Source organism: Glycine soja, chromosome 15, assembly GCF_004193775.1.
Source record: "Glycine soja cultivar W05 chromosome 15, ASM419377v2, whole genome shotgun sequence".
Lineage (NCBI taxonomy): Eukaryota > Viridiplantae > Streptophyta > Magnoliopsida > Fabales > Fabaceae > Glycine > Glycine soja.
In genome coordinates, this window is record NC_041016.1 from 40,145,751 (window position 1) to 40,217,839 (window position 72,089).

At 35.4% G+C, this 72,089-nt stretch overlaps 3 protein-coding genes, 1 non-coding gene and 1 pseudogene across 14 annotated transcripts; 3 read left to right on the forward strand and 2 right to left on the reverse strand.

Moving 5' to 3' along the window:
* Window positions 1–19,399: 19,399 nt before the first annotated feature.
* Window positions 19,400–19,506, forward strand: LOC114388832. Its single transcript, XR_003661622.1, has one exon. It is a non-coding gene; the product is annotated as a small nucleolar RNA R71 (small nucleolar RNA).
* A 6,473-nt stretch (window positions 19,507–25,979) lies between these two features.
* LOC114386137 lies at window positions 25,980–28,524 on the forward strand (annotated as a pseudogene).
* Window positions 28,525–29,205: 681 nt separating this feature from the next.
* Window positions 29,206–48,927, reverse strand: LOC114386634 (thiol protease aleurain-like). Of its 11 annotated transcripts, none has more exons than XR_003661130.1 (12): window positions 48,818–48,927; window positions 48,556–48,691; window positions 47,369–48,477; window positions 47,080–47,268; window positions 38,813–38,948; window positions 37,389–37,464; window positions 37,248–37,309; window positions 36,441–36,520; window positions 32,953–33,025; window positions 31,564–32,464; window positions 30,226–30,429; window positions 29,207–29,557 (listed from the first exon to the last, which is right to left on the reverse strand). XR_003661130.1 is itself a non-coding variant. In XM_028346663.1 (10 exons), the coding sequence occupies exons 6-10, from the start codon at window positions 36,920–36,922 to the stop codon at window positions 29,399–29,401; spliced, it is 687 nt and encodes a 228-aa protein (XP_028202464.1). In that variant the 5' UTR covers window positions 36,923–37,112; window positions 37,248–37,309; window positions 37,389–37,464; window positions 38,813–38,948; window positions 47,080–47,268; window positions 47,369–47,521; the 3' UTR covers window positions 29,319–29,398. The 11 variants fall into 11 exon arrangements, 5 of the variants coding, with proteins under 5 accessions (XP_028202464.1, XP_028202465.1, XP_028202466.1 ...); XR_003661129.1 differs by having other exon boundaries at window positions 47,369–48,480; XR_003661128.1 differs by having other exon boundaries at window positions 29,206–29,557; window positions 47,369–48,691.
* Window positions 48,928–48,993: 66 nt separating this feature from the next.
* Window positions 48,994–51,911, reverse strand: LOC114386630 (zinc finger MYM-type protein 1-like). The gene is made up of 2 exons (XM_028346660.1): window positions 50,635–51,911; window positions 48,994–50,550 (listed from the first exon to the last, which is right to left on the reverse strand). Exons 1-2 carry the CDS (start codon window positions 51,540–51,542, stop codon window positions 49,092–49,094), a joined length of 2,367 nt encoding a protein of 788 aa, XP_028202461.1. The 5' UTR covers window positions 51,543–51,911; the 3' UTR covers window positions 48,994–49,091.
* Window positions 51,912–54,347: 2,436 nt separating this feature from the next.
* LOC114386632 (soyasapogenol B glucuronide galactosyltransferase-like) lies at window positions 54,348–56,702 on the forward strand. The gene is made up of 2 exons (XM_028346662.1): window positions 54,348–55,001; window positions 55,426–56,702. The coding sequence occupies exons 1-2, from the start codon at window positions 54,489–54,491 to the stop codon at window positions 56,416–56,418; spliced, it is 1,506 nt and encodes a 501-aa protein (XP_028202463.1). The 5' UTR covers window positions 54,348–54,488; the 3' UTR covers window positions 56,419–56,702.
* Window positions 56,703–72,089: the final 15,387 nt, after the last annotated feature.

Here is a 72,089-nt window from a genome sequence, read left to right on the forward strand (position 1 = left end):
ATTTCCTGATCTTTCTGCAAAAATGGAAAAATAACACTTTACAAATAAACAACTTATATAAATGAAATCAATCAATGAACAAAATAATATTCTATCATTGAAATGGGATACCACAAATTAATGAGGTGTAGGAACAGGGATAGAAATTAATAATGCTTGAGAAGCTACAAAGCAGAAAGCTGGACTTCAAGGCCAGTGATACTAATTTCAAAAGTTGAAGCATCAATTTTCAAATAAAAATAGCATACTCTATATATATGAAGTAGGAAGACTTGGTTATTTTAGCATATTATTATCTAAGAGAATTTTTCTAATATTGAAACACTGCAACTACATAGAGGATGAGACAAGTATATTCTTTTTTCATATGTGAAGGAATTCAATGATTGTCTCAACTCTCAAGTATAATTTGAAAAGATTAACAGAACATCGGAAAGACAAAACAAAACGGTTAAGTATAAAATGTTTACTTACAAATACATATCTCGATCAATTTTCAGGAACAAGTTAATATAAAAGCGAAATCCATCAGGGTTGATATCTCTGCATAGTAAACCTGAGAAAGATTCCATGAAAATCAGAAGTTGGTTATGTAGCTAAAACCCAAAAGTATTGAAAAAAGTGATCCAGCAACATACCTTTGCTCTCAGCAGACAAGAGATGCTCCTTTGCCATTGCTGGGGCAACCCCTAGTGTCCTTGCAGCACCACTAGCACTTATCCCAGCTCGAAGGGCATCAGGTTAATTTCATAACAAGCATCTTGACTTTATTGAAAACCTACAGCAAACAACAATTAGTCACCTTTGTCTAATTTGACTGCCTTCCATATCAACATTAGTAGAAGTTGATGTCAAAATGACAACAAAAACTAAAATAAGGAAAAATTACCATCTTATCCAATATAAAAAACAGTGCTGAAGATTGAAATCATCTATCTAAAATATAATCTCATGTCCGCATAGCAACCTATTAAAGGTAAGTGATAAGCACATCACCCAAAGAAATTTATGTGGCAGATGGAAGAAATGATAGAAATCAATAAAGTTTTGCAGATGCTATGTTGTATAGTCCATTGCAGGTAAAAAATCAAAAGTAAGAATGGGAGATCAAAAGTTCAACTTTGGAAATAAAATAACATGAAATGTTTGGTAAAATAACTATAATTGAAATAGTTTATGCTTAAGCAATTGGAAAGAGATAAAGTGTTTTACTTGCTTTGCACAACCTAGACCATTGATCAACCTAGTCAAAGGGCCAGATCACAAGATTACTGGCTGAATTGCTGGTCCAGTGATCCAACCAGAAGAGATATAAACAGCAAACAACCAAGTTTATGCAAGAGGAACTAGTTATTTCATCCTCTCATGCTATTTATTTTCTTTTACTTTTGTAAAAAAGGTAACCATATTCAAAACATACAAGCAAAACAAAACCCTTGATTGCTCGTCCAGTGATCCAACCACAAGAGATACAAACAACAAACAACCAAGTTTATGCAAGAGGAACTAGTTATTTCATCCTCTAATGCTATTTATTTTCTTTTACTTTTGTAAAAAAGGTAACCATATTCAAAACATACAAGCAAAACAAAAAACCCTTGATTGCTCGTCCAATGATCCAACCAGAAGAGATACAGACAACAAACAACCAAGTTTATGCAAAAGGAACTAGTTATTTCATCCTCTAATGCTATTTATTTTCTTTTACTTTTGTAAAAAAGGTAACCATATTCAAAACATACAAGCAAAACAAAACCCTTGAGGCAACCAAAAATTAAAGACAATTCAAAGCATTTTGATAGAAATATGGTACCTTAAAATAAGGATAAACAGATAGTGAATATAAATAAGAAAAAATGTTAGTTGGTTAGTTAGGATGTTATTGTTTGTTAGGATTTTATAACTGTAAGTTGTTGGGTAGCTGCCTATAAATAAAGCATAGTTGTTGTACATTTTAGACAGACTAAAATGATAATCAAGAAGTGCAATGTGTTAGGAAGTCCCACATCGCCTGCCTCAGTTCTTGGGGTGCAGCTTATATATCTGTTGGACAACTTCATTTAGTGTTAATTGGTTTTAAGTTGAAATATAACATGGTATTAGAGCTTGGTTGAGGGAATAACAAAAATTGTCCCCCACCGGGAATCTACTGCATTTTCTGGTAGCTGTTGCTAGAGCTACGGTGCCTTTCCGGCTGGTGACCCAACCACCAGCATCGCTGTCCACTGATCTACACAATGGTGGTGGCGACGACCTCATCGGAGCTCAAACGCTCTCTCACGCACCCATCTATTGTGCGCCAGACACACGGTTTTCACTTAACTTCCCTATATTTTTCTTATTTTTATATGTATTGGCAGGCATCTATGGAAGAGGGGTGTTAGGAAGTCCCACATTGCCTGCCTCAGTTCTTGGGGTGCAGCTTATATATCTGTTAGGCAACTTTACTTAGTGTCAATTGATTTTAAGTTGAAATCTAACACAATGCACAATTTCTCTTATCTGTTTCTACTTTCTCTCTCTCCCTCTGTCCTCTCGGCTCTGTTATTCTTCTTTCTTCCCCTTTTTCTTTCTCTTTATCTTTCCCACCTAAATTCTATATCAGTGGTATCAAGAGCACAGAAACACACGACCTCAGGTGATGATGAGTGAAGTGGAAGAACGATATGCTCAAATTAGCAGAGGCTTTCAAAGGTTGATACAGTATGACACCCTCTACCCCTCACATATATACTAATAAAGGAATAAAAATTCAAATATTCATTAAAAGTATTTTTAAAACATTTTTAAATACAAGCCTTTCAAAGGGATAAAAGGCTCACATTCACTTTCTTCTACATCATATTCAAACTTGTCAAAATAAATAATAAAGTCATCTTAGCTCAAACAAGGTCGTCTAAGCTTCATACAATTAATATAGAACCTATATCCTAATGTCACATCCTATCAGAGCGTTGTGTTCCCGTGTCCTCTAGCATGAGGTTCTTCATAGTCATCCACCTATTCATCTGCTCCCCCAAACACAAAGTTCAAGATCATCACAGGATTCAAACACAAATAGCAAACCGGGAGTGAGTTATCACATTCCTAACTACTAGAGAGAGACAAGACAACATATAGTAGCCAAATACAATTTACTTAGCATATCTCACATTATTTCATCACTTTGTCATTCAAAATTCACTTTTCAATCATCAATCACAATACACAAGAATCACACACTGCGATCAAGACATAATAACACATCAATTTCATAATAAACAATTAGCAAGTGTATGCAACAATTATGCTAAGACTCAAGCCTATATGCAATGTGGTACCATGTCAGTAAAAAACCTTGTCGGGCGCCTAGGAGTACATGACAAGACAAACCACACACTAGCAAGTCAAGTCACTCTCACTAGGTAATATCATAGGGAGACCAATCAGGGTCACACTGTTTTGCGAGAATGCTCCAACCATATGGGATCAACATAGGCTTAAAGGAGCACTCAAACCGTGTGACCCCTAAGGCCTACACTCTGAAGAGTCCGTCAGAGCCTCTCCCTCCTGATTCAGGTCCAACCCAGAAAAAATTTTAGCACACAGACTCTATCTATGAACTGTACAAAACACACGACTCCTCAATTGTTCTCAAAATAGTTTTAACTCGTCGCCCTAAAAGGGACTTAACATTAACTCGTCACCCTTAAAGGGACTTAACATTAACTCGTCGCCCAAAAAAGGACTTAACATTAACTCGTCGCCCTTAAAGAGACTTATAGTCGTGTGATTGTACAATTCATAGTTAATACTCAATGCACACAACATCTCAATCACATATATACACAATTTATCACATACACTCGATCTTAATCACAATGGTATAATCTCAAAATAGCATGTTATCACATTTCATGAATCATATTCACTTTACCTATGAACTATGCAATATACACAACTACTCAATTGTTTTCAAAATCATTTTAATTCGTCGGGTTCCCACAATGGATCCCATCACAATACTTGTCGCCCTTAAAGGGTCTTAGAATTGTGATTGCATAGTTCATAGTTCACAACTCAATACACACATCTCATCTCAATACACATCTATTTCATCATCCGTCACATGTTGAATTTATCACATAATCACAGTTTGAATCATCATTTCATAACCTCAACATAACAATTTATACAAAAGATTTTATCACAACATGGGGTGTAAAATCCTTGAAATAGTTTCTCACAATTATATCAAAATCAATTAATCAAATTCATTGGTTAAACACAAAGACATCAAGGGCACTCAAGTTTATCAATCAATTATCATCAGAACATCAATTGGTACATAGAACACAATAATATTGTATTTATAATCATAAAGAGAAAATTATAATTCAATAAACATCCCAAAATAAACCTAAATTTAGTTCTCTAAGGATCCCTACACATGTTCATTCTAACCCCAATTGTGATAAACTCATCCCTTACCTCTAAGCGGACTCACGTGTCTTCTGAAAGCAATAGCGGCATCTCTAGCGGTTCCCTAAGATTCCTCCAGTTATTCCTCCGATTGCTCCGATAGAATTCCCAAACATCAGAGAGATGGAGAAGAGATTGAAGCCTCCACTTGTACTATCTTCATGTGATTCCTTTTTCTCCCTCCACAAATATTATCTCGCAAATCCCAACGGTGAAAGTGTGCGCAATTGAATTTCGAACAACATATCCAAATTTCCTGAAAACCAACGGTTAACGAAACCGGGATCGTAGTTTTACTGAGACCATTTTGGGTTTCTGCGGGAAAAGAGAAAGCTACGGTGCGAAGGGTATTTCTCTTAGCTCTGATTTATTTTGCAATTCCCAACGGCGAGAATGCTCGAAATTGGGTTGCGAACTTGGTTCTCAAATTTCACGATGATCCAACGGTGAATGAGTTCGAGATCATCGTTTTTCTGAGACAGGTTTTGTGGGCTACGGGAAAAAGAAAGGGTTTTGGAGAGGAGAAGAGGGAAAACGAAAATGAGGGAAAGAAGAGGCATCGTCAGTCTAAAACTGACCTAACATCGCTATTTATACCTAGGGTACACACAACTTATTATTACTCTATTTATTTATTTTTAATATTTTATAAAAAGAAACTCTATTTTATTCCCTATCAAATGAATAAATCAAATATCTTTTTTTTTTCTTCAAACCATTATTTCTCATTATTTATTTCTTTATAAAAACATGATCATTTTTTAAAAAAACTCTATTTATTTATAAATAACAATTCTTTTTAAATTAGTTATGAAAAATGGGATGTTACATACACTATCATACATGGAGGAGGGCATTCCTAATCAGCTTCAGCGACTAATGTGCGAATTGGACAACACCCCCAACAATCTTGGATGTGGTCGCAAAGAAGTGCACCACACACGCATCATCGGGATCACCTTCGAGATTTGATGCGTCTGTGACAGCATGGCAGCTTGGCTGATTTTCAACCCTAATATGGTATCTAGATCCTGATTTTCAATCCTACTATAGCCTCACCTATAAATCCCTTTCAAACTTTCAGTCTCAGGGGATCCTCATGTTTACTCTTCCTCTGCTCATGCTCCAATTCTAGCAACTATGCCTTCGACATTTTCACACTCTCAATATATGCCCCTAGAATAGAACATTTTCGTCATGTAAAAGCAGCAAGTAAAGAGTAACAGAAGGTCATTGAATACACAGATTTATTGTAAACATTGACATTCCAAATCAATTTCTCATAGTAGATGGTGGAGTGGCAAAGTAACCAGTGTAGCTCCATGTAGAGTTGGTAGGCCTTGGATCTTCTTTATCAATAGATTCATTTGCTTCTTGAAGATCAATGGCAGTGGAACGGAGAAGGAGAAAAATTGATTGGAGACGCCACTTCAAGGAGAAGATGAGTCAAAAACCACTCACCACCATAGGAAGCCATGGATAAGAGCTTGAAAGTAGGAGAAGACGCGTGGAGGGAGAGAGGGGGGAATGAAATTTATGCCTCAAATGAGGTCTGCACTTTGAAGTCTAATTTCTCAAATGATCAAAGTTACAAAATGCACACACAAAGTCTCTATTTATAACCTAAGTGTCACACAACATTGGAGGAAATTTTGAATTTGAATTTGTGGAGCCAAATTTCTCTAATTATGAGTAGTGAATTTCAGCCCACTAATCCAAGATCAAATCCAAGATTCTCCACTAAGTGTGTTTAGGTGTAATGAGGCATGTAAAGCATGAAGGGCATGCACAAAGTGTGACTACATGATGTGGCAATGGGGTGTAACAAGTAAATGTTCACCTCCCCCTTAGGCTGGTTGAAATTTAATTGGATTGGACTTCTCCCAATTCAATTAAATTTCTATCCCAACACACACATCAAAGAATGCACTTAATGCATGTGAAATTACAAAACTACCCCTAACAAAAACTAGTCTAGGTGCCCTAAAATACAAGGGCTGAAAAATACTATATTACTAGAGTACTCTAAACTTCTGGGGTACCCTCCCCTACACTATGAAGCCTTAAACACAAGGCCCAAAAAAATGAAACCATAATCTAATATGTACAAAGATAAGTGGACTCATACTTAGCCCATAGGTCCAAAATCTACCCTAAGACTCATGAGAACCCTAGGACTTCTCCTGCATCACTGGCCCAATCTTCTTGGAGTCTTCTATCTAGTGACCACCAAGATTGGAGGCAACTAGATCAGCTCCTCTTTCTACATGTCTGTCATCTCTTCAAAATCTCTGTTCAATTTGGCACTGTAGACTAGGCTGCCAATTAGAAACAGACCGGGATTAACTCAACCCCAAAAGCTAACTTGAAAGGAGAGGATTGCCCAAGACTTATAAGTAGCAATTTAGCCATATTCTTAGTCAATGTGCCCTCACTACCAGCATTGGACCTCTAGAGGATGAAGCTTGCAGCATTGGACATTAACCCAACTTTAAGACCATATACGCTTTAATACCACATTAGAAATATACCAAACTTAATTCAACCTCAAAGCTAACTCAAGGAGAGAGGATTACCCCATCCTTAAAAGTTAAAAGGAAAATTTTGTCCCTCATTCCTATAGTTGATTCAAATGTTGTTAAAATGGTACCGACACTTGTAATATTTCATTCATAAAAAATTAGTCATTGAAATCCACTCAGCATGCAGTTTGGGGAAGGCTCATCAGTTGCCTTCCATATCATGATTGTCATCTACTTCTGTTTACCATTTTTTAACTTATATTTACTGATCTTGGGGACTAGTCCTATGTTATCATCTAGTGGAATCTCAGACAATGTAACTTACGTTGATGCCTGCACACACTAAATTTGGATTTATTTACTCCATTCTAAATCTGACGGCATTTATCTTTCATTAGTTTAAATCTATTGTAGAGTTGCTACTAAGCACCAAAAGCAAATCTATCCAGTCTAATGATGAATGGGTGTTTCACCCTCTAGACTAGGCTGTCTGATTATAAATTCCTTAGGTCACTATAACATGTGTTCTGCCCAAAAAGGATACAAACGATTTATCTCAAGATGGTAGGCTTTATATCCCTAAGGATATCCTCTTCTATGTTTCATTTAAGTCTGACAACTCTCCATTCTTTGCCCTGCCCCTCTCTCCCCATTTCAGCATATCCACCTCTTCTTTCATTTCATATTACTCCCACTTCATCTTTTTCTGATTTCACTGTCTACCACTTCTTCCATCTCTTCAATCTCTATCCCCAAGCAACATTTTGTTTCATCAGCAGGATGTGAATAACACCATTTTTAATAAGGAACTTGATTACTTGATGAAGTTTATTTGCAATAACCTAGTTTTGAATCTGCTGATAAATCTTCAGTTTTTAAGGCAGGCTACTATGGTTCATAAAACTATGCTCTTTACTTCAGTCCTAGATGGCCCAGGAGAAAAAGGCCCAACCTCATCTGTGGGACCCACCCTGGGCTATAACACCATTTGGGAATAGGGAAGAATCTAAGTAAAAGCTATACTCAGGATTTATTAGCCAAACATAGGTAGTATAAATACAAGCTATTCTACAACAATCGACAAATCTGATCCCACAATTTCCCCAGTTAAATAAAAATAACAAAAACCAAAAATAAAAATAAAAAATTGAATAACATAATCAATGCATGGAAAGACAACAAACCAAAAAGGGGATTGCATTAAAGTATTAAGCAGAGTAGAATCCTAACAAGGTAGTTAAAATAGAGATTTTACCTCACATCATGAAGGAGGTTACAAATTGTAAAATCATAAATCAAATCGTAAGATTTTACAAACTTCATATACATATGCTAATATGCATATAAATTCATATACATGAGTATTAGTACATATGGCCCATATCATAATCCAAATTCCATAAATGAAATGCATAATATTTGTAAGTCATAACCCTTAATCCATCTCCACTTTAGGTCAGAACTGTAACCAAAGTAACATAATAAAAGGTGGATGTGGGTTCTAACAAGAACGTAAGAAGAGAGAATAAAACAATGCCAAACTGATAGCAATACAGAGAGGGTTGATACCAGACCAAGCAGGAACATCAAGAGGCCCAATTATCTTTGTGATTACGTATGATAGCAATACAGAGAGGGTTGATACCAGACCAAGCAGGAACATCAAGAGGCCCAATTATCAAGAGGGTTGATACCTTTTGTAAGAATGTCAACAACTTGTTGTGAAGAAGGAACAAAAGGCATGCAAATTAGGCCGGCGTCCACCTTTTCCTTTATGAAATGTCTATCAATTTCAACATGCTTGTTTTGGTCATGTTGAACAAGGTTTTGGGAGATACTGATTGTAGTTTGTTATCACAATACAATTTCATTGGAAGAGTCATAGGAAGCTGCAATTCTTCTAGAATCCTTTTAAGCCATAAAATCTCACAAACACCTTGGTCCATTGCCCTATAGTCAGCCTCGGCACTGCTCCTAGCCACAACATCTTATTTTTTGCTCCTCCAAGTAACCAAGTTTCCCCAAACAAATGTGCAGTAATCAGATGTTAATTTTTGATCAGTAATAGATCCTGCCCAATCTGCATCTGTGAATGCTTCAATAGCTTCCTGTCCAATTTTTTTGAAAAATAATCCTCTGCCTGGAGTACTTTTAAGGTACCTTAAAATTCGATGGACAACCTCCAAATGTTCTTCGTGTGGTGATTGCATGAATTGGCTCACTAAACTGACTATAAAGGCTATATCTGGACGGGTATGGGATAGATAATTTAACCTCCCCACTAATCTTTGATATGGGATTGTGTCTATTGGGCCTCCTTTGCCTTCACTCTGAAGTTTTTGGTTGGGGTCTATTGGAGTATTTGCTTGCCTACAACTCATCATCCCAGTTTCTTTGAGTAGGTCCAGAATATACTTCTGTTGAGACACACAATCTCCTTTTTTGATCTTGCAACCTCCATTCCCAAAAAATATTTTAGGGATCCGAGGTCTTTAATCTAAATTCACCCACAAGAGATGCCTTCAAATTATTTATTTCTCTATAATCATCCCCGGCAATTACAATATCATCCACATAGTCAATCAATACAGCCATCTTTCCTTTAGAAGAGTGTTTCACAAACATGGTGTGATCACTCTGACACCGAGAGTATCCCAGCTTCTTAATAAACTGGGCAAATCTCTCAAACCATGCTCTAGGTGACTGTTTCAAGTCATACAAAGACTTTTGAAGCTTGCAAATCTTTTGACAAACTGAGATTCAAAACCAGGAGGTGAGTCCATGTAGACTTCCTCCTCTAAGTCCCCATTTAAAAAGACATTCTTTACGTCAAGTTGATGTAATGGATAACCTAAATTTACAGCCAATGATAAGAAGACTCTAATGGTGTTAAGTTTTGAAACATGAGCAAAAGTTTCTGAGTAATCAATATCATAGGTTTGTGTGAAGCCTTTGGCAACTAGCCTGGCCTTGTACCTCTCAACAAACCCATCTACGTTATATTTGATAGTAAACACCCATTTGCATCCCACAGTTGTTTTTCCTCTTGTTAGGTCCACCACTTTCCAAGTTTAATTTTTTTTCTAGAGCTCTCATCTCCTCCAAGACAGCTTCCTTCCACTTAGGAACCCTTAGAGCTTCCTGTATATCTCTTGGCATTTCTATTTTTGTCAGTTCACAAGTAAAAACTCTAAAGGTAGGAGACAATTTTTCATAAGATATAAAATTAGAAATAGGATATTTTGTACAGGACCTTACAGCTTTACTAACAGCAATAGGAAGGTCAGAATTGTCAAAAAAAGGTTCAACAAGCTCAGGAACAGTAAGAACAGATTCAAATTCCATAGTATTTTGAATGGGCTGAACAAAACTAGAAGGATTCTTACCTGATGGATCCTCGGATGACTGGTAGTTTCGAGAATCATTTGGATCTATTCTTTGAGGTCTTTTTTTCCTTAAGTAAACACGGTCAAAGGGCTGAATACCCTTATTACCAACTCTAATTGTCTCATTTTTAACTTCTGGTTTTGACAATACAGTTTCTGAAATATCAATTGGTTTTGAACAAAACTAGAAGGATTCTTACCTGATGAATCCTTGAATGACTAGCAGTTTCAAGAATCATTTGGTTATATTCTTTGAGGTCTTTTTTTCCTTAAGTAAACACGGTCAAAGGGTTGAATACCCTTGTTACCAACTCTAATTGTCTCATTTTCAACTTCTGGTTTTGACAATACAGTTTTTGAAATATCATTTTCATGGCTGTCTTGACTTAACTGGTTTGATTCACCCAAATTTTTGCTTTTCCAATGTCTGCCTCTTCTAAATTTTCCAAAAAATCCAAACTTTTTGAGAAATCTAAATTTTGTGTTTGAAAATATTGAACATCTTCCTCTTGTCTCCCCCTTGAGGACGATCACTAAAAAAAAGGAGTTTTTTCAAAAATGATAACATCCATAGTAACAAAGGTTTTCTTGAAAGTGGGATCAAAACATTTGTATCCCTTTTGGTTGGGAGCATAGTCAACAAAAACACATTTTTATGCTCTAGGCTCAAGTTTCCCTTGGTTTGGTTCATGAATATGTACAAAAACAGTGCACCCAAATATTTTCAGAGGTAGAGTACACGAGAGACTGTTATTTGGAAAAACACTTGTGAAAAAATCTAATGGAGTTCTGAAATTCAAGATTTTGCTAGGCATTCTATTTATCAAATATGTTCTAGTAAGAATTGCTTCACCCCAAAGATATTTTGGTTCCTTATTTTGAAACAATAATGCCCTAGCTACTTCAAGAAGGTGTCTATTTTTCCGTTCAGCCACTCCATTTTGTTGTGGAGTGTCAACACAAGAGCTTTGATGAATTATGCCATTTTCAAGAAAGAACTTTCTTAAGTGCTTGTTAAAATATTCCATTCCATTGTCACTACGAAAAATTTTAATTTTCACTTGAAATTGTGTTTGCATCATTTGAAAAAAAGTTTTGAATATGCTTTCAACTTCAGATTTTGTTTTCATCAAGTAAACCCATGTTATCCGAGTATGATCATCTATGAAGGTTATAAACCATCTTTTTCCATTTGGTGTAGTGATGTAGCTCCATTGGAGCTTGTAGGCCTTGGATCTTCTTCATCAATGGAGTCATTTGCTTCTTGAGGTATGATTGTAGCGGAATGGAGAAGGAGAAAGATGATTGGAGATGCCACTTCAAGAAAAAGATGAGTCTAGAAGAAGCTCCCCACCATAGGAAGTCATGGATAAGAGCTTGAAGGTAGAAGAAGATGAACGGAGGGAGCGGAAGAGAAGGAGCACGAAATTTAGTGTCTCAAAAGAGGTCTGAACTTTGAAGTTTAATTCTCAAATGATCAAAGTTGGAAAAATGCACAAACATAGCCCTTTATTTATAGCCTAAGTGTCACACAAAATTGGAGAGAAATTTGAATTTCTATTCAAATTTCACTTGAATTTGAAATTGAATTTGTGGAGCCAAATTTTGGAGGCAAAATTTCACTAATTATGATTAGTGAATTTCAGGTACGGTTCAGCCCACTAATCCAAGATCAAGTCCAAGATTCTCCACTAAGTGTGCTTAGGTGTCATGGAGCATCTAAAGCATGAAGGACATGCACAAAGCGTGACTATATGATGTGGCAATGAGGTGTAGCAAGCAAATGCTCACCTCCCCTCTAAAATTTAATTGGATTAGGCTTCTCTCAATTCAATTAAATTTATTTTCCAACACACACATCAAATATTCACTTAATGCATGTGAAATTATAAAACTACCCCTAATATAAAAACTAGTCTAGGTGCCCTAAAATACAAGGGCTGAAAAAATCCTATATTTCTAGGGTACCATACCTACATTATGGAGCCCTAAATACAAGGACAAAAAATAATGAAATCTTAATCTAATATGTACAAAGATAAGTGGGCCCATACTTAGCCCATGGGCCCGAAATCTACCATAAGGCTCATGAGAACACTAAGGCCTTCTCTTGCATCTCTAGCCCAATCTACTTGGAGTCTTCTATCTAATGCCCTTACAGGGTAGGATTGCATCATTCCCTCCCCTTGAAATGGATTTGACCTCAAATCCCGAGGTTCTTGAAACTCTAGGCTTTTTACCTCAACACCTGTAACAAGAACAAAAACATATATATTAGTCGTGTTTGGTATGTTGAAGTAAGGTAAGGTTTGAAAACCCATTTCCTGAGCATCTTCCAATGAAGGAACATGGTTCCTTACCAACTCAATGAGTGGTGCTACAAGTATAGAAAAATATGAGACAAACCTTTTGTAAAAGTTTGTTAAGTCATGGAAGTCCCAAATTTTTCTTATACTTGGTGGAGTGGGTCACTCAGGAATGACTTTTATTCTCTTTAGGTTCATGGGAACCCCTTGATAACTATTTAAAAAATTAAGAAAAGTAATGCAATAAAACATATCTTTTTCTGTATTTTCATGTTGATTATTCCTACCAAAAAGTATGACAAACCTAAGGTGTCCCATATGAGTACCTAAGTTTGTATTAAAAATAAAAATAAACCTACCTAATGAGTCCCTACGTACACAAATCATGAAGATGTTGGGTGCACGAGTGATTTTATAAAAGAGGGTTGCACCACTCAAAACATTCATCATACCACCTATTTTAGGAATTTGGTGCCTAATAATACCTATTTTGGACACCATCAAAGCACAAGGATTTAAGCTCTTATGAACCAAATCATCATCCAACAACTCCTTTACTTGAGGAATAAACTCAAGCCCAAGAGGTGTGGCAATGCTACCAAGTGTCTTTTTACGAAGGAGAAAATGTGGAGGTTGTCTAAGAGGGGAAGTTTCTTTAGTGTTTGTCTTTATTGTAAAATGACTTTCCTTCTTAGCTAACCTCTTGGAAGAGACACTTACCTCCTTACACTCCTCCTTAACAATTAATGGTTGTCCTTCTTCTTGGGGGTAGATTTCTTCACTAGATTCTTCCCCTTTTGCTTCTTCACGTTCACTAGAGAAAGGTGAAGTAGTAGCTTCATCTTGGCTACTATAAATGTCTTCGCCCCTCATAATCATGGTTTTCTTGGTGGGGCATTGAGAAGTAATATGTCCTCTTCCAAGACATTTAAAGCACTTTATAGAGCTAGTCTTATCTTGCATATTAACCTTAGGGGGTTGCTTTTCTATGGTCCTACTGATCGAGGTCGTACCCGAATCAAATAAACATGAAAATGCAGTAACTAGGAAGTGATCCTAGGTCGTTTCCCAACGAGCAGTGACAAACCAAATGTTCATAATATACTTGCCGTAACAGTAACGATTGGGGGGGGGGGGTTTGTTTGTTTTGTGATTAAAGAGCAGAACAAGTAAACTGGAATACGAAACTACTAATATTAAAAACGGGTTGTTTCCTCTGATTCAGAAGCTATTCTCTTATCCTGGGTTATGGAGAATTTGTCCCTAACAGTCAACCACTTAATCCAACCCTATTTCAATTAACTAAGTGAAAATCAACTTAGGGTTTTCAATACGTGATTAGGCACCACATACACCAGTTAGCCCTTCGTCCATTAAGCATGAACGCAAGTTAGGCTCAGAGGCAATTAATCGAACACGAAGCGTGCACTGATTAATATTCACGAATTTGGGATAACTGGTGAAGGGAAAACTGCCAGGAAACCATATTACAAGCGAAACCTCAAAGAGAGTTGGGCTTCGTCCTCAAAAGGAAACAACACCAGAAAATCTAGCCTTCCATGGATTCAAACAGAAAACGCAAATGAAACATGAAGCAGAAACGTAAATGAACAGAAACGTAAATGAGCAAAAACGTAAATGAACAGAAATGTAGATGAAACAGAAACGTAAATGAGAGTAGAAGAAGAAGCAAGAACGAAATTGTAATTAGAAACAGGAAACGTAAAATTGCATTATGTGAACAGTAGCATTAAAGCAGAAAAACGAAAACCCTAAAACAAAAGCTCTGAATAATGAATAGCATAACAGAATGCCTTGCACGAATCCCAAGGATGCTATTTAAAAAGAGTCACTCAAAGTCACTGGGCCCTATTACAATACTCTGGCCCAAAATGAAATAAACACTGAACAACATAAAATAAAATTGCGAAATTTCCTAATTAACTAAGGTAAGCGCTGCTTAATTTGCCCTCTTCAAGTCCATAACCAAAATCCGGATTAAGCCCAATGTTTCATTAATTCCTGAAATTAGATTAAAAACATCAAATTAGCTAAATGACCCCAAATAATAAAACTGTCTGATTAATTGACAATTAAGACCAATCAGTAATTAAAATGGTGCAAAAAGGGTTTTGAAAATAGAAGAAAATGATGGCACATCAAAACCCCCCATACTTAGCCTTTTGCACTCCTGGGCAAAATGAAACAAAGAACAAAATCCAAGGGTATCAAAGAGAGACAAACGAAAACATTCACATATTTCTCAATGAACATCAAGGAATGAAAGTAATGGGTAACATCTAACATAAGGAGATCTGAAAAGTCAAGACATTCATGAAAATCATCCAAGCAACCCAATCATGGCAAAATAGTTAATCAGCTCAAGAATGAAAAGTGATAAAGCCTCACAAGATATACACTCTATCTCTCAAGTGTCTAGGCTACTATTTACCCTCAAAGCACCCATGAAAACAAACACCACATAAACTTGGCAAGATTCTAAAATTGACAATCAACCCATAAACACAAGCACATGAGGATCAAAAGGTCTTTTAAGGTTGTAATGGGGCCAAGGACAAGGTATGGAAAAATATGGAATAAGTGGCTAAATCCCAAAAGAATAGAGGAGCAATGGGGAATAAGTGCATAATAAGAAAAAATAAGAAAATAAAAAGAAGTAAAGATAAAATTTAAACATAAAGAGTAGAACCAAGAGTCTCATCATTCTTTTGCCATTTAAGATCTTATTCACTCAACTTTATTGCTTTTCTTTTTCATTTTCGATTTTTTTTTTGAAACATATCCTTTGAGAAACAGCATTTCATTCAGCTTGTCCAACATTTAACCAATATACAATGTACATCAAGTATGGCCCAAAATACATCATGAAGTATAACCAACAAAACAAGTTATCCAATGAAACAAAAACCCCCCCACACTTATTCACAAAACAATTCCAAAGTTCCAAAATTCCTTAAGGCTTGTAGTGAGCTTCAAAACAAGGAAAGGGAAACAAGGCTCAAAAGGGCTATCAAAGGAATTAATTCAAGGTAAGTCCATTTGGCTAGAAGCTTATAAGAACAAAATTGCCTCAATCATTTCCAAATATGCATGTGAATTAGGACGCATCAACAAGAATCAAGCCAAGGCTATTGTGCAAGCAATCAATGGGGCAAAACACACCAAATGATTATGATGATGGATGGCTCAAATTCTCACAAAGGTAAACTCTTGGAGCCAGAGCATCCATCGAATCAACCTAGGCTTAGAATCAGCCTTCTTCAACAAGTACTTTAGAGCTGCATGGTCAGTATAAACAATAATGCGGGTACCAAGCAAATAAGATCGAAATTTTTCAAGAGCAAAAACTATGGCTAGAAGCTCTTTCTCAGTAGTAGTATAATTCGCTTGGGCAGCATCTAAAGTCCTAGAAGCATAATATATCACCCTGGGCAATTTATCAATTTTCTGAGCAAGGACAGCCCCCAATGCATAATTTGATGCATCACACATAAGCTCAAAAGGGGATGTCCAATCGGGTGCCTGGATGATGGGGGTGGTAGTCAGTGCTCTTTTGAGGCAATCAAAAGCCTCTTTGCATCTGTCATTAAAGTCAAACTCCACCTCCTTTCGCAACAAGTTGGACAATGGAAGGGCTACTTTGCTAAAATCCCTTATAAAGCGCCTGTAGAATCCTGCATGACCAAGAAAAGATCGCACCTCTCGCACACAAGAGGGGTAAGGCAATTGTGAAATATCAGAAATTTTTGCAGGATCTACTTCAATACCCTTATTGGAAATAATGTGGCCTAAAACTATACCTTGCTCAACCATAAAATGACATTTTTCAAAATTTAGAACAAGGTTAGTTTCAATGCATCTATTCAAAACTTTTTCCAAACTATTCAAACAACCATCAAAAGAGGATCCAAATACAGTGAAATCATCCATAAACACCTCTATGCAATTTTCTAAAAAATCACTGAAAATACTAATCATGCACCGCTGGAAGGTACCAGGGGCATTGCACAGGCCGAAAGGCATCCTCCTATAGGCAAAAGTGCCGAAGGGGCAGGTGAATGTGGTCTTTTCCTGATCCTCAGAAGCAATAGTAATTTGCATATAACCAAAAAAATCATCAAGGAAACAGTAGTGGGATTTACCTGCCAGGCGTTCAAGCATCTGGTCAATGAATGGCAGGGGAAAATGGTCCTTTTTGGTAACCTGGTTCAGCCTCCTATAGTCAATGCAGACTCTCCAACTGTTCTGCACCCGAGTAGGAATTAGCTCCTCCTTCTCATTTTTTATCACTGTGAGGCCGGTCTTCTTCGGGACTACCTGGACGGGACTCACCCATTGGTTGTCGGAGATAGGATAAATGATTCCAGCTTGCAAAAGTTTGGTTATCTTCTTCTTCACTACATCAAGAATCACCGGGTTGAGTCTTCTCTGTGGCTGTCTTACTGGTTTAGCTCCATCCTCTAAATTTATTCGATGCATACATGTGGATGGGCTAATACCAGGAATGTCCGCCAAGGTCCAGCCTATAGCCTTCTTATGCTTCTTGAGAACTGACAACAACTTCTCCTCTAGCTCATCAGCAAGGGAGGCAGATATAATCACTGGAAAACTCTTGCTATCATCCAAGTAAGCGTATTTTAAATTTGATGGCAGAGGCTTCAATTCTGGTGTGGTCGGCTGGACAGTGGTAGAAGGAGATGGTTTCTCAGCCTTTACCTCATAAAGAAAGTCAGAGGTATGTGTACTTTCTGAAACATGGTTAGTCCTATCTGACTCTATAAAATCAATCTCAAGAGGTAAAACACCACCACCAGACATGCAATCAATATCACTCTCAGATTCACTCTCAGCATCAAATTCAGACATATGATCAAGTACAATTTCAGACTCAATGCATGAAGAGTGAGAGGCATGCAGATTAGAATAAAGATCAGTCATGTATTCATCAACAACATGGTCAATTATTTCAGCACGAAATACAGAAAGATCTTCAGATGGGTATTTCATAACATCCAGAATATTAAAATGAACAGTTATATCACCAAACTCCATGGATAGTGTGCCTGCATAAACATCTATCTTAGTTCTAGCAGTTTTCATAAAGGGTCTGCCTAGAATGATGGGAACTGATCCTTGAGAAAATCCATCTTCCATATTCAAAATATAAAAATCAACAAGGAAAATCAGTTCACCAACTCTAACTAAGACATCTTCTATGAAACCAACAGGGTAGGCAACACTTCTATTAGCTAAATGAATTACCACATCAGTTGACTGTAAGGGACCTAGAGATAGAGAATTAAAAATAGACAGAGGCATAACACTAACAGAAGCTCCTAAGTCTAGCATGGCATTGTCAAACTTACTATTCCCTATAATACAAGGTATGCTGAATGTACCTGGATCTTTGCATTTTTCAAGAATTTGAGGAACAGATTTACCAATCAATGCGGAGACATTTCTGCCCATGCTAATCCGTTCACTTCCTTTAAGCTTCCGCTTATTAGTGCACAACTCCTTCAAGAATTTGGCATATCTTGGAATTTGCTTTATTGCATCCAACAGAGGTATGTTTACCTCTACTTTTCTAAACGTTTCCAAGATCTCTTTCTCTGCCTCTTCCATTTTTTTGTTGGAAACTGCTCTTGGAGGGAATGGAAGAGGGGGAATGAGCTGCTTCTGCAAATCAGAATTACCTGTGGAAGAAGATTCACCTGCACAGAAATTGTTAGGTAAATTTTTGTCGTCACCTTTTTCTGGAGTAGAGTGAAGTTTGGCAGGTTCATTTGCAGATGAGGAAGGTGCTACGGGTTGAGGTCCTTGACACTGCTTTCCCGACCTCAATGAAATGGCACTGACAATTTTGGGATTTTGGACAGCTTGAAAAGGCAGCTTGTCAGAATTCTGGGACTGTTGTTGATTCAATTGGGTAGCCAATTGTCCCATCTGATTGGTTAAGCTCTGAATGGAGGCTATGGTCTCTTGCTGAAACTGCATGTTCTGCATAGTCATTTGCCTCACAAGTTCTTCGAGGGAAGGTTGTGGAGGGGCCTCAACTGTTGGTTGTTTCTGGGGTTGTTGTTGTTGTTGGATTGGTGGAGGAATGTATGGTCTGCTTGGGCCAGCAGCATTTTGGAAGGAAGGAGCAGGCTGCTGTTGTTGTTGCTGAGGGCTGGACCATCTGAGGTTAGGGTGATTCCTCCATCCAGGGTTGTATCTATTGCTGGAGAGGTCATAATTGTTCTGTTGTGGTTGATTTTGCTGCTGAGGTTGAGGAGGTCTATTGTAAATATTTGCAGCATAAGCTTCAGGCTGCTCAATCGCTCCAGGTTGCTGCATGGAAGGGCAAAGGTCTGTATGGTGGTCAGCAGAGGAGCACAAACCACAAACCCTTGCAACAGGTACAGATTTCTGATTCAAGGCCAGCTGGGTTACCAAGTTAACCAATGCATCCAATTTTCCTTCAAGCTTCTTAGTCTCAGATGATGCAGCTGAGTTTGTAGCTACCTCATGCACTCCTCTAATGACTATGGCATCATTTCTGGCGCTAAACTGCTGAGAGTTGGAAGCCATCTTCTCAATTAAATTTCTAGCTTCAACAGGAGTCATGTCTCCAAGGGCTCCACCACTGGCAGCATCTATCATACTTCTCTCCATATTACTGAGTCCTTCATAAAAATATTGGAAAAGAAGCTGCTCTGAAATCTGATGGTGAGGGCAACTGGCGCATAGTTTTTTAAATCGCTCCCAGTACTCATACAGGCTCTCTCCACTGAGTTGTCTAATACCTGAGATATCCTTCCTGATGGCTGTGGTCCTGGAAGCAGGGAAAAATTTTTCTAAGAATACTCTCTTAAGGTCATCCCAGCTTGTGATGGACCTTGGAGCAAGGTAATACAGCCAGTCCTTTGCCACTCCCTCTAATGAATGAGGAAAAGCCTTAAGAAATATGTGATCCTCTTGGACATCTGGGGGTTTCATGGTGGAGCAGACAATGTGAAATTCTTTCAAATGTTTGTGCGGGTCTTCACCTGCAAGGCCATGAAACTTTGGAAGCAAATGAATCAGTCCAGTTTTAAGAACATATGGGACATCCTCATCAGGGTATTGGATGCACAAGCTTTCGTAGGTGAAATCAGGTGCAGCCATTTCCCTTAGAGTCCTCTCACGGGGTGGAGGTTGTGCCATGTTCTCAGAATGTGCAAAATCAGAATGCTCAGAATCAGAATGCTCAAAATTATAATGCTCAAGATCAGGATGTTCAAAATCACCAATAACAGAATGCACAGATTCACCAATAATGGAATGCTCAGAATGATCAAAAGGTATAAAATGATGCCTAACTAATCTATGAAATGTCCTATCTATCTCAGGATCAAAGGGTTGTAAGTCAGATGGATTGCCTCTAGTCATACACTACATTCAGCATGCACACAACTAGTTGCCTTGTCATGTAAATAAAGGTGTAGGTTTGAACTACAGCTATCCTCAAATGATATCCAAATGACTTGAAATTTTGTGAGCAACCTTATAAAATGATGAGAAGATAGCACAAAAAATTTCAGACAAAAATTCAAAGTCTAACTATGAAAGCTAAAAATGGTAGGTTAAGAAAAATAAGTGCATAAAACTTGAAAAATAAAAAACTTTTGACAGAATCGCTTTTTTTGGACGATGGAGACCTCAGCCGGCCTATGGCCGGCTCCCACGATGTAGGAAATTTTTTTCTACCCCAAATGCATATATAATAATTGCGATTCTGATAACCGGAGCAAAAGATATGGCCGTTTGAAGTTTTGACAAACACAAAATTTGCTAGTTTTTTGGAACTTTCAAATCTGACCAAACTAAAGGCTCTAGCTATTTTTCCCACAAAATATGGATTAAAAGAAGTTACCACAAAAAAAATTCAGCCAAAAATAACAACCCTAGCTACTAAAACAAAAAATCACAAATAATTCAGCATGGGTGGTCGCTTAAATCCGTCGCTAAGGGATTTCTACTACTACTCTGGTTTGCCGCAAGCAGAAATGGTCGCTAAGTCCGTCGCAAAACACTATTCACAGCAAAACACCCAAGACTGAAACAGGGAAAACGCTTAATGGGAAAACTGAAACAGAACACACACTAAACAAAATATCAAGATACTAAACGACACTAACACACATATTAACACAATACTAACAATTAAACATAAAACACGAAAGAATTAAACACACAACGCTAGCTATTACGAACCTTTGGACACTGCTCCCCGGCAACGGCACCAAATTTGATCGAGGTCGTACCCGAATCAAATAAACATGAAAATGCAGTAACTAGGAAGTGATCCTAGGTCGTTTCCCAACGAGCAGTGACAAACCAAATGTTCATAATATACTTGTCGTAACAGTAACGATTGGGGGGGTTTGTTTGTTTTGTGATTAAAGAGCAGAACAAGTAAACTGGAATACGAAACTACTAATATTAAAAACGGGTTGTTTCCTCTGATTCAGAAGCCATTCTCTTATCCTGGGTTATGGAGAATTTGTCCCTAACAGTCAACCACTTAATCCAACCCTATTTCAATTAACTAAGCGAAAATCAACTTAGGGTTTTCAATACGTGATTAGGCACCACATACACCAGTTAGCCCTTCGTCCATTAAGCATGAATGCAAGTTAGGCTCAGAGGCAATTAATCGAACACGAAGCGTGCACTGATTAATATTCACGAATTTGGGATAACTGGTGAAGGAAAAACTGCCAGGAAACCACATTACAAGCGAAACCTCAAAGAGAGTTGGGCTTCGTCCTCAAAAGGAAACAACACCAGAAAATCTAGCCTTCCATGAATTCAAACAGAAAACGCAAATGAAACATGAAGCAGAAACGTAAATGAACAGAAACGTAAATGAGCAAAAACGTAAATGAACAGAAATGTAGATGAAACAGAAACATAAATAAGAGTAGAAAAAGAAGCAAGAACGAAATTGTAATTAGAAACAGAAAATGTAAAATTGCATTACATGAACAGTAGCATTAAAGCAGAAAAATGAAAACCCTAAAACAAAAGCTCTGGATAATGAATAGCATAACAGAATGCCTTGCACGAATCCCAAGGATGCTATTTAAAAAGAGTCACTCAAAGTCACTGGGCCCTATTACAATACTCTGGCCCAAAACGAAATAAACACTGAACAACATAAAATAAAATTGCGAAATTTCCTAATTAACTAAGGTAAGCGCTGCTTAATTTGCCCTCTTCAAGTCCATAACCAAAATCCGGATTAAGCTCAATGTTTCATTAATTCCTGAAATTAGATTAAAAACATCAAATTAGCTAAATGAGCCCAAATAATAAAACTGCCTGATTAATTGACAATTAAGACCAATCCGTAATTAAAATGGTGCAAAAAGGGTTTTGAAAATAGAAGAAAATGATGGCACATCACTTACCCTTATCTTCCTTGGGTTTTGAAGGTGCAGCCCCCAAAATTCCATGGGCTTGGTCCTTTCTTGGATAAGAATGAGAGGCATAAGATTTTGAAGAATGCTTTCTTTTAAGTTGTTGCTCGACTCTTATACAAATATGGACTAGTTCATCTAGGTCCCTATATGAAAGGAGTTCAACCTTGTCCCTCACTTTCATATTAAGCCCACAAAGGAACCTAGCTCTAATACCACATGATGTAGCTCCATTGGAGCTTGTAGGCATTGGATCTTTTTCATCAATGAAGTCTTTTGCTTCTTGAGGTCTGATTGCAACGGAATGGAGAAGGAGAAAGATGATTGGAGATGCCACTTCAAGGAGAAGATGAGTCTAGAAGAAGCTCCCCACCATAAGAAGCCATGGATAAGAGCTTGAAGGTAGAAGAAGATGAATGGAGGGAGAGGAAGAGAAGGAGCATGAAATTTAGTGCCTCAAAAGAGGTATGAACTTTGAAGTTTAATTCTCAAATGATCAAAGTTGGAAAAACGCATACACGTAGCCTCTATTTATAGCCCAAGTGTCATACAAAATTGGAGAGAAATTTGATTTTTTATTCAAATTTCACTTGAATTTGTGGAGCCAAAATTTTACTAATTATGATTAGTGAATTTTAGATATGTTTCAGTTCACTAATCCAAGATCAAGTAAAAGATTTTCCACTAAGTGTGCTTAGGTGTCATGAAGCATGTAAAGCATGAAGGACGTGCACAAAGTGTGACTATACGATGTGACAATGGAGTGTAGCAAGCAAATGCTCACCTCCCCCTCTAAAATTTAATTGGATTGGGCTTCGCTCAATTCAATTAAATTTATTTCCCAACACACACATCAAATATTCACTTAATGCATGTGAAATTACAAAACTACCCCTAATACAAAAACTAGTCCAGGTGCCCTAAAATACAAGGGCTGAAAAATCCTATATTTCTAGGGTACCCTACCTACATTATGGAGCTCTAAATACAAGGACAAAAAATAATGAAATCCTAATCTAATATGTACAAAGATAAGTGGACTCATACTTAGCCCATGGGCCCGAAATCTACCCTAAGGCTCATGAAAACCCTAGGGCCTTCTCTTGCATCTCTGGCCCAATCTACTTGGAGTCTTCTATCCAATGCCCTTGCGGGATAGGATTGCATCATTTAGGGTCCTGACAAGGTCCCCAAACGTCACTATAAATTAAGGTGAATGGACTAAATTGTTTATAATCCTTACAGGAATAAGAGGAACAATAATGTTTTGCAAATTGACAAATTTCACAAGAAAACAAATTTGGATTTTTATTTTTAAAGAGATCAGGAAATAAATGCTTCAAATACAAAAAATTGGGGTGACCTAGCCGATAATGCCATAGCATTATTTCTTCATCTTCATGAATCATAATTGAATTGAGACAATTTTAGTGGAGTTTCTCCTTAGGACTAGACTCATCTTCAAAGAAATAGAGACCATCAACCTCTTTAGAACTGCCAATCATCCTCCTTGAACTCAACTCCTGAAATATACATGTAGAGGAATAAAAAATAGCCAAACAAATCAAGTCCTGTGTTAATTTACTTATAGACAACAAATTACATGATAAATTTGGGAACATGAAGGACATTGTGAAGGGTTAAAGTTTTAGATACAGGAATAGAACCAACATCAGCTATAGTAGAAAAGGTACCATTAGCTATTTTGACCTTTTTGTGACCTGCACAAGGACTATATGTGGAAAACAATTTTGAACAGTTTGTCATATGGTCAGAGGCTCCAGAATCGATGATCCATGGTGCTTTGGAATCAGGTTTGGAACTAAGGAGAGCAGCAGAGAAAGAGATGCCTTTTTGAGCCAAAGAAGAGGATGAAGTCACTGACATTTTTGTGGTAAAGAGTTTATGCATGTGCTCTAGTTGTTCCTTAGTGAACGGAGATGACTCAGAGTTGCCTTTCTGCTCCACATTTTCAGCATTCGAGGTTTGAAAAGCCCGACCCTCTCCAGTTGGTTTCTTTTTTGAGTTGGGTGGTTTTCCATGGAGTTTCCAGTAGGTTTCCTTAGTGTGCCATGGTCTTCTACAATGATCACACCAAGGTCACTTCTTTTTTTCTCCTTCTGGTTCGTGTCCTCTTGCAACCAGGGCTGAACTTTCAGCATCTTGCATCTTTGTACCATTAGAGTTTCGCAGCATGATTTTCCTCCTGGATTCCTCCCTCCTAACTTCAGAGAACACTTCTCGCATTGACGGCAGTGGTTTTCTGCCCAAAATTATACCACGCACCTCATCCGGTTCTTGATTTAAACCTACTAAAAACATGTAAACTCTATCATTCTCTTCTTTCTTCTTGAACCTGGTTGCATCATTGGGATTTTCCCAATCATCCTCATAGCACTGGTCCAGCTCCTGCCAGAGAGTAACCATGAGATTGTAAAAGGTTGTGACATCCTTGTCTCCTTGTTTGGACTGCCACAACTAAGTCTTAAGTTCATAAATCTAAGAAGAGTTTTCTAGATCAGAATAGCAATCGCGGACGGCCTCCCACACATCTTTTGCAGTTAGGAGGAATAAGTATGACTTCCCAATGGAAGAGTCCATTGAGTTGATCAGCCATGCGATGATTAGTGAATTTTCTTACTTTCATCTTGGGAGAGAGGGGTCGGTCACTCCTGGTTGAGAGGTGTCTCCTATCAGGTAGCCCAACTTTCCCTTGCCATCAAGGGCCAGTTTCACGGATTGAGCCCATTCAACATAATTTTTACAAGCTGTAAATTGGTACCCATGGACAGAGAATCAGATATGATAGGGGATGATACAGTTTCATTACCACCAGAATTCGTAGAAGTGGTGGAGGAATTTTCTCCAGTCGCAACGTTTTTTTCCATGGCAAGATACCACAAGATTAGAGTCGAAGCTCTGATACCATGTGATTTTAGGGATTGCTGGGGAGAAAAACAATAGGAGAGGAAGAATAATTCTTGTATATTATTTAGGAATAAAAGATTTACATATATAGGCAAGGCTACCAATTACATAATAAATGCAGAAAGAAAAGTAAATAAAAAGGGATCAGATCAAATAAGAGAGATTTGATTCTGACCCAAAATAATAATAAAAGCATATCAAAATTGGAATAATATGATCTTGATCCGAATTATTCAATCTTCTAGAAAATTAATTGCAAAAATAAACATCCAGTTGTCTAATTAATTCTTAATATAGACATACAGCTCTCAACACTAACAATTGGTCTGACCAGCCTCCTCCTCCTCTACCTCACCATGCCAGAACACAATATCTGTCAGCCCACCATTGACCAACTTGAAGCAGTGACTCGTCTCACCCAGGGCTCTACCACCTTAACCTAGAACTACACCGCATTTTCCCAGGCCCAAAGCGCTTTGAATGGCAAGCTTGACTCCATCCTAGATTGTCTTGCTGCTCTCACTCCGGCACCCTCTTCTCCTACGTCACCTCCACCAAATGCACCCATGCCCAATATGCTTCTCATGCTAACTTTGCTTCCATGCCCCGTAGCCAGACAACAAAGCCACACACCCATGCCGACTCCACTCCCCATGGCTGGAAAAGGAGATGGTTCTTTTCACCGAATGTTTGGTCGATGACGCCGCCAAGGACCAGGTTGCCATGAACCCCGTCAATACCATCTTCGATGCTAAGCGTTTGAGTGGAAAGAGATTTTGTGATGCCTCCACTCGGAGTGATATGCAGCTATGGCCATCTAAGGCTATCCCTGGGCCTCCTGACAAAGCTATGATTGTGGTCTAATACAAAGGTGAGGACAATCAGTTCGCTGCTAAGGAAATTTCTTCAATGGTTCTCATGAAGATGCATGAGATTCAGCTTCCTTCCATTGATGTTGTTGGCGATCAATCTTTAGGTAAATCTAGTGTTCTTGAATCTTTGGCTGGTATTAGTCTGCCACGTGTTGCACTAGGGTACCCTTAGATATTAGGCTCTGGAATCACCCTCTTCCAACCCCAGAGCTTGTGTTGGAGTTCTATGGCAAGACCTTTTCAACAGATGAAGCACACGTTTCTCAGGCCATAAATGCTGCCAAAGATGAGCATGCTGGCCATGGCAAAGGGATTTCCAACAACCATTTGACATTGTTGGTGAATAAGAATGGCATTCCTGATCTTTCTACGGTTGATCTTCCTAGTATAACTCAGGTTCCAGTTCATGGACACCTTGAGAATATTTATGACCAGATTAAGGATATGATCATGGAGTATATAAAGCCGGAAGAAAACATTTTACTGAATGTTTTCTCTGTTAGTGCTGATTTTACTACTTGTGAGTCCATTTGGATGTCTCAAAGTGTTGACAACACTGGGCTCAGGACTTTGGCTGTGGTGACAAATACTGCCAAGTCTCCTGAAGGCTTGTTAGAGAAAGTTACAGTTGATGAAGTCAATATTGGTCTTGGCTATGTTTGTGTCCGAAACCGCATTGATGATGAAATTTATGAGGATGCTAGGGTGGAAGAACAAAAGTTGTTCGAGTTCCATCCACTTCTTTTCAAAATTGACAAGTCTATTGTGGGTGTTTCAGTTTTAGCACAGAAACTGGTTCAGGTTCAAATACAGGCTATGAGCACATCTAAAATGTTGCCAGAAATAGTGAAAAAGATCAATGAGAAGATGGCTAATAATATGCCTGATTTGGAAAAATTGCCAACAAACTTGGCTTCAGTTGCTGATGCCATGACCGCTTTCATGCATATTATTGGATTGGCAAAAGAATATCTTAGAAAAATTCTCCTTAACGGAGAATTTGATGAGTCTCCATATGATAAAAACATGCATCGCGCTCCACGTTCGGTTGAGGTGTTGGATTCCTCCTCAACTGATCTTTACAGTTGTGCTGAAAGTGATGCAGAACAGGGGTATAGTGTTGTACTCCTAGAGAAATTACAAACAGGAAGGTGGAATGTTTACAGATCTATACGATCTCCTCTGCAGCTGGTGACCAAGTTTCCTAATCATCCTGAAATTAGTACCCTGCACAATAATTTTGTGTGCTCAGTTGACACCTTTCAAGACTACAAATATCGGGGAACACGTGTCCGTCTTGATGGAACTGTTCGGGAGTACAAATGGATGACATATGGAGAAGTAGGTATGCCCCGGTCAGCAATAGGTTCTGGTTTGATTTATTATGGAATCCAAAAGGGCTCTAGTATTGGGTTGTATTTTATTAACAGACCTGAGTGGCTCATTGTTGATCATGCTTGCTCTGCATACTCATTTGTGCAAGTTATATTTTGTGTACCTCAAACATTAAAATTATTGCTGAGCTACTTGTCAGATATTCCAACTGTACATCTAATCATGGTAGTTGGAGGTATGGATGATCGAATTCCATCAGTTCCATCGTCAACTGGAGTTCACATTATTACAAATTCAAAGCTTCTTAATCAGGGATGCAACAACCTTCAGCCCTTTTGTCCACCAAAACCTGATGGCATTGCAACCATTTTCTATACAGGTGGTACAACTGGAACCCCAAAAGGTGCTATCTCAACCCATGGCAACTTTATTGCAAGTGTTGCTAGGAGTACTAGAGATGAGAAATTCGACCCTTCTGATGTTTATCTATCCTGTCTCCCTTTGGAATACATTTATGTGCAAGCAAACCAGGTCATGACAGTACATTTTGGCATTGCAGTGGAATTCTACCAGGGGGATAGTATGAAATTAATGGATGACATAGCTGCTCTAAAACCTACTGTCTTTTGTAGTGTTCCTCGGCTATATAACAGAATATATGCTGGTATCATTAATGCTGTTAAAACATCTGGTGGTCTGAAGGAGAGACTATTTAATATTGCCTAAAATGTTAAAAGGCGGGCTTTATTGCATGGGACGAACCCATCTCCTATGTGGGACAGATTAGTTTTCAACAAGATAAAAAAGAAGCTTAGAGGACGAGTTCGAGTTATGGCATTAGGTGCCTCACATTTATCACCCGATTTCATGGAATTTTGGAAGATTTGCCTTGGTTGTCGGATGACTGAAGGATATGCAATGACGGAGAGTCTTGTGTTATAAGTTGCATTGATGAGGATGACAACCTTGTTGGCTCTCCTAATGTAGCCTGTGATATAAAACTTGTGGATGTTCCAGAAATGAACTATACATCTGATGATCAGCCCAATCCCCGTGGGGAAATTTGTGTTAGGGGTCCCATTGATGAAGATGGATGGCTAAATACTGGAGATATTGGGACTCAAGGTTGTTTTTCCCAGCGGAGGGTGCTGATAGCAATACAGAGAGGGTTGATACCAGACCAAGCAGGAACATCAAGAGGCCCAATTATCTTTGTGATTACGTATGAGGGGACAGCACTAGGCTAAGGACAAGTACAAGAATATTTCTAGATTTCCTTAACCAATTCTGTTATAACAATCTGTTCAATTCTGTTATTACAATTTAGCGCACTCACAGAGGGACACAAGCACCATTTAGCTTGTGCTGCTTATAAATATGTATCCAGAATTGAAATGAGAATATGAGAAATTTCCACTATAGCTTTTCCTTTGTTATTTCTGCTTAGAATTAGAATCGTAGTTCCTAACACAAACAATTGGGTTGTCAACAGTACGAAACAGAGAAGAAATTCAAACAAAGAATAGAACAGAGAAAAAATGGTGACTGGTGCAGAGAATAAAACTTCAAACGGCAATGGTGGGAGGCAGATGACTCAGATAGAGGTCAGAGGGAGTATAACAGTGGTTAGGAGTCATCATGAAGCAGAAGTAGAAGCTTTGTCCTTCAACTAGGGTTTCCAGTCAACAAAGAAGCAGTATCTTTGAAGATCACTAACGTTAAAAGCAGGTAAAAAAAACAAAACCAGGTTGAAAACGCAACTGGGTCAGTTTTGAGAAATCATAAAATCACAATTTTACAACTTGAATTGGGAATAAAACAATTTTACTCCAACTACAATTCCATGTGCTATCTGAGTCATTCAGAGGGATTAAAATCATAAAATTGTGCGATTTTACAATTTGAATCTCAATTTTATCTACCATGAATTCAATGGAGAATGAAATGAAGTCACCTACTCACCAAGTCTATACTAATTTACCGAATCACAGTAACAGAAGTAATTTAAATAGAAGATAATGTAAAACATACACATCAAACTTCTCCCACAGAGAAGATGCTTGCAACAAATCATCAGGTGAGATCAATTCTGTTTATTAAACAATCAAAAGAAGGGAAGCATTAATTCAAAAAATGTACTACTTGAAAGAAAATCATGTCAGAGGGAACACAGACAATATTGAAACCTATGCCACAAGCATGATTGAAGAGACAATATATATCAATAAGATTGATAATTCCCCCAGCTTTCTCAAGTGGAACTTTAACAAAATCTGCCAACTAAACATTAACAAGGACAGATTAGATTATTTTAAACAAATAGAAAACTAGCAAAAGGCAATTAGTCACATGACCATTGGTTAACTCTATAACATAAATAAATAAAGGCCATATTTTTCTTAGTACTTTTATACAAATGAGAAAAACATATAAAATGATACGCACACAGTCTGTAGGTGTTAGCAAGATATCAAATCAACAACTCATATCCCCAGGTATGAAAGACTGAATAGGAGAACATTTTTAAGGTTCTTGCATAACAATTGAGCCCAAAGACCAATATTGTGCAATGCAGAGGAATAGATACACTGTCTGACAATCTTTTTCATTCATCATGATTTAAACCATAGCTTTATGTACACGAAGAGCATATTTTCTTTTTTTCAATTAATCCAGGATATTCCAATCTTCTGCGGACTTTTTTTTTCAGAAACTGAACAATATGAGTCATGAGAATGCCCCCAATAAAAATAGCAGGAACAAAAGGTTGCATGGTAAAAATCTTCAATCGTGATCAAATCAAACTTTTAAATTTTAAGGAAAAAAGACCAATAATAATAATAATAGTAATAATTATTAATATCTTTCTTAAAACATGTCTTACAATTTGCATGATCTTTTGATTACTAAGATAGTAATGCATGATTGAGGAGGAGTGATAAGACAACCTGACGAGAAAGTTGTTGATGATACAAAGCACCCACAGACTCTTTGGTAACAGGGGATATAATACCAACACTCAATAACCAATCTTGCATCTCTTCCTTTGAACCCATCTCCTCATCATTAGTCGCATTGGTTTGAGAATTTGAGCCAGACAAAAGTTTTAGCCTCATTTTCTCTGCTAGCATCACCATCTCTTTAGCCTTGCTCTGCAAATCCAACATCAACCCAAAACTTAAGCACCTTTATCTTTATACAAACTAAAAACAAAACCAGCTAAAGAATTTCGGTACAAAAATACTTTATGATCTAACTACAGTTGTCACAATCAAGTAGGAGAAACTATGAGTTAATGACTATTTGCATAAAGTTAGAGTTCAGCGCACAAGTTCACCGATAAAATTATAAAAATTATGACATTTATTGGATCTTCGATTATTTGCCTTAGTGGTCCCTCATCAATTAAACCGAGTGATGTTTCTTTTTTTATTTACTAAGCCTAAAAAGAGAAGGAAACACATTTTCCACAAATTATTCCATATACACATAATTCAACATAGCCAAGGACAAATAGAGTACAATTTCATAAATCTGCATGATTAGGTTGCAGAGATAATATGATTAAAAATATCTTTGCCAGTATGATAAAAATGCAGCTTATATATGCAAGCATCACAGCCAACAACCACCCAAATTTCCTCACAGCTCATAGCCCAAGCAAGTCATGATAAGCATAAAGATTTGAAAAATGGTGCACTTGTGAATCCTGAACAAATCCTGTCAAGCCATAATTATAGGTTACAGCTCCCTTAACTACAAACCAACTACATTTTTCGGGAAACAGAATTCAATTAGATTCAATCCATCTATATTATCCCCTTTCCACCAAAAGTTCAAAGCAGATAATCCATACGGATCGGTTTTCTTGACACACGTATAACATTTCTCTCTCTTAAGAAAAATTTATCTCCCCACTCGTACATCCATTATCCGCTGATGAATTAAAAAGTCATTAGTAACACTTATCACGAAAGTCATTCCTCCCAAATACCATTGCTAAAATCATAACAACCCTCGTTTGATCCAATAACCAAAAAATTATCTATCCAATTTCCAATATTATTTTCACACACTCAATCAGAATAGACACAAGTAAACAAATAGGTTACATTTGTTAAATTATGTGTATACATGCTTGCTTCTATTTTCTGTTTAGTTTGTTTCAGAAGACAACATTGTGATGTCCCATCAAGCTGTTTTCTCATCAAGTCTTGTATTGTGTATATATGTATGTGTGTTAAAGGCAATAAAATTAAGCTAAGTGAGTTAACTTTTTTACTCACTAAAATATCAAAGCTTCAAGTTGGCATCAGAGCGGGTTCTGTTCGCCGCCGTCCGTCGTCTCCGGCCGCCATCGAAGCTCCCACGCGCCGCCACGCGCCGTTACAGTCTCGCGTGTTTTCCGGCACGTGAAGTCCACGCGCCGCCGTGTCGTCATCGAAAGCTTGCCCGAGTTGTCCCAGCAGCTTCGTCGGCCCCTCCTGAGTGTGTTCCAAGTGTTGGTTTTTCGTTTCAGCAAGCTCGTGTGTTAGCTTGTGCTTAGTTCTACCCTTTTCCGTTAGGGTTTTTGTCATTGATCAGAAATGACTTCTGCTGGACTTGCCTTCTCCTTTTCTGGAACCCCAACTATCACGACTGCAAAACTAAACTGGAAGAACTATTTGTCTTGGTCTGCTTCGGTTGAGCTGTGGTTTCTCGGCCAAGGACACCATAACCACTTGGAAAAAGGTATTGATACTGTTCCAAGTGACAGAAAATCTGAGTGGGAAAAGCTGGATTATCAGCTATGCGCTGTCTTATGGCAATCAGTCGAGGCAGATGTTTTGGAGATCCTTAGATCATTCAAAACATGTTGTTCCTTTTTGGAAGAAGGCCCGAGAAATCTTTTCCAATTATATTCAGAGTTTGTTTAATGCAACTATGAAGGTCACAACCCTCAAACAAATCAGTCATGGCATGATTGCACACATAGGTAAAGCTCGGGTTGCAGTGGAAGAGTTGAAGAAGTTCCTTGTGGCTGATTCGCTGGAAGAAGTGAATAAAAAGCTGGATAAGTTCTATATGGTTCTTATCTTGAGGAGTCTCCATTCAGACTTTGATCATGTGCGTGATCAAGTTCTTGTTGAAGATCAAGTACCATCGATGGATTCTCTCATCACTAGGCTGCTTCGTGTGCCCCATGCGCTGAAAGAAGAAAACCCAGCTGATATTATAAATAGACTAATCTAATTATAAATATAATTCCCACCAATACACTGTATGGTAGTTATATATATATATATATATATATATATATATATATATATAGACTACTCTGTTATCGTAATCCCCACGACTCTTATAGTATATAAGTCATAAGCTCCCATCGTTTTTAAAATAAATACATCGCTCATTCTACCGCAAGCACGTAAACTAGGTATTAGTGAGAATTTTAAAAAAATCATATTAAGATTAGTGTTAAAAAAAATTAACATGACTTTTATTGAAAGAAACATCTCAGCCTAGAAGTAAATTTATAATATAGAAGTAAATTTTCATAATTTTAAAAACTAAATTAACATATTTTCATAACTAGTTAACTTGTTACTTGTGCATTGTATATAATAAGATGTTTTTTATTTAATTAACAATTACAATAGGTAAGTACCAGTTCTAATAAATTGCAAAATTACCTCTTGACAGCAATATATAAACATCCATATCATATTTCTTCTCCCAGAGAATCGCCTCAAGCCATATCCGAGTCTGTAATGATTGTAAACAATATATAAACATATAAATACAATACAAAACAGAGAAAGGTTTATTCAAATCACTGAAATGAAAAAAGTGAATCCAACAAGGTACAAAAAATTTCAATTAGTCAGTTAGTCACCTTTAACGAATAGATAAACAATATATACTATTTATTTTAATAGCATCACCTTTAACGAATGTTAGTCACGATATTGGTCAAATTGAACATTGGCCAAAGTTCACCAAATAATGTTGGGCTGTCTAATGATCAATATTGGGCTTTCAAGTTAGTCAGCACAATAATAAGTAACAAACCAATAAAATAATAAGTACTGATCTACATGATTTTACAATGATATTTTTTTTTTCCGAGAACTAACTTCTACAAATTCGTTATCAAAGATTCACAACACATCATGTTTTCTCTCAATGTGAGATTCGTTTGAGAAACTAATTTCTTTTGATACATGTTTTCTTAAACATAAAGACCAATGATCAAATTCATAAATAATATTATCTATCAACCACATTACATCATATTTATAAATGGCAATAAACTTTCGTACATAAAAAAATAACAATATCACACTAAGCTTTACATTATGTATAAATACATTAAAAACAAATATTATTGGTGAAACTAAAATGTACGCTTAACCAAAATTTAACAATATTTACCAACAAATAAAGACAGTTGAGTGAGTCAAATACAATTAAACTAAAAACATGTGCAATAGAAGATTAAGTTTTATAATCCTAGTCAATTTTTTGTTGGATCTTGTAGTGTTATATAACTTTGAATGTTTTATTTAATTTTTTGTTCTAATAGAAGATTAAATTTTATAATTTTAAATTATTGTTTTAGGTCTCATAATGAGTCCACTTTCTAATATTTATTTATATTTTATTTTAAAATAATTAAAATTAATTAATCATTTTTTTAGTTTTATGAAAAGAGATATTAAAATATCATTTTTTGGATCTCCATGCAAATCTTGCTTCTTCTTATACAATAACATATCTCCACCGTAGACATCAATTATTTTTTGGATCTCCATGCAAATCTTGCTTCTTCTTACTAAAATTAGATCTTATATGGAAGATGAGCGAGTAATAACACACAGAAATTCTAATTATACACCTATAAAAAGGAAATCAAACGGCAAAAGAGTGTGTAGGTAGGCTAGTTATGATAATCCAATCAGAATCAGAATAATTTTGAGTGCAGGAAGAAAAAAAAAGGAGGAACAAAAGTAAGTACTAGTTAGTAACTCAGCATAAGCATGGCCCATTTTGAATATTGTATTCCAAAAATTGTTTATGCACGTGGCAAAGATTTTATTTTTCTTAAAATTTTGATAGAGATAGGTACCTAGCTAACCCTCCAAAATTTAATTGGATAACTGAAGTTGGTTGATACCCAAGTGTATATGGTTTATTGACAATAGGTCAATAGATTAGGAAAATTACCCATTCCACACATATGCAATTAACATATTCAATACAGTATGATTTTCTACTCTCTTTTTAATTAAATTATATTTTTTGGCAATTTATTTTAAATAATTCATAATTTTAGTTTCTCTTTAATTTATTTATAACAATTAATTTCTCCATTTTTTTCTTAATTCAAAGAATGATATTTTGATAGTCTACAGTCTATCAAATATTTTGATTCCTAACTTACCACTAATCAATTGAGTATAATAATTATAGATTCTCACAGTATTTGTGATATGAACCCACATGGCACAAGGGCTGACTTAGGATCGTCTAGGATTAAACCTTGATGGAAAATGCGGAAATTGATTAAGGAAAGGATGGAAAATAAGGTGGCTAATTTCGTGGGTCTTAATAAGGTGGTTCTTGGCATAAAATGGATGAATGGGATGGTAAAACGTAGGTTAAGTGGTGGCTGGACAGAAATATAGAAATGGCAATAACTGAAGCTACAGGGCTCCAAATGAGGTGATTCCAAAACGAGGTGAAAGATCTCGTTTTGAAATTCAATTTAGGCTCAAGAATCACTTAATTTGAGTGCGTAAAATGGGAGTTATGGCCACGAGATAATTCTGGGCAGAGGTGGATTTTCTGGAATTGTGGTTTGAAAGAACAAGGGTGATGATGAAAGGAAGGAAAGAATCACTCTTTCCAGCAAGGCAACACACAAAGGTTGTGAAAGTCCTTTGATACAGCCAAGGTGTTCTTGAATCAGTCAAGAATTTAGGAGAATCACTCTCACTAAGATAAAAGAGATAAACTCTAATTTTCTGAATAAAACTCCACTTGTGTCTATTGATAAAATGGTTCAGCTTATATAGAAGCTTTACATCAGATTTTAGTAATGACCCACTAACCTAGAATTAAAATAACTTAATGCCATTAACCTAGGGAATTAAAAAAAACTTAATGGCTGAGTGTAACTGAAATTGTGGCAACCAAAAGTCACCCCCAACAGCCAACAAGTCAGCCACCATTTGGTCTCCCAAAAGGCTGATGCCTAGGTTGCCAATTGGGCCCTTATTACAACTTGAACTAAACCTAACTAAAGCCCTTTTAATTGATTAACCCAAAACATATTTTTGGTCAGCCAACTTTACAAGGATTGGGCCATTATTTAGACAAACTAAACACTCTAAAAATTGAGACAAAGTGGTGTCATTTAGTCCTCCTCCATTTGGGTCATGATACAACTCACAACCTTGGACTTTTCTCCTTGAAACTTGGGCTTGTATTCAAATAGTATGGACAGCACTTGTTGAAGAGCTTCCTTGGCTTTCCTTGCTCTAGCCCTTGTCATAGGTCCTCCAAGTCCTTCAAGTGGATCCTTGCCCTTGCTCTTGGTCATGTCCTCATCAATTTGCTAAACTAAATATATAGCTTCAAGTTGCATATTGGTTACGTGTATATATATATATATATATATATATATATATATATATATATATATATATATATATATATATATATATATATATATATATATATATATTCAAAAAATTTCTCAGTAAGGCAAATCTAAAATTGAAGACGTTTTCCACACTTAGAGTAGGCAAATTCATTATTTTTGACAGTAAAAAACCAACAAATATACAAGCAAATTGAAGATGTTTTCCATATATATCTTCAAAATCAAACTTTCCTGCTGGTTACAATCGCCTTTATTATTATTCCTTCTTTTTTTTCCTCATCCATGTCAAAACACTCAATAAAAAGTTATAAACCCATCACGCCAAAGAAACAATAACAAGAGAAGCTACAATTGTGAAGACAAATATAAATAGCAGATACCTGACCTTCAGCCGTCAAATACAAATCATCTATAGAGCTTACCTGGAATTTTGTTAATTAAAAACCTTTTTCTATAGTCAACAGAATGAAGGATAATTTTAAGATCACAGTTACTTCAAAGTTCAGAGCTTACCTGCCAATCACTTCGAAAAGATAGTCAACAGCAAAGACAAGGGTTGTCTTTCCACAACCTTGAGGAGCACTAAAACCAATCTGTTTCATACATAATCAAGAAAATTGTTGTTATATTGAAAGAATATGCAAGAAAAAAAAAATCTGAAAACAAGCTCACAAATTACAAGCATGTTATTTATTTCTCTTTATAGAGCTAAAACATGACTGACAAATAAAACGAAAACTCCCTAAAATTTATCAGAGAGAGTGCCTTTTAAAAATAAAAATAAATAACACTATGGCAGAGAGAGCGACAAGTATGTAGCATCCCACTAAAGGAGGTATATCTTCTCCATCTTTGAACTTGGACTGATGCTCAGTAATTTGTTGTTCACATGCACCAGAGAAAGACAAGTACATAGTAATGATAAATCCTAGACTTTTGAGGCTCTGTAAGGAACAATTCATTAAGCTGAAACAGTCTGCATAGGTACCGGACATATAACAAACGTGTATTTTATTTTTTGTTCAAACAGCCTTTGCGACAGGTTGACTGTGTTTTAGGTGCAGCATGATTGTATGCCCCTCCAACAGTGAGCAGGTAAGCATATAACCACACAATTGCAATTGTAAATAAAACAACGAACCGATCAAAGACATGTTTTCCTTAATGTAGCACATGGGGTACAAACTGCCTGAAAACCAACAACTGTTATTTAAAAAAGTTTCATAAAAGCCATCATGCCATAAAAAGTAAAGAAATCAAGTGAATAAAATGAAGTGAGATCATGATGCTAAGAGTTTTTGACACTCTAAAGAACTCTACCTGCGAAACAAATACTAGTAATATATAAGCTCTGGCAGTCCAATCTCTATACATTTAGCAACCTACACACAAGCCTGGGATCAATATTGAATTTTTTTAATATATTAGCTTTGAACCCAAGCAATTTAAATATGTACTTACCCCAGGAAAGCCCAACTCATAAAGCCCAAAACCAACATGAGATACCAAAGGGACTGCTGAAAGTGGACTCAAGAACCTAAAGAAAGAAGTTGGACTTACATCACTTGGGAATATTACACTCTATTGCAGGAATGGTAAGTTCTTTTGATCTATTCAGTTCATAGGGACTACATTGTTGATACAAATTACATCGCACAAATCACTCCAACATGTCAGTATATTATGTACTTCTAACAATTTCAATTCAGAGTAACAACTGACAATGAGCATACATGGCAAAACATGCCCTGAATCTACATTACACATTTCAATTCAGACATTTTTCAACCAAATATTAAGACCATCAAAATATAATGCAGCTACTTACTAAGAACCTGAGACCAACCTTGCAACATTACGCCAAAGGCCACTAAAGCCTAGTACTATTTGAAGAGTTGAAGCAACAATAACAGCACCTTGGGTTGAAAAGTAATCATTGATTTCCTATTTTCTCTATTTCTTCTTTCCAAAGGTAGATTATATTAATAAACTTGTCATGATTTGTTTTGTCCAAAATTCATTAAAGTAACTCTCTCAGCTTGATTTGTCATGGTGTAGATCTGGGCTCAATCATTTGGCTGGTTCAAAACTATCCCAATGAAGCCCATTGTTTATGCGATCTCTCTCTAGATGCAGACCCACACACACGCGTATCCTTAAACAATATTTTATTTATTTATGAAAAACTAAAAGAGGAAGAGATAATGAACCTCACTTTTTCTCTCACTGCTCTTCCTTCCTAATTTCATAAAAAAAAAAAACATAGCCTAAAAGAAATTTGGCTTGCTTTTCTGAAAGGCTGGTATGCTATGAATGTGTAGCACAACAATGCGATGTCAACGACCACATCAGTATCAGCTAATGCCATTGATAACATGACTAAAATAGCAGCACATGAATTAACAAAGCAAATTCAGAAGAACCTAGTACCACTGAAAGTGATCTTACTAGAGAACTTTTACTAGCTTTTCTTCCCTAGTACCACTACATGCCTTCATCAAGCTAAAATGTAACTAAATTGCAGGCTGACAACCGATGTCTTAAAAGCAACAAGAAACAAACAACATACCAAAAATATAATTTCTCATCATCTCCAATTGCCATAGGCAGCTACCCAGCAACTCAAACAAAGGCTTGTATAACAATCCAAGTATTTCAGTTCAAATGGAGCATATAAAAGCAGTGGATGTCATAATGAACAAGGTGTATTGGAGGGTGTAACTAACCACGAAGCTAAAGTTGCAGATCTAATTAAAATAAAGAGAAAATTGGAATTGATAGACAATTAGTGTGAGACTATTTTCCTTTAAAACCTTCGAAATGCATACAAAATAACCAATCAAATTTAATTATTCTTTAAGAATTTAGGTCCTGTGGATCCTTACCGCACATATTCTTCCCTAATTCCATCTTGAAGTAACCATTGACACCCCAGTTGCTTCCCCATGAATTTTTAATGATCCAATACAGAACACCATCTTCAACTCCATACCCAACAGCAAGAACAGCATGATTTACATCCTGCCACACAAATTCATATTTATTAATGTCCCATCAATGAGTGTAAATTTGATAGAGTCAATGACTTGAACAACAACGTTTTTAGCTGTAAATTTGTAGACACCATCTTTTCCGGTGTAGGGATATGCTTCCTCTGTGTCAAGGCCACCATTGTATTTAATGTATTCAAAGGATTGGGATGGAAAGCCACCATTACAGCCAAAGTTATTGAAAGCACCGGCACAATCCACTAGCTGCATACTGAACTCCCCTGGAGCTTCCATTCCTGAAAACACGCGTAAGAATCTGCACACACCCGCGAAACTGTTCCATCTGCTCCCTCCCCTCTTTGATTTTGACAAAACCCCAATAACCTCAACGCTCCTCTCAAGTCAAGAATCGGCGCTCTGAAGCAGAACGGGAACGGTGCCGCACTCCACCGCTTTACGCCGGTTATCAGGGAAGGAGCAGAGGGCGTAGAGCGCCGTGGCGGCTTCTTTTCTTTCCCTTCCCTATATGTCGTGGAGAAGTGTCACGAGGGCGTGGATGGAGCCCGGGAAGGCTCCGATGGTGGCCTTGTTAACGTGGAGGACGACGAGGCTGGTGAGGAGGGTGGCGGCGAGGGCGCGACAGTCGGAGGGGGCGGCGGGGGAGAGGAAGCCCTCGACGACGAGGCTGACCTTGGCGTCGTTGTCCAGGGAGAGGTGGAGGAGGAGGGAGAGGGCGCGGTGGCGGAGGTCGGTGGCAGAGATGTGTTGGAGGCAGGTTAGGAGGGCGGGGACGAGGGCGCCAATGTAGATGCCACCAACGAATACGCGTGACAGGGCAAGGAAGTGGCAGTCGAGGACGACATCGAGCTCGTCGTGGAAGCGGGTGATGCTCTTGTGCGGGCGTGAGCTAGTGGCCAAAGCAAGAGTCAAGGGAAGCTCGAGAGAGTGAAGGGTTCTAGTTAAAGGATTAGGAATTTTAAATTAAAGTACACGCGACTGTTGGCATGGAAGAAAAATAGCGACGTTTCTATATATAAATCCATTATCGTTTAGGTTTCCCCTAGTAAATTTTAATATGGTTTTGTAAAACCATCTTAGAATGTGTGTTATAAATTCTTCTTAATTACAAAATTGTCACTGCGTAACATTCTAAGGCGGTTGCGTATAACCGATGTAGAATGCATGTCATAAAAAAGTAATTTTGTAGTAGTGGAGAGCATAATTTTAGATTAAGTTACATTTGTTGAGTCTAATGATGATGCTACTAGATTGTGACACCTATGTTTAGGTCATCTCAATGCAAAGCCATACTTTTACGACAAGTCGAAGTAGGTTATTTCCTTAGGTCCACTAAAACTACAGTGATTTTATTATATACTAATTCAATACGGCGGCAACCATTAATTCACGTCAAGTAACAAAGCCATATTTTGTTTAATGAAACAAATGTCAAGGCTTTAAAGTGTGCAAGTGTAGAATTACAAATTTATAAAATTATCATATTATTGGCCAATAATCATTGCAACAATATTTACAATAGTATTAATTAGTGAGTAATATTAACAGATAAATTTGAAAGTTTGAATGTTAATAGAGGAAAATAACGGTTAAATATAAAATTTAATATTTTCATTTGGAGTAGTCTTAAAATGAATAAAATGATTTTGATAGTAGATAACTAATATTAAGGTGTCATAATAGATAATATCCATGTATAATTCTTTTTATTTCCAAGCTCTACCATTCTATCATTTTTTTGTTATTTATTTTGCAACATTTTTTATTTATATTTTTTGTATTTTCATTTTATTTTATTCTTATACTTTATAAAGTTTAATAATATAATAAAATTTCAAATAGAAAATATGAATTTAGTTTAGAAAAAATAAAGAGGAAGAGGGTCAAATACAACAAAAAATTAATGGATTAGTCATTTTATCCATTGAAAGTTAAATATTAAAATTTTTCCATAAGATTAAAATATTAAGATTATGTTGGGATAAATTTCTCTATAAATATTTATAGAAAAAAATGAAGGCAAAATATAATGGAGAATTTAGATAAGAATAATTTATAAAAATGTTAAGTGCATAAGTTTATTTTATCGTATAAGAAAACTTCAATTTATTTTATTTTTTTCATAACGTGCTAAGAAAAAAGTTTATTCAAAGAGAATGTAAGTCTTTTTTGAAAAAATTGTCATAGGTCCCAAAACTTCTAGACACGACCCTATCTCAATGGGCATGAGATGGCCCAGCTTTATAAGAGATGACTCTTGAAAAGAGTTTGGAGTTGCAAGTTAGACTTGTGTAAGTATTGTGTGCTTGGGAGGTGTGGTTTAAAGCTGTGAAGCATACCACTAAGGGGATTCTATATTATGTGTATATTGATGTGTAGGGTCCTACTAAAGATTCGTCCTAGGGTGCTTCTTACTATTTTGTCACCTTCATTGATGATTTTTCTCGTAAGGTGTAGGTGTATTTCATGAAACAAAAATTTGAATTTTTTTAACATTTCATCCTTCCATAGCTTGAACTTCTCAAAAACTATAGGCGATGTGAGTACGACTTGTGTTTATGTTAAGAGCCTTGATGATAGCTCTTTTATTTTTCTACTACTGTATGTTGATGATATGCTAGTTGCTGGTAACCATTTGTGTGATGTGAATGAGTTGAAGTCACTGTTAAGCAAAGAGTTTGACATGAAGGCTAGGGTCTTACCAAGAAGATTCTTGGGATGGAGATTCACATGGACAGGAAATCCAAACAACTATGGCTCTCACAACATGGCTATGTTGAGAAGGTGCTAGATAAGTTCAACACGAGCAATGTGAAACCTGTGAGTACTCCATTTGCAAAACACTTTAAGCTTTCTATAAATCAATGTTCAAAGATAGATGTTGAGGTGAAGTATATGTCAAAGGTTCTCTATGCCAGTGCAGTTGGTTGCTTGATGTATGCTATGGTGTACACTAAATCAAATTTGACACATGCTGTAAGCCAAGTCTGCAAGTTTATGTCTGTCCTACGAAAGTGACACTGGGAAGCACTGAAATGGATCTTTAGGTACCTAAAAGGTACAACAGGTCATCGTATTATGTTAGACAGCTAGCAAGATGATCCTTCAGTTTTCATATTTGTGGATTCTGACTATGCTGGTGATTTGGATGATAGAAGGTCTACAACAAGGTATGTCTTTACTTTTGGAGGTGGGCCTACTTGTTGGAAGTCCATAATTCAGTCTCTTGTGGCAATGTCAACAATTGAAGCGAAGTACATGGTGGTAGCAGAGACCAGCAAGGAAGTTGTGTGGTTAGCAAGGCTAGTAAAGGAGTTAGGGATTGAACAAGGTGGAATTTGGTTGCATTATGATAGTCAAAGTGCTATCGATTTGGCAAACAATCAGGTATTTCATGCTAGAACCAAGCATATTGATGTGAGGTTCCATGAGATAAGGGAGCTGATGACATCTGGTCAGGTTTTGCTTAGGAAGGTTCACACTTCAGAGAATGCAATAATATGTTAACCAAGGTGGTTACAACCAACAAGTTCAAGCATTGTTTGGACTTGTTGTATGTTGCTTAGTGCTAGACGCGATAGGATCCCCAACCTAGGACACTATGAAGTGAAAGTGCTCTTTATCTTCAATCGGGCTAAATATTCGCCAAGGTGGAGATTGTTGTGCAATTCATATTTTATGGGCAGGGCAAAGTTGGAGTGAAGTGTAAGGATCACTTGTTGTTGGGTTACAAAGTTGGTTGGGGGTGTAGGGGCAAAGCCCTCGCAGAACACATAATGTTGTACATGGATTAAAATAATGCACCTGTAAAGATAATGTACGTGTAAATCTTAGCCCACGTGCGTTATCTTAATCCGTGTATAATATTACGTGTTCTGCAAGGGCTTTGCCCCTGCACCCCTAACCTGCTTCATAACCCAAGAACAGGTGACCCTTATACTCCACCCCAACTATGCCATGCCCATAAAATATGAGTCATGCACAACATGTACTTTATAATATAATTTAAATTGTGTATTTTTAAACTCGTGAAATTTAAAAATAATATCATCATTGAATATTCAAATTTATGCTAAATATTTCAAATTTATTTTCCTCAAAAATTGATTTTTTGTTGAATTTTCTTTTTAACAATTTTTGTTTCAATTTTAGGTGGACACCCCGTTTAACCCACCAACCTGTGATGGCTCAGGCCAAGCTAAAATTTTCAGGACCAAACAAAATGTAGGGCCTAACGAGCTGGGCTAGTCCATTTTAATAGCTCTAATTTTAATTTGGGTCAAAAATCATTGTATCTCCTAACCCATTGGGTCGAAGGCTAATCCAACTCGTGGTGCATGACTGTCCTGGTACAATGAGATTTTACACAAGGAGAGAATCAATCAAACAGGGGTTGTCATGCCAAACAAATTGTTCCTCTAGACGTAAACGCAGCAAAGCCTTACCCCAATGCACCTTTTTGAGTTATTTCACAAAATAGTTAAATCTTATTTTAAAGATAGTAACATAAATGAATTCTACAATTTAAACAATTATAAATATGTATTTGTTATATATTTAATTTATATATTTCATATAGGTATTACATTATTATTAATTCATTACTGCACAAAGAAGCTTCAACGACGGATTTTAACGATTTACAAAGACGGTTTTGAACTGTCTTTGAAATAAATGTCATTAAAAGTCAAGACTTTTGAGGATGGTTCTATAAAAATCATCTTAGAAAAACGTGTTCTTCTGAGATGATTCTTAACTAAGAACTGTCTTAGAAAGGTATCATTCTAAAATGGTTCTTAATTAAGACGTGTTCTTCTAAGACAGTTCTTAGTTAAAAATCGTCTTAGAATATACACTTTCTAAGACAGTTTTTTAAAGAACCATCTTAAAATGTCTTATTTTTAAAAAAAATAAAAATTCTTATAAAATAGTAAATAAGGTTAGTAACAAAATTTCTATATCAATTCTAACCCAACTACATGAAATTAATAATTAATATAAAGTATTATAAACTCACAAATTAAAACACACCTTTTAGCATTTGCAATGATAAAGACATCCAAAGCCCAATTATGTAACTCTACTGAAATATATAACCATAAATTTGAATAATTGAATGTAATTAGTATAAATTTTTTATTAGTTTCAACCACAAATTTATATTGAAATGTATGTTTATTAAGAAGTGTGAATTAATTTTCTAATACTAATTAACACAAGCAGAACTTCAAGAACCTCTAGGCGTAAAAAAATTTAATTTGACAATTTAATCCCCAACTTAGCAGACAATTAATCTACAAGATTAACAAGGGGATCAAAATGGTTTTCCCTGGAGATGGAAAATTTGTCTGCCAGGTTTTATCAATTTGTAAATTCTTCCTCAATTAGTTAAAAGAAAGAAATTGGCCGATATATGACAATACTAGGTAGCATAGATATTATTATGGGAGAAGTTGATTGTTGAAATGATAATTTATTTAACAGAGATACAAGATATCTATTTTTTTTTTCAGATTGGAATCTTTTAAAGAGATATATGGAATTGTATGGGTATTTGCCCCTATTTTTATTCTTATATTGGGAATTACGATAAGTGTACTAGCAATTATATGGTTAGAAAGGGAAATATCCGCAGGGATACAACAACGTATTGGACCTGAATACACAGGTCCTTTTGGTGTTCTTCAAGCTCTGGCAGATGGAACAAATTACTTTTCAAAGAGAATCTTATTCCATATAGAGGAGATAGTCATTTATTCGGTATAGGACCATCTATATCAGTCATATCGATTATATTAAGTTATTTAGTAATTCCTTTTGGCTATAACTTTGTTTTATTTGATCTAAATATTGCTATTTCGAGTATTGCTCCCATTGGACACATAAGCAACATTAATAAAAACACATGATATAATCATCCTATAATAGACAAGTAATTTAGCAAGAAAATACCATAAAGTATATCTAGCAACTTGATGCATTGAATTTTTCCATAAAAAAAAACTCCATGCATTGAATTTTATATGGGTAAATTTCAATCAAAGAAAAAAGAATAAAATTCTAGTAGACAAACGTGCCATACGTGCCATACCAGGGCTACAGACAAAAGGAAAAAAAATATTCATTCATAGTTTCGAGAAGTAAGACCCCGGTGTTATCTATATCCCCATTTAGCTTCAAAGTCTTTGATCTAGATCTCGGATTCCAAATACACACAAGCAACCTAAAAAAACATAAATAAATAATGCTCTAGGTAGAGATAACACCCCACTATCTAGCTAATGAAATTCAATTTAATATAATATAAAGTAATTGTTTCTTATATTCCAAGGGTAATAGCAAAAGTCACACAAGTGAAATGCAATAACTATGACCTAGATAAATAATTAGGAACTGAAATCCCACTGACATGATACAAATGAAATCCACTATTCATGCATTAACATCTAAAATGTGAGTGAAAAATCATAATAAGAATGATTCCAGTTGGAACACGAAAAGGTTAAACTCTCCCAATTTAATAATAACAAAACTTAATTGCACTTTCAATCAATTTAAAATAGAGTGTACGCAATTTTAGATTTTGAGGCTATTAAATTTCTCTCTCTTTAAAGTCATCTAAATTTACTCCTATCTAAAATTCTGAAATTATCATTTTGTATCCAATATTTGGAAATTTATGATGGATTTGGAACATAAGAAATGTTAGTGAACTTTTTATCGAAAGATTTTACAAGATGTGAGGGGGGGGGGGGGGGGGGGTTGCACCATTTTTCCCAGTAAGATTTAATATTTTTGTTAATGATTTTTTTAACAAAAGAAGACTTTAAAATTTTTACTCAACTAAGTTATTAAAGATTTTGATTAGAAAACAAGAATTTAAAGTAAAAGAAGTTTAATAACAAAACTAAATATTTACTTAATTGTAAAAATAATGAAACTGGAATTGCGAGAAAAAATTTAAACTTAGAATCATGTATATTTCTAATTAAAGGGAAAAAAAATACTAAAATCCCAGAAAGACAAATCCAAAAAAAAAAAAAAAGATGGTGAAACTTCATAAAGGGCCCAACGCAAATTTCAATTTAGCATCACCAAAAAGCTATTTTAACTTGATGACTTAAACTGCTTACCTATATCAATTAAGCACATATATAGTCAACGACAGTATCACTCCTGTGAGCACAAGTCTCAGTTCCAATTATTATTGTACAAATTGTTAAGCAAATAATTTCTTATGCATACAGTATAATAACCATCATTAGAGACGATATATAGCTAGAACTAGACACAAAACATGTGAAAAATTATTGGTCAACAAAGTTAGTTGTTCAATTAACAAAGTTTTTCTTTTTTGCTTAAAAAACATTAGTTCATTCCGAAGTGATAGATGTTATTGATCAATAATCAATTTATCAAAAACATATTAGTTCATACCATATAGGATCACACATATGTAGACAGACACCATATGGCATAACATAACTAATAAAAAAACATGGCATAACATAAATAATCAAACCCAAAAAACAAATGATACAAGATTCATCCATGAAAGGTCCACCCTGAAAGCCAATTTCAATAATGGCATAAACCAGCAAATGGGTCATTCTTGTTCTAAAAATGAAAGCGTAAAGATAATAAAGGTGAATCAGAAATTGTACTTATACTCTTAGAGTGCGTTTGGATAGAGAATTTTAATTGAGGAAAATAATTTATCAAAGAATTTAAATTTCTATAATCTAGAATTCATTGTTTGAATGTTTTTTGTGAAGAATTTAAAATTTTGGTATTTTAAAACAGAATTTTAAATAACTAAAAATCTAGAATTTCAATTTCCTTCTAAAAGATGAGAAATTGAAATTCTCTTCTTATATTCTTCTTCAAGAAACAACACCGTTTGGACTCATGGAATATGGATCGAGTGTGAGTGTAGAGGAACAAGTATAATTAGTACACCAACCATATATTCTCTTTTTTTCACTCTCATAATTTTAATTTTTTTTATCCAAACACAAAATTTTAAAAATAAAATAATTTTAATTGAAGTATTTGAAATTCTTAGAATTTAAAATTTCTTAGAATTTTAAATTCCCTCATCCAAACACACTCTTAAGATTTTCTGATAGCAATTAAGTACTTACTGTTGCAACAATAGTGTCTTTGGCAACCAAAGTGAGGATATCAGCTCAAGAGACCACACCATGGCATTCAGCTTCAACAAGGCTCTTTATAATGCCAATGAAGTCAAAGCCTCTTACTGTAAGATTTGGACGAGCATTCTTCTCAACCTGATTGGTTGTTGAGTTCAAAAGGGCTGATGCATCACATCCCTGAAATGCTTCATCTTAGTTAGCTCCTTAACCTTAATCTAACAATAACATTGTACTTGTTAAGTAAAAATGAAAGAAGCTTAAAGATTGAAGCACATACCCTTACAAAACAGTCATGAAAGTGCATTCTTATTAATGCAGCTGCTAGTGATGGAGCATTATGGATATGGTCATGAACAAATTTCAAAACAATTTGCTCTATTTTTGGGCAACTGTTAACATAAAAACCAAGCTAAAGTTGAGCATGAGTTGATGCAAAGACTCAAAAACCTCAAGTTGCTTCCCATTTTGATGCAGCTGACAAAAATTCTAGAAGCTTGAGTGACTATATATAATAGAGTATAAAATAGTAAACACTCAGATGCTTCTTGAAAGCGGCAATTTTCATTTCTCTTTGTTGTTTCCACAATAATAGTCAGTGATTTATAGTCCTAAGGTTGAGCTACAAGTAACATGACAAATCATAGAGATGATCCATGCAACTAACATGTGCCATAAGGTGATGCTATACATTCTGCTTTACCATTCATTTGCATGTAATAATTGTACCTAATATAATAAAAAAATAATTAGTTGACAGTGCCCTTATAGGACAAAACACTTTTAATGTTTGGCTTCCTTTATTTAAGAGACTTGAGCAAATCATAAAATTGTTATGCAACAAATTCAACATTTTAATAAATATTGATTTAAGAGTTTTTGTAGTGCATAATGTTGGTGTCATGTTATCAAAACATGTACTCTTGGCATATGATTCCTAGGACCAGGTTCATCCAGAAAGTAGACTTCAAAAACAAAGGAAATATCAAAATAATTAAGCCTAATACCATACCATCTATTCACTTCAACTTATATAGGATTAAGGTAACTTCACTTAGTAGGTTGACATCTTGTGGATTTCAAATTAAAACTTATAGTATAACCATTTCACCATAACCTGCCACAGTATAAGACATGAAGCTTCAAAAGTGTCAATTTTAAAATGATTGAACACCGTGAACACAACCATTTTGTTAAAAACCACAACATGCAGACCACCAGCAATCATCATTTCATCTTGAGTTGTTTCCCATGCTTTCATTACCCAAGTCGGAGAGGGATAAAATCTTTCCAAACAAAGATCACGACTTTTTGAACGCCAAGATGCTACCTTTCTTCCAAAGTACACATGTACATTGCTGGGTTGTTTTTGTAATACTCAATAGATCCCTTCTACATTTAAAACCATTTCAACAAGAAGCAAGCTTACAGTTAAAAGGAAAAAATAGTCAAGGTTTAGCTATTTACCTTCTGCATAACTTTGATTGTCAACTCAACTTCCCTTTCCTGTAACCATCTCCCCTGAAAAGTGACATTTCTAGAACTTTGTATTTCCTTCCTCCAGCTTTATACGTGAAGTTAATGCATCCAGCTCTTCGTCCACCTAGAAGATGAATCACATTTAAGTTTAGGCATTATATATTAAAGATCTAGACGAAGAGAAAACAAAAAGGTATTTAAATAAAACAAATGAAGAATCAACATATAAGGTTGTTTCTTTTCCACGAACATCACTAAGTGAGTCATAGTTCTGAGTTCGCGACGAACCCTAGGGATCTCAAGCTTTTCCTCTCTGTCGTGGCGGTGGTCATCCCGACAAAGCGCGTGGTTCCCAGTGGCGGAGCCAGAAAAATTATAAAGTCTGGGCAAAAATTTAAAGATAACAAATTCACATTGTATATAATATGTAAATAGTAATCAATCAAAATAAAAGAGACTCGTCATTTTGTCAACAAAAATATAGTTTAAAATAAAAGAGATAAACATAATCTTACAATAGCGGGTTAAATAAAATTACGAGGCAAGTGTCCTTTCCGAGACTTCTTTGCGGTAAATGTTCGAATAATATCAATATCATCAAGCGACTTGAATATCTCCCGCTCGGTGTAACATACCATCAAGTCATTGAACCACACATCGTTGATCTTATTGCGCAATTTAGACTTGATAATCTTCATTGCTGAAAAAGCTCTTTCAACGGATGCTGTCGACACCGGCAATATCAAAGCTAGCTCAATAAGTTTATAAACCAATGGAAATACCAAATGTTTCTCAGTTTGAACCATCTTCATAGCCAAACTTTGAACATCTTCACAAGTGGAAAAAGAAGCATTTCTTCTCACTTGAAGCACATAAGTTTCAAGTTGATCCCTAATTGTTCCTCGGTCATCATCAGAAAAGTCTGCATGATAAATATCAGCAAGACGCTTATCAACATCAAACTTGGAGAAAGAGTTCTTGGGGTCAAGACATGAGAAGCAATCAAGTATAATGTTACTTCCTTCACTAAAGCGGTGATCCATCTCCACACATATTTTATCAATAGCAACATAAAAAATCTTTGCACGGTAATGATGAAGATTAGTGATAGTCCTCCCTTCTGCTCTTGAACGACCCCGAACCGGTATTTCGTCATCCATATTTGGTACCAGAATACTTTTAGCTACACAAAATCCTTGGACATCGGCAAAAAAATTATTCCAGCCACTCTCTCTCATTGTGCCCAACCGAGCTTTGACAACATCAACTAATTCCATGGCATTCACAATATTAAGATCTTTTCTTTGCAATACATTTGAAAGCTCGTTTGTGATACCAAACAACTTTAACATTAACCTCAAAATAAAAGCAAATTTAAAGCTCTCCATTTTTTCTATCAAACCTGCTGCTTGAGATGGTCCACGTCCATCTTCATCAACCATACTAAGCACCTTTAACACGGAGGACCACATTTGATCCAAACGAAGCAATGTAGTATGATGTGAACCCCATCTAGTATCCCCGGGTCTAGTGAGACTAGATGATTGGTGTAAGCCCCTTCCTCTAGATATCTCACCACTCTCAAGTTTATTTAAAATATCTTTGTGTTGTGCCTCTGTCAAAGCATCCCTCCTCTTACAAGATGCACTTGTTGTATTCACAATCAAGGTGATGTACTCAAAGAAATCATGAATAGATGAGCAACTACTAGTAACAGACACAACAACCAATTGCAAACGGTGAGCATAACAATGGACATAGAAAGCATAAGGATTTTCATCTAGAATTTTTCTTTGCAAACCATTAAATTCACCTCTCATATTTGAAGCTCCATCATATCCTTGCCCTCGTATCCTTGAAATAGATAATGTGTACTTATCAAGAATACCATAAAGAGCATCCTTTAATGACTTAGATGAAGTATCTGTGACATGATGTAGAGCAATAAATCGTTCCACAACATTCCCTTTGTCATTCAAAAACCTAAAACAAATTCAACCAGTTTACTTGGCGGCATAGAGAGTAATAGGTAATGAAAATTGGAAATTGGAAAATACAACTACTAACCTCAACATCACCGCCATTTGCTCTTTGACGGATATATCACGTGACTCGTCAATAAGCACAGAGAATTGTCTATCACCAAGCTCTTCCATAATCACCTTGGTAACTTCATGTGCACAACACGTTGCAAGCTCCTTTTGAATGTCACCGCAAGTCATTTTGCAATTTTTTCCACCACGGTCAAAAGCATCCCTCACTTGTTCATTCTGAGATTTTACCCAATCTACCATCTCTCTAAAATTGCCCTTATTTAGCGAAGTAGAGGATTCATCATGGCCACGGAAAGCCATGCCTTGTGCTATGAGATATCTTGAACAATCTAAAGAACAAGTCAAACGAATCTTATACAATTCTTCTGATTCCTTGGTTGCTTTAGCAAACTTACTTGTCACACTTTGTCTTTGATTATTATAATCATTGTAGTGCTTGACACATGAGTTGTGCAAACTATTATGACTACCAACATGACCTTTCAAGCCTTGAGATGCATGCTTCCAATCTCTATATCCGCTTTTAGTGAAGACTTCAAAACCAAAGTGCTCGGCCCTCCCGGGTTGCTTAAATAGAAAACAATAAAAACAATAAGCTGCATCCTTTATCTCACTGAATTCTAACCATGTATAATTCTTATACCATGATTTACTAAATGCTCTTTTAACACTTCCAAATTGAGTACGAGGAAAGTTTGACAAATCTGGTTGCATTGGACCCTTCAATATATATGCCCTCCTCACTTGGTCTTGAATATCCGGAGCATACTCATTAATTTGTTTCCTACGACCTGGATCACGCACAATCTCATTTGGATTAAACTCATTAACCACATTATTAAGTGGTGGTTCTAATTCAGCTTCCGGTTGCACAACATTCACATTCTCAATATTTTCTCTATCAACCAAAAATCTCCTCATATCTGAAATAAAGATAAAATAGTTACAAAATTGTAGCAAAGAAAATTTTAGTGTTTGCAATTGATATATTAGAAAACTCTTTTGCAACCATGTATGTAGTGCAACACAAAAGACCAAAAAGAAATTATTAACTTAAGCAATCAAAAGTCTTTTCCTCTAAGCTTTTTTCCATATTAGAAAAGCAAAAAAAAAAGGGAATAAAATATGACTTTTTCTTCTTCAATAAACGTGCTCTTAGTGGGGAAGAAAAAGAAAAAGTGTCCACTATGACTCTATGAGTTCACTGTTCACACTTGAAAAATGGAAGAAAAATTAAAGAACACGGAAGTATCACAACAAACAAAAACACTTTCCATCTTAATCACTTTTATTTTTCCTAACTTACCTTACCTGCAGCTGCTATGGGATTATGGAAGAGAAGACGGCGACGACGGCGCGGAGAGGAGGAAATAGAAGGAGTCGGCGATGGAGGGAAGAGAAGACACAGAGGAGAGGAGGAGGGAGGCGGCGGCGACGGAGGGAGTTGGAGGAACTGCCCACTGCTGGATTCGGAGAGACGGAAACTTTCCGTTTCCTTTTTCCTTTTTCCTCTTTCTTTTTTTTTAAATTTTATTTGTTTTTTAAGACTAATAAAAAAATATTGGGCTTGTAACCAAAAAAAATGCCTAGCTGAGCCCGGGCATATGCCCCTGCTGGCCGCATGGTAGAACCGCCACTGGTGGTTCCCATGTGTGGCTCCATTCCCAAGGTGTCGTTTATGGTGGAGTGGAAGCAAAGGCTGGTGTTGGTGAGCCCGCGGAGGACGATGGCATGTCCGCACCTCGCCACGGCATAGAAGTTGTTGTGGATCTGTCGGAAGCTGCAAGGGATGTACGAGGAGGTAGAGGTGTCATTGTTGGTGGCGCATCGGCGGATCTGGCCGTCACTTGGGTGTTTATTTGAGGGCTACAACGGAGATCTTTGTACTCTCACTAGAACCTTTATAGCTGAGTGAAAATGGTCTCACTGAAAGATAGAGTGAGCGGAGGCAAAGAGGCAAAAATAAAAAACTGGTCCTTGTTCAAAGACGATTTTTAAAAATAACTCTCTTTGAATAATTGATATCGACGACGATCTTAATTAAAAATCATCATTGTTTTATGGTTTCAACTATACAAGAATGGTTTTCATGAAAACCGTTTTTGAAGTGTTTCTTATATTTACAAAAATGCCATCACTTTAAAAAATGATGACAATTTTAAGGGAACTGTGGTTGAATTTGTGTCGTTAAAGCTAATTTTTTTAGTAGTGATTGAAAAAAGAACAAACCAAAATGAAATTTTTTACACTTAATATTTTTTAAGACATATCCTCAATTAAAATATATAATTAATTATCTTCAATTTTAATTTATTATGTATAGATACTTAATATAAAGGGTAAATAGTTACTTTTGTTTTTATATGTGTAATTCGTTGATAAATGCGTCCCTAAAAGATGAAATTGTAAAATTTAATCTTCGAAAGTGTAAAAAGTGTAACAAATTTATCCGACTATTAACTTCTGTCTGTCACCGTTAATAAAATAGTCTACATGACACAGAAGGATGAATTTGTCACTGAAATGATTGCTAATATGGTCATGCTGACTAGATTGGACGAAAATGTCAATAAGATATCATTTTTTTGATGTAAAGGTCGCTAATTTTTTGTTGGACGAAAATGTTAATATTTTTTTATTGGAAGAAAATGTCAACAATTTTTTAACCTAAACGTCAGTACGTTCCATTGGACCAAAATGTCAATAAGTTATCATTATTGAACGAAAATATCAGTAATTGTTTATTGGACCTAAATATCAGTATATTTATATTAGACTAATTTGTTAGACCCAAAATTTGGTTTCGTTTAAGGATAAAATATAATTTTAGGGTAAATTTTCACTATTTTTTATTGTTACAATCATAATATTACAATAATCACTTAAAAAATATATTGGTAAACATAATTTAAAACAAACATAATAATAACGATAATATTGATTATCAACCATAATTTATCTGTCATAATAAAAATTATCCAAAATAAACATTGTAACAATGTATTAATCATTACAAAATTTTCCAAATTATAATAATTAGTCACAATATACTATAAACAAAAAATAAATATATTTCATATTTCACTTTTTTGAATCTTAGTTATTTTATTAATGGTGACGGACGAAAGTTAACAACCGGATGTATTTATTTATTGCACTTTAACAATTTTGTAAACTAAATTTTATATTTTCATCTTTTAAATACGCATTTGTCACTGAATTACATATTAAAAGACAAAAGTGAGTATTTATCTTATTCCTATTCCTAGAGTGTGAGAAGACGAAAAATTAAGAAAATATTATATGACAACTATATCCCTTTGTTGGCAATTAAAGACGACCGCGTTGACAATTATTTTAGTGACTAATTCGTCTATTTGTGTCATATATGTTATCTTATTAAAGATAACGAAAGTTAATAACGAGATATATTTATTATATTTTTTAACTAATTTTATATTTTCATTTTTTAAAGACACATTTATCCGAGAATTATAATAAACAAAAGTAATTATTCATCTTAGTACGAATATAGACATGCACTTAATGGAACTCGTGGAGTCAAAGATTTAGAATATATAATTCCCACGCGTAAGGCGTAATTATTCATCTTAGTACGAATATAGACATGCACTTAATGGAACTCGTGGAGTCAAAGATTTAGAATATATAATTCCCACGCGTAAGGCGAGGAGTGGACATAAAAACAAAACCAGCATTCTCGAATTTAACACGAAGTTTTCCTCGTACTCATTGTTACATTCTATAAATCAAGTTCGATACAACCCCATCGCAAAATCAGTGTGCAAGCATTCCAATCGCTCCCAAAATCTTTTCTAATTTGTTCATAACTCAATAATTCTCATCATGGGCTCCTTGATTGTTCCAGGTGAACATGATCACAAACTAAAGCTTGTTTCTCTTCCCTTTGTATCAACCAGTCACCTCATTCCCGTAGTAGACATAGCTAGGCTCTTTGCCATTCATGGTGTTGATGTCACCATAATCACCACCACAGCCACTGCCGCCATTTTCCAAAGCTCTATCGATCGCGACCGTGACCGCGGCCACGCTATTAGAACCCACGTTGTCAAGTTCCCATGTGAACAAGTTGGGTTGCCAGAAGGAGTAGAGAGCTTCAACTCCAACACTCCTCGGGATTTGGTCCCCAAAATCTACCAGGGACTCACCATTCTCCAAGACCAATACCAACAACTCTTCCATGACTTGCAGCCTGATTTCTTGTTCACCGACATGTTCTACCCCTGGACTGTGGATGCTGCTGCTAAGTTGGGAATTCCACGGCTCATTTATGTTAGTGGAGGTTACCTTGCTCACTCTTCTCAGAACACAATTGAACAATTCTCACCTCACACCAAGGTACTGCTGGATTACATGACAAGCAAGAGGATATTCTCATATTCTATTCTTTTTCATATTCGACAGAGGTAGAATTTCCAATTATTATTTATTAAAGTATACAATTAGTAAGAAATTAGTTACACTTGTTTAGTCCAAAAACTATATGAATATGACATCTGAGAATTATTCTCTCTATTTGTCTTATGCATATAATTTGTATCCCTCTCATCCTCTGATTACAAACACCTATTTTTTGTAGAGTAATCGTTACTAGGCAATCAAACATAATTTCTTTAATATAATGTACTGAATGCTTAGAATAATATTTTAAAGGCTAAAAAAGTTGGGACTTATTCTTTATTACAATACTCAATGTTTAGTATCATATTTTTAGAGACCAAATTAAATACTTTTCATTTTTCTGATTAAGTAACTGTTACAGGTAGATTCGGATACTGAGAGTTTTCTGCTTCCTGGATTGCCCCATGAATTGAAGATGACGCGTTTGCAGTTACCGGATTGGCTTAGAGCACCGACAGGTTATACTTATTTGATGAACATGATGAAAGACTCGGAGAGAAAGAGCTATGGATCGCTGTTGAATACTTTTTATGAGCTTGAGGGAGATTATGAGGAGCATTACAAGAAGGCCATGGGAACTAAAAGTTGGAGTGTTGGACCAGTTTCCTTTTGGGTGAACCAAGATGCTTTGGATAAGGCCGATAGAGGGCATGCCAAAGAAGAGCAAGGGGAAGGAGAAGAAGGGTGGCTCACATGGCTTGATTCCAAGACAGAGAACTCTGTTCTCTATGTGAGTTTTGGGAGCATGAACAAGTTCCCTACTCCTCAACTTGTTGAAATAGCTCATGCCCTTGAGGATTCAGACCATGATTTCATTTGGGTGGTTAGGAAAAAGGGTGAAAGTGAAGACGGGGAAGGCAATGACTTTCTCCAAGAGTTTGATAAGAGAGTGAAAGCAAGCAACAAGGGGTATCTAATATGGGGTTGGGCACCACAACTTCTCATACTAGAGCATCATGCCATTGGAGCTGTGGTGACACACTGTGGATGGAACACAATAATCGAAAGTGTTAATGCTGGTTTGCCAATGGCTACTTGGCCTCTGTTTGCTGAGCAGTTTTACAATGAGAAGTTGCTGGCTGAGGTGCTGAGAATTGGGGTGCCAGTGGGGGCAAAGGAATGGAGGAATTGGAATGAGTTTGGAGATGAGGTGGTAAAAAGGGAAGAGATAGGAAATGCAATTGGTGTTTTGATGGGTGGTGAAGAGTCTATAGAAATGAGGAGAAGAGCAAAAGCACTTAGTGATGCTGCTAAGAAAGCTATTCAGGTTGGAGGGTCTTCTCACAACAATTTGAAAGAACTGATCCAGGAGTTGAAGTCACTCAAACTGCAGAAGGCCAACCACAAAAGTTAGGCCAACTCTTGGGGATAATTGCAATCAATTCAGGACATAGCACTGTGATTCTAAATAAGTGACATGCCTCATTCAAAAATAGTGTGAAATATAATAGTATTGTTACCTAGTAATTGTACTACTTATGAAATAAAAGAATTCTAAGTGTTTGTATGTTTTTGGTTAAATTAGAGTAGTGTGATCCAATGATTTGAAAGATTTTGCAACTGGACACTTCTTTCTGTAATCATGTTATTAGTGTCAACATAATTAGGTAAATCTTTGATTTATTGCTTTTCCTATAATTTGTCTACAGTATTCTCTGATTTATTTGCTGCATTTATTTCATTAATTGACAGATGTGAATAGCTGTAAATTAGTAATTGGGCAAAGTTTTCTTGTATAGTGATAGGCAAAGTTTCCTTGTATGAAGTTAGAGATTATTATTTAATGAGATTCTCTCCATCATGAGAGGCATTCAACTAATTTAGATATGGTACAGTGCTTCAGCTCTAAAACCTAAAAGCTTGCGTCTCTCATTCTTCTCTTGGAGCTTTCACATCTTGTTTGAACTCTCAAACCCAAATTTTATTTGGGTTCTTGTTATGTGTTTAGATTCTTGAAATCTTGTTTGGTGGGAATGCGTTCCTTTCGGTTAACTATGTATGGAGAAAAATTCCATTGATTCAATGGGAAGAGTTATTTTAGTTGGGAGTTTCAATTCAAAATATTTTTGGAAGAGAAGAAATTGTTGGGGGCATTTTCGATAGGAATCAAGAGTTTTAATTAGATACCTCTTAGTATTTCGAGAGATTAATTTGTTTATTGTCATAGCATGAACCAAAATCAGTTCTCATAAATTGAATTTCGGACCATTTTAACTACTTGCTCTTTTTACATTTTAAATTCCCTCTTAACTTCCTAAACTCAAATCTCATTTTAATTTTAAATTCCTCTTGTTTTAATTCTATTTAATTAGCAATAATTATTTTGTCAAACGCAAAATCCTTGTCAAAAGAACATTTTATTACTTGATGAAACCTTACACTTATGGTTTTTGTCTTTCAACTTTTTGACGCCATTGTCAAGGATCAAACCTGCAAGTGTACGTTGTTGTTAAGTGATAAATCGTTGTTTTCGTTGGAATGTTACATTTGGCAAAGTAATTATTGTTAACTAAATGAAATTAAAATGAAAAATTAAAATTAAAATGAACACTGTGTTGGGGGAATTCAAAGTTTAGAATTTAAATTGAAAAAGAGCGTGTAATTGAAATAGGCTCAAATTCAATTAAACAAGGAAACAAAAAATGTGAAAAGAAAGAACAAGATATGCATCACAAACAATGATGTTTAATAAGCCTTAAGGATCACCACAAGAATGGAATAATTCTTGATAAGATCAAATGGTTCAGGAAAAAATCCTAGCAGAGACAATTCTCATGCTTTAATGACAAAAGTCCTTTGTCTATTCACTTTAAAAATGATTTATACAAATTAGTTCTCATGCATTTGATAAAAAAATAGAAGAAAAATAAAATCTCAACATTGTAAACATAACTAAAATGCCTTAGTGGTTAAGTGAGACATGATTAGGCTTGAGGTCTAGGCCTAAAATCTAGCTACAAACACTTTATTATTATTAAATGCCTAAGTCAATTATTGTCTTGTGTTCTCACTCCAAGCAAGCAATACACGTGACTAGTCACTATATGAAAAAATATCAGGGAGCCAAGACCCTCTATTCAGAGACACTCCAAATGAGTTAGTTTCTCATTGTGAACCATAGGAGCATTCATGGATCTCACTTTGTTGAAGAATTGAAGCATCAACATTTGGGCTTACAAATGAATGATAGTAGAAAAAGAATCATTTTTCTAATTAATGGAGGAAGGAAGAAATCAAAACAGAGAAGGAAAGAAAAAAAAAGTAGAAAGGGGAGGGGAAGCACAAGCACCCTGTACCAAATTAAAATTAATGATTTTTGAAGATTATCTAATTTGCATGTATTAAATGCTAAATGTAAACAAAATAAAAAGATAGCTTGCACAAGTAACATCAGATATTGGCTTTTTTAGCAATTAGGGTAAAATTTTACCCAATTTTTCAATTGGGAGTATATTTTAAAAAATTACCCAAAACGGGGTAAGTCATAATAGGTGTTACGACTTCTAACTCAGAAGTCGTAACACCTGTTATGACTTTTATTTATTTATTTATTTATTTAACTGAAGTTGTAAAATTATTTACGATTTCAGTTCAAATGTTATTTTTTTATGACTTTAAAGTGGTAACTTTTTTCTTAAACTGAAGTCGTAAAATTATTTACGACTTCATTGATTTAAGATTTTCTTTTGGCTTTATGACTTTAAAGTCGTAAAACCTTTTTTTTCTTTTTTTTTAATTTTTTAAAAGTTTACGACTTCAAAGATGTAAACATACTTTTTTTTTAAAAAAAACTACTTTTTTTTATTCGTGCACCTGTTTTTGTTTTGTTAACCTGTTTTTTTTTCTTTTCGTAAATCTATTTTTTCTTTTGAATGTACAATTGTTTACGGCTTTATTTTTATTTTAAATAAAAAAATTAAAAATATATATATTTAAATATATAATAAATAATATTAAGTTGACTTACTTATTAGTATTTTTTATGATTTTATTTGATATGTTATTATTTTATTTTAATATTTTATTATTTAAAACATGTTATATATATATATATATATTTATTTATTTTTAATATAGTTTACTTTAAATATTTTTTATTTAAAGTTTAAATAATCTATCAATAAAAGTACATAAAAAAATTAAAATGAGATATTAAAAATTTGAAAGACTTTAATTTAAAAATTGATTATATTCAAATAAAAATTACATATTCGTTAAACTAATAACGAGACGATGTCCAGCAACGAGTTCTTCTAGATATGCGTATCAATCTCTCATCTTGTTGGACTGGATTTGTCTGTGTTTGTTGTCCTCTTGGTCTACGGCCTCTACCTCCTCTTGTTCTAGGATGCTCACGTGTAATTATATGTTATTGTTGAGGAACATGATCACCACTGTTGTCATCATCATCATCATCATCACCATCACCATCATCATCGTCATTGTCATCATTGTTATTGTTGTTATCCTCATCCTTATCTTCGTGACCCATGTCACGTATTTGAGTGGGTAACAAGAACTCGATGGTGCTAGATTATATGCAGATGGTGGACTGTTGAAAGTGGTGGCAAACATTTATGAGGAGTCATAAAAAACATTTGAGGTAGAAGAGAGTTGAAATGAGTATTGAGGTATATATGATGAGAACCCTAGTGGTTGAAAACTTTGTTGACATCCTTGAGATGCATGACCAGAAAAACTTGTTGATTGATATTGTGCTTGTGATGGATGATGTTGGGACATAAATCCAGGAACATGCACTAGAGGTATATTGGGTTCTGCATATGATTGATGTTAGTGATGACCAGGATAATAATGTGATTCAAATTTACAAAGTTAGAAATAACAATGAATAATAATATCAAGAATGATTAAAATTGTAGAGTAGATTTACAACCTCAGTAGATACTGCTCCTTCACGCGATATATATCGTCTAGTTCGACGTATATATCATTGCATGTATTCTGAATTTTCATGTAAAAGACCTTGGTCTATTTCACCATGAACAATATAATTATTCCAATGATTCCATTTGACAATCCAGTGACGATGATGGTGAGACCAAAAAATATCTGTTCTTCCTCTCATATATATGTCATGGAGTTGATCTAGGTTTGATGGATCATTTGGAATAATTTGTCGTAGTCCAAATTGTCTCATGACCCTGTCTATTGGATGTCATTCCATAATTGTAAAACATATGAGAGGGACTTTTGCCCGAACAATCATTGATACCTCTACATCATTAATTAATGGCCTTATTTCTTGTGTCATAAGGAGTCCATAAGAACTGCAACACATGCATTATTATTGTAACATATTTATAATCGAATAGGAAACTGGAAAAAATAGTTAATTCATGAAAATTAAAAAATGAACCTCATTAATATGTAGTCTATCAAATATGATATGTATCAATCTCACTAAATTGGTGAGAATATTTATTTCGGTCCTTGGATGAGACTACCTTTCTGCAAGAGGAAATCTGAGTCCTTCTTGTACTTCTTCTATGGATAGGTTATCTATCTTTGGGGTAATACATTTAATGCGGTCCCACGCCCATGACTATAGCAACAACAAACATCCACCGATTTCTGTTTGGTCCGACTTCATAGCCCGATCTAGAGCTCGAAAAAGGGATGCTAATACTGCTGCACCCCAACTGTAATGACTTGCCTCAGTTAAATTTGATAATAAAAGAAGATACATAAAATGAACTCTTGCACCTAGACAACCGCCTATAATCATCATGATATGAGATCTAGCATGCTGTGCAATGACAACATCATCAGCATCAACGGGAAGTTGCTGAAAATTTTGCCGCAACCAAGTTAGGTAAATCATTTTACCCTTTACATACTTATCAAGTGGAGTTTCTCCTAGTAATGTCTAACAAGCAACACGTACATCACTGGTGATGAAATTGGTTACTGGCAATCCATCAATCTTCAAGCCCAACTGTAGGACCACATCCTGTAAAGTAATGGTTGCCTCTCCATGTAAAAAATGAAATGTGTGCGTCTCTGTTCTCCAACATTCAACCAACGCACTAACCAAATGCTGGTTAAATAATAAAACATTAAAATAAAATAATAACATATCAAATAAAATCATAAAAAAATATACTAATAAATAAGTCAGCTTAATATTATTTATTATATATTTAAATATATTTTTTAAAATTTTTTTATATTTAAAATAAAAATAAAACCGTAAACAATTGTAAATTTAAAAGAAAAAAAAATTACGAAAAGAAAAAAACAGGTTAACAAAACAAAAACAGGTGTACGAATAAAAAAATAGTTCTTTTTTTTTTAAAAAAAAAAGTAGGTTTACAACTTCAAAGTCGTAAACCTTTAAAAAATAAAAAAAAAAGTTTTTATGACTTGAAAGTCGTAAAACAAAAAAATCTTAAATTAATGAAATCGTAAATAATTTTACGACTTCGATTTAAAAAAAATTACGACTTTAAAGTCGGGAAAAAAATAACATTTGAACTGAAGTCGTAAATAATTTTACGACTTCAGTCAAAAAAATAAAAAGTTGTAACATGTGTTACGACTTCTGAGTTAGAAGTCAGAACACCTGTTACGACTTACCCCGTTTTGGATAATTTTTTAAAATATACCATCGATTAGAAAATTAGGTAAAATTTTACCCCTAATTGATAAAAAAAGCCTCAGATGTTATTATGTGGTGTTTTGATATTAATAAACATTAAATTCCTAAACTTTTTAATTCTAGTGACATGAAATTGATTTGTTCTTTAGAGAAAAAAAACAAGCATACCAAACAACGATGAGAATTAGGACTGCCAAAAGATCGAGAACAAAACACATTTAACTAGCATTATTCTAAAATGGCAAAGTGTAATAACAAGTTTTACAAATTATAACGTTAAGAAATGAAAAAAGTAACATAAATATTCAATTAATCAACATAAAATCGCAACATAGGCCCCCTAAACTCTTGCAATGAGCTTAAAATGTCAAGGAAGATAGTCTGATTTGTTATCCCATGTAAATTACTAGCCTAACAAAATGAATCTTAGCTTCTCATTTTACATATTTTTACTTGAAAAGCAAGCAAAATATTTTGTTTTATGATATATAGTTCCAAAGAGAAAAAATGTGTCTCCAATGAATCAGGTGAATTCTTCGATAGCAATTTCAAGTATTTCATGGCTTCAAACAATGAATCTTCAACCTAATAAAAGAGAAAATTGCACAATGAACAATACAATATCAGCTTTAGCAATTACAATAATAACTCTAGGCATAATTTCTAGGAAATTTATCAATAAATTACATTGTTAATCAGATTGTCTTTGATATAAACCAAATAACGAACTACATTGGTTTTGTTAATACATGTAGAGTAATGAAACTGTGAATGTTGTCTTAGGATTCAACATGGCATTTTAAACCTTTTTCATTGAACAAGATTGGAAAAAATCCTTGAAGAAACAGAAACAACAATTTTAGCCAAAATTGTGTATTCGTCCAAATTGCTAGAACACAAATTCCAAAGCAAGTTCAACGCATAAGAGGATCCTTCCGTTTGTAAACGTAGGTTGGTGACACATGAACGATAACCCAAACATAGGCATAATGAATCTCTTGTTCACACATACACGTACACCAACGACAAAACCACCAAAACTCTATCTCTCTTTCTCTCTTTTCTACACACGCATGCATACACATCCAGCCAAACTATCATAATGACATGATGTGTATACCAGCCAAGATGTGTATTAGAATGTCCAACCAAAAAGTTTGATCCTTAAAGAAGATTTTGAATTTAATTTTGTGCATGAAAAAAATTTAATTGAAGATCCTATTAAAGATAATCAATTAGTTTTTTAACAAAAATTAATTATGACAAAATTGGTGTGTACTTCACCCTAATTGTTGGGAAGTTTCACATCATCTATTTCAATTCTTAAAATACAATTTATATATTTGTTTGACAACTTCACTAAATGTTAATTAGTTTTAAGATGAAATATTCTAAAATATTATTTGAGCTTATAATTCATCCTAATAAATTGTGTATTGTAGTAGGCCCACCTGTTTTACATCTATTGAGGGAGGGTGTTCATAAGTTTCACATTACTTCCTTCAATTTTTGGAATGTAACTTATATATTTATACGACAACTTCACTTAATGCTAGAACTTGTAATAACACAAGGGTAATTGTTGTTTATTGTCATCGTATTAAATTTTAGTTATGCTTACAATGTTGAGATTTTATTTTTCTTCTATTTTCTACCAAATGCATGAGAACTAATTTGTATAAATCATTTTTAAAGTGAATAGACAAAGGACTTTTGTCATTAAAGCATGAGAATTGTCTCTGCTAGGATTTTTTCTTAAACCATTTGATATTATCAAGAATTGTTCAATTCTTGTGGCGATCCTTAAGCCTTATTAAACATCATTGTTTGTGATGCATATCTTGTTCTTCCTTTTCATATTTTTTGTTTCCTTGTTTAATTTCCACATTGTTAATTTTGTAATTCTATTTGAATTCCTTATTTGCATATCTCTCGTTTTACTTATCTTTTTTCAGTATTTCTTGTGCCTAAATTGCGTTTTAGAATGTCCCTTTTCACCTCATTTTGGAATTGTTCCAATATGAGTTCTATAGGCCGAGAAACATATAAAAGTTAATGATACGTAAATTTTAACCTAGAAATGAAGCAAGGTAGGGGGATTTAAATCATTTGGTATCAGAGCAATGTTCTAGGGCTAGAAATAAGGTTGAGTTCATCCATCATGTTCTGTGTTTTTAGGTAACCCTAATCCCCTAAATTCTATTTGCTCAATTTGAATTATACAACTCTATTACAACCTTGTGTTTGGTCAATTTATTCTTTCAATTTCCTAGAATGTCATTTTCTTCAATTCTTTTTCAGTTGATACAATTTTACATTTGTGTTCTTGGAGTTCATCCTATGTCCATAAACTTTAATCCTTTCAATCCATGTGATTTGGGCTAAGTTGCTATTGAGTGTTAAATATTTTCTTGTTTTGTTGGGAATTTTAGTCTAGTTTCATCCTCAGTTGCTGCAACTTCAAAGCTTCATTCCAAAATTACATATTTCATTATTAGAAGCATCTTGAGGAAAAAAAGAAAAAAAAATTCTGCAGCAAAAAGAAGTTAAAAAAAAGTACATCAATTGTGCTCATTATATTCATTGCACCCCACTTGTTTGATAAGACTCCTAAGTGTCAAGTGTCTTCTCTAATCATCGTTTTTCCATAAAAATTAACGTTTGTCTTGCTTGTTTGTTCATAGTGACATTGTTCTTTACTACTTCTTTGCATTTATTGGTGCTGGAATTTTGTTTAAGCTCTACGAATGCTACCTTTGAAAGTACTTCTTGATTATAGATTTTTTGGTTTAGGTAAGAACTTTAAGTGAGGAAAAGAGTGGTAAAAGGAAAAGAGTGAAATATTAGAGAAAAATCCATAAAAGAGAACATTATATGCGAGTGGTACATCTTTGAGTATAAACACGTGAGAAGAGTGGTGAGGTCCTATTACTTTACTTTTTTTGGTCCTTTACATGAAATATGGCTGGTACAAGTAGTGATGGTACCCATCCTCTAGGGGGAGATAATAGATTTTGATTGATGTCATTACAGCCCAAATGCAAAGAATGTTGACATAACATACCGAGGAGTTGTATGGGAGAATTGAACAACTAGAAAATCAAGGAAATGGTGATGATGGTGGAGGTAGAAGGAAGAGATGGAGAAATAATTAGGGTGATGCTAGATAGGACATAATTGAAGGAGTAAAGTTGAAGATAACCTCTTTTCAAGGAAAGAGTGATCCATAAGCATATTTGGAGTGGGAAATGAAAATCGAGCAACTATTTGCATGCCATAATTACACTAAGGATAAAAAGATGAAGATGGTAGCCATGGAATTCACTAACTATGCTCTCATATGGGGAAACCAATTACAAAGGAAGAGGATGAGACGCGAAGAACCCTTGGTGGATAGTTAGGAAGAAATTAAGAGGTTGATGAGAAGAAGATTTGTTCCTTCTCATATCAAAGAAACCTTCATAATAAGCTCCAAAGACTCAAACAAGGGTAGTAGAAGTGTTGATGAGTATTACAAGGAGATGGAGGTTTCCATGATTAGAGCTAATGTTATGGAGGATCGAGAGGCTACTATGGCTCGTTTACTAAATGGGCTTAATAGTGATATAAGGGATGCTGTGGAGTTGCAAAATTATGTGGAGTTGGAGGACTTAGTACATCAAGCTTCTAAGGTGGAACAACAATTGAAGAGAAAGAGTGTCATGAGGAGGAGTTCATCTAATTTTTACTCTCTTGGTTGGAAGGAAAGAAATAAGAAGGATGGAGGGTCATCAACAAGCAATCACAATGTTACAGCTCAAAAAACTCAAAATAAGTCAGATGAGGCACTTAAGAAAGCAAGGAGTAGTGAGATTAAGTGCTTTAAGTGTTTGGGAAAAGGACACATAGCTTCTTAATATCCAACTAAGAAGACTATGTTACTTAAGGAGGATGGAGAAATAATTAGTGAATCTTCTTCATAATCTTCCCCATCTTGCGATGAAGAGGAGCATGAAGAGGAAAGAGAGTCGGAAGGAGATTTGTTCATGATTAGAAGATGTTGGGTAGTCAAGAAGTTGAGTTGGATGACTGTCAAAGAGAAAATATTTTTCATGCGAGGTGCCTCATCCAAGGGAAGTTATGCTCTTTGATCATTGATGGTGGAAGTTGCACTGATGTGGCTAGTGCAAGGTTAGTTTCAAAAATGAATTTAGAGACTAAGCCACACCTGCAACCGTACAAAATTCAATGGCTTAGTGGAGATGGTGAGATGACTATGAATAGGCAAGTTGAAGTGGGTTTCTCCATAGGGAAATATGAAGATTTTGTTTTGTGTGATGTGGTGCTCAAGGATGCTTGTCATTTGCTTCTTGGGAGACCTTGGTAGTATGATAGGAGAGTCATGCATGATGGTTTCACCAATAAGTTTACTTTTCTGCATAAAGATCACAAAACTACTCTTGCACCATTGGCTCCAAGAGAAGTTAGTGATGTTCAATTAAAAATGAGAAAGAAAAGAAAAGCAGAGAGAAAAGATAAATAGAGTGAAAAGAAAAAGGAAAAAGAGGGTGGAAAAGAGAAAGAGAGAAAATAATCAAATATGTTTATAAAAGAAAAAGAAGTGAAAAAGGTTATGCAATTGAGAAATTCAATACTCTTACTTTTGAGTAAAGAGTGAAATTCAAAGGATGCATGTCCTACTAAGTGTCTTCCAAAAAAGGTTTCTTCTTTGTTGCAGGATTTTGAAAATGTCTTTCCTAAGGAAGTGCATCAAGGTCTACCTCCTCTTAGGGGCATTGAGCATCAAATTGATCTCATTCCAGGAGCTTCATTATCCAATAGGCCAGCCTATCAGAGCAATCCCCAATAATCCAAGGAGATTCAAAAGCAAGTTGAAGACTTGATGCAAAAGGGGTGGATTAAAGAAAGCTTGAGTCCATGTGCAGCTCCAATCATTCTAGTCCCTAAGAAATATGGAACTTGGAGGATATGCACAAATTTTAGAGCCATCAATAACATCACGGTAAAGTATAGACATCCCATTCCTAGGTTAGATGACTTGTTGGATGAGTTGTATGGTGCTTGTGTCTTCTCTGAAATTGACTTGAACAATGGATATCATCAAATTAGAATTAGAGAAAGAAATGAGTGGAAAACAACCTTTCAAACTAAATATGGGTGGTATGAATCGTTAGTTATGCCTTTCAGGTTAACCAATGTTCCTAGTACCTTCATAAGATTAATGAATCATGTGTTAAGGAAATTTATAGGAAAGTTTGTTGTGGTCTATGTTGTTGATATTCTTATTTATAGCAAATCTTATTATGACCATGTTGTGCATTTGAGGTGTGTTTTGGAAGCACTTAGGTGTGAGAAATTGTTTGCTAACATGGAAAAATGTGTGTTCTGTATGGACCATGTTGTTTTAGCTTGATTTATTGTTAGCCTACAAGGAATGCAGGTTAATCCAAAAAAGGTGAAAGCCATTCAAGATTGGCCAACCCCTAAAAATATAAGTGAGGTAAGGAGCTTTCATGGCTTTGCAAGTTTCTATAGGAGGCTTGTTAGAGATTTTAGCACTTTGGCTGCACCTCTAAATGAAATTGTTAAGAAAAATGTTGTTTTTGAATGGGGCGATCAACAAGAGAAAGCTTTTACTGCTTTGAAAGAAAAGTTAACTAATGCTTCTATTCTTGCTTTTTCCTAATTTTGCTAAATCCTTCATATTGAATGTGATGCATCTAGGGTAGGCATAGAGGCTATGTTGATGCAAGAGGGGCATCCATTGCATATTTTAGTGAGAAATTGAATGGGGTTGCTCTTAGCTATTCTACATATAATAAGGAATTTTATGCCTTAATTAGACCTTTGCTGACTTGGAAACATTATCTCTTGCCCTAGGAATTTGTTAGTCATAATGATCACGAGTCTTTGAAATACTTGAAAGGACAAGGAAAGTTGACCAAGAGGCATGCCAAGTGGGTGGAATTTCTTGAACAATTCTCCTATGTGATCAGACATAAGGTAAGAATAATGTGGTCGCTAATGCACTCTCCCACAAGTATGCATTATTGTCTACCCTTGAAACTAAGTTTCTTGGTTTTGAGTTCATTAAGGAATTTTATGAGCATGATGCAAACTTTTCTAATAAATATGTTCTCATGCTGCATCTGATGGGTATTTTAGGCATGATGGGTATTTGTGAAGGGGCAAGAGACTTTGAGTGCCTAAGGGTTCAGTTATGGACTTACTTGTTAGAGAGGCATATGGAAGGGGCTTAATGGGGCACTTTGGGGCACAAAAGACACATGACATTTTGCATGGGCACTTCTATTGGCCTCACATGAAGCATGATGTGCATAAGTTTTGTGATAAATGTCTTGTTTGTAAGAAAGCTAAATCCAAGGTCATGTCACATGGTTCATATACTCCATTTCCAGTTCCTGAACATCCTTGAATTGGCATTTCTATGGATTTTGTTCTAGGTTTGCCTCAGTCCAAGGGAGGAAAGGACTCAATTTTTGTGGTGGTTGACAAGTTTTCTAAGATGGCTCACTTCATATCATGCAAGAAGGTAGATGATGTTTGTCATGTTGCATGGTTTACCTAGGAGTATTATAAGTGTTCGAGATTCCAAATTTCTTAGTCACTTTTGACGAACTTTGTAGAGGTAAGATTGAAACTAAATTATTGTTTTCAACTACATGTCATCCCCAAATCTATGGGAAAATTGAGGTGGTCAATAGAACTCTTTATACTCTTCTTAGATTCGTTATTAATAAAATTCTTAGGACTTGGGAAGAGTGTTTACCACACTACTAAAAAAACATTCTTTTACAACGATTATGAGGGGATTTTTACAACGGTTTTCAATCATCACAGAAGTCATCGTTGTGGATAGTCAAAACTTTCCACAATGATTTTCAAACCGTCTTAGAAGGATATAATTTATAAGATGATTTTATTCTAAAACCGTCTCAAAATGTTTTTTTAAAAAAATTTAAAAATTGTCTTAGAATTCTAACCGTCTTAGAATTCTACAACGATTTTTGGGAAAACTATCTTAGAATTCTTTTTTCTATAAATAAATCTTAAAAAATTAAAGATTCTAAGATGTTTTTTCAAAGAACGTACTCAAAATGTCTTTTTTTAAAAAAATTATATTTTTAAAAAATACATTTAAGACCGTTTTCCAGAAAACCGTCTTAGAATGTAGACTTTCTGAGACGATTTTTCAAAGAACCGTTTAGAATGTATTTTTTAAAAAAATTTAAAATAATATATTCTTTATCCTCTAAAAAATAATAGTAAAAGAATCAAAAACACAAAATAATAAAAAGGGTTTATACTATGAATTTGTCAATTAACGACTAATAATCTCATGATTCACATCATGCCTCTATACATAACTCTCGATGAAACTGAAATAAAATATTGAATAAAAGAAACACAAGGAATTAAAGAATATAAACATACATAGATTAATGTTGAATTACAACTATACCAATACAACTCACAGAGAAATAAAATCCTTCTTCTATGGCTCCGTTATAACACACTCTAAATTACACAAAAAATTCTACATATTACAATGTAGATAAACAAAATCAATCAAACTTTCCTCTAAATAGTCCCTAGAAAACCAAACAAAGGTGTGAGTGATAAACTGACAAAACCCCAACTTCAGCACACCAACCTAAAACCCCATAGCAAATTCAAAGTACCAAAAAAGTTTCAAAAGAGGCATAATCTAAAACCTTCATATTCATACCAAAACCTAATCATTCACTAATTTCAATTCCATGTTGTCACAACCTACCCTTTGGCGAGGGTGCGAAAAGGCCGTGATCATGGGCCAAGGCATTTGTCTCCAAGGGAGAACACGAGCGGAATCGCCACCAACGTTTATTTGAGGAAAACGTTAGAAAAACAAAAAAAAAGGTATGTGAGTTTTGAAAATGAGGGTTCGGGAGTTGTTTATGCATGGGAAAGGTATTAGCACCCGACGCACTCGTCACAATGGATGTCAGCCTTTAATCGAATGTGCAAAACATGACTTCAAAATCGTGTATTTTCCCTTTTTTTGGGGTCGATAAGGGTGTTGCCCTTGCTTCTACGTATCCTCAGGTGTGATGAGAAATTCAGACCTACGTAGTTCTTTAAGTCTGAAAGTTTGTGTGTTAAATTATTTTTGTGGTTTCTGAAAGATTGATTTTGACCACAAACAAAAGTTGTTTAAGGTGTTGAACCTTAAAACGATCTTTTGATTTTTGAAAAGCAGGGACAGTCGTTTAAGGCGTTGGACCTTGAAATGATCTTTTGCTTTTATCGTAAAGAGGAGAGAATCGTTAAGGCATTGGACCTTGAAACAATCTCAAGTGATGTTTGATAAAAAAGAAAGTTAGTTATGAGTTAGTTTTATCTTGGTTTTTGTTTATTAACCTTCAACCTTTTTTATTGATAACTTGCAGCACTAATGATTAGTTAAAACTTACTTTACAAGAGAAAAATGATTACCGATTATAGGAGAAGGAGATGAAGATGCACAAAACAATAAAGAGGACCCCTAAGGGTCCATGAATCATGTTCAAATCCTTAAAGACAAGCACTAACCGGATGAGAAACGAAGAACGATTATGGTCACAATTCGGTAGCGATTTAGCTTCTTTTTCTCTTCTTTCTCTCCAATCCTTCACCTTCGGACCTCAGAACCTCCCTTTCAGCCCCTTTTTCACGCTTATTTATAGAAAAATAAGGCATTTGGGATCATGACAACTCGCCCAAGTGAGTTGTTGCTTCATCCTAAAGCAACCTTGCTCGCGCCCAGGCGAGCTAAGCTCGTCCAGGAAAGATGATTACTTCACCATGAAGTTATTTGGTGGCCTAGGTGGGCCAGAGGCTAGCCTAGGCGAGCTAGGGTTCAGAAAAAGCCTTAAAATGACCTTTTTGCCCTCCCCTTTGGGCATCTTCGCATCCTTGATCAAAACATTGAATGATCGTCTGTTTCGCACTGTAACTGGCATTTAACATTGCAAGTCAAGTAGCAAGGATCAAAATATCAACAAATGATAGTCCCCAAACGAAATTAGGGTATGACAGTTGCCCCTCTTTACTTATCTTTTATTGGAAATAAAAGGGAAGTAAAGATAAAGACATTAATTTCGTTTGAGCGATCCTACTATTCGATTGGGCAATTGGCGAACCAAGGAAGTGAAACCGAGAAAACATAAGGACATTGAAGTTATGTAGAGTGGAAGATATCTGAAGTTCTTCTTTTTCTTTTCTCTTTTTTTTATACACATATTTTTTTCAAAGCATTGAAACAGAGGACGTCAAGTCCTATGAAGCACAAAGACAAGGACGTTGAGTCCTATAAAAGACAAAAGGCATTGAAGTCTTTGAAATGTAAATGAATACATTGTAGTCTTTTGAAAGCGTAAATGACTAAAGACATTATTGTCTTTTGAAATGTAAATAAAGACATTGTCATCTTTTGAAAGCATAAATGACTGAAGACATTATCATCTTTTGAAATGTAAATGAAGACATTGTCGTCTTTTGAAAGCATAAATGACTGAAGACATTGAAGTCTTTTGAATGTAAATGAAGACATTGTCATCTTTACAAAAGACTCTGGTAGTCTTTGAAATGTAAAGGAGCAGATGACCTTGATTGTCTCTGCAAGACAAAAGACTATGATAATCTTCAAAATGTAAAGAAGTAGATGACCTTGATTGTCTCTGTAAGACAAAAGACTATGATAGTCTTTGAAAAGTAAAGAAGACTGTGATAGTCTTGACAAAAGACATTGAAGTATTTGAAATGTAAAGAAGACTGTGATAGTCTTGAGAAAAGATATTGAAGTCTTTGAAAAGTAAAGGTGGATGACATTGATAGTCTCTGCAAGACAAAAGTTTTTGATAGTCTTTGAAAAGTAAAGGATCAGATGACCTTGATTGTCTCTGCAAGACAAAAGACTATGATAGTCTTTGAAAAATAAAGGGCAGAAGACATTGATAGTCTCCGCAAGACAACAGACTTTGATAGTCTTGGAAAAGAAAATAGACTTTGATAGTCTTGGAAAAGACAACAAACTTTGATAGTCTTGGAAAAGTAAAGAAGATTGTGATAGTTTTGACAAAAGACTCTGATAGTCTTGGAAATGTAAAGAAGATTGTGATAGTTTTGACAAAAGACTCTGATAGTCTTGGAAATGTAAAGAAGACTGTGATAGTCTCAATAAAAGATATTGAAGTCTTTGAAATGTAAAGAAGACTATGATAGTCTTTACAAAAGACATTGAATTCTTTGAAATATAAATGACATAGGACTTTGAGTCCTATGAAAGCAAAGACAGAGGACTTTGAGTCATATGAAAGCATAAAGCAAAGGACGTTGAGTCCTATGAAACAAGCCAATGGGCA

What these genes read in the sequence shown, in the direction of transcription:
- LOC114386630 (XM_028346660.1), bottom strand. Translation starts at nt 51,542, where the DNA reads ATGAGGAGATTTTTGGTTGATAGAGAAAATATTGAGAATGTGAATGTT. An exon ending in CAAATGGCGGTGATGTTGAG is followed by an intron (nt 50,551 to 50,634) that starts GTTAGTAGTTGT and finishes AATTTGTTTTAG; the next exon opens with GTTTTTGAATGACAAAGGGA.
- LOC114386632 (XM_028346662.1), top strand. Translation starts at nt 54,489, where the DNA reads ATGGGCTCCTTGATTGTTCCAGGTGAACATGATCACAAACTAAAGCTT. An exon ending in AATTCTCACCTCACACCAAG is followed by an intron (nt 55,002 to 55,425) that starts GTACTGCTGGAT and finishes TAACTGTTACAG; the next exon opens with GTAGATTCGGATACTGAGAG.
- LOC114386634 (XM_028346663.1), bottom strand. Translation starts at nt 36,922, where the DNA reads ATGTCCGGTACCTATGCAGACTGTTTCAGCTTAATGAATTGTTCCTTA. An exon ending in AAGATATACCTCCTTTAGTG is followed by an intron (nt 36,521 to 36,751) that starts GGATGCTACATA and finishes TGTATGAAACAG; the next exon opens with ATTGGTTTTAGTGCTCCTCA. An exon ending in CTTTTCGAAGTGATTGGCAG is followed by an intron (nt 33,026 to 36,440) that starts GTAAGCTCTGAA and finishes CAATCATTACAG; the next exon opens with ACTCGGATATGGCTTGAGGC.